Source organism: Leuciscus leuciscus (assembly GCF_965113295.1).
Source record: "Leuciscus leuciscus genome assembly, chromosome: 12".
Classification (NCBI taxonomy): domain Eukaryota; kingdom Metazoa; phylum Chordata; class Actinopteri; order Cypriniformes; family Leuciscidae; genus Leuciscus; species Leuciscus leuciscus.
The window spans coordinates 15485396-15552772 of record NC_138736.1 but is presented as its reverse complement, the minus strand read 5'-3'; the positions used below and the strand labels follow the sequence as shown (position 1 = coordinate 15552772).

General features: G+C 40.0%; 5 protein-coding genes across 5 annotated transcripts; 1 reads left to right on the top strand and 4 right to left on the bottom strand.

Annotated features, from left to right (window-relative positions):
- Positions 1 to 11831: 11831 nt before the first annotated feature.
- LOC309510651 (ras-related and estrogen-regulated growth inhibitor-like protein) lies at positions 11832 to 13752 on the bottom strand. The gene is made up of 4 exons (XM_082185516.1): positions 13568 to 13752; positions 13433 to 13486; positions 13254 to 13330; positions 11832 to 12837 (listed from the first exon to the last, which is right to left on the bottom strand). Exons 1-4 carry the CDS (start codon positions 13680 to 13682, stop codon positions 12421 to 12423), a joined length of 663 nt encoding a protein of 220 aa, XP_082041642.1. The 5' UTR covers positions 13683 to 13752; the 3' UTR covers positions 11832 to 12420.
- A 2110-nt stretch (positions 13753 to 15862) lies between these two features.
- Positions 15863 to 20045, bottom strand: thap7 (THAP domain containing 7). The gene is made up of 5 exons (XM_082185341.1): positions 19963 to 20045; positions 19101 to 19180; positions 18417 to 18572; positions 18154 to 18282; positions 15863 to 17599 (listed from the first exon to the last, which is right to left on the bottom strand). Exons 2-5 carry the CDS (start codon positions 19178 to 19180, stop codon positions 16069 to 16071), a joined length of 1896 nt encoding a protein of 631 aa, XP_082041467.1. The 5' UTR covers positions 19963 to 20045; the 3' UTR covers positions 15863 to 16068.
- Positions 20046 to 21940: 1895 nt separating this feature from the next.
- LOC309510522 (perforin-1-like) lies at positions 21941 to 24230 on the bottom strand. Its single transcript, XM_082185335.1, has 3 exons — positions 24150 to 24230; positions 23435 to 23955; positions 21941 to 23318 (listed from the first exon to the last, which is right to left on the bottom strand). The coding sequence occupies exons 1-3, from the start codon at positions 24150 to 24152 to the stop codon at positions 22112 to 22114; spliced, it is 1731 nt and encodes a 576-aa protein (XP_082041461.1). The 5' UTR covers positions 24153 to 24230; the 3' UTR covers positions 21941 to 22111.
- Positions 24231 to 50730: 26500 nt separating this feature from the next.
- LOC309510532 (perforin-1-like) lies at positions 50731 to 52632 on the bottom strand. The gene is made up of 3 exons (XM_082185348.1): positions 52568 to 52632; positions 51861 to 52362; positions 50731 to 51744 (listed from the first exon to the last, which is right to left on the bottom strand). Exons 2-3 carry the CDS (start codon positions 52223 to 52225, stop codon positions 50967 to 50969), a joined length of 1143 nt encoding a protein of 380 aa, XP_082041474.1. The 5' UTR covers positions 52226 to 52362; positions 52568 to 52632; the 3' UTR covers positions 50731 to 50966.
- Positions 52633 to 59481: 6849 nt separating this feature from the next.
- On the top strand, positions 59482 to 62244 carry LOC309510538 (uncharacterized protein). The gene is made up of 2 exons (XM_082185366.1): positions 59482 to 62086; positions 62232 to 62244. The coding sequence occupies exon 1, from the start codon at positions 60764 to 60766 to the stop codon at positions 61547 to 61549; it is 786 nt and encodes a 261-aa protein (XP_082041492.1). The 5' UTR covers positions 59482 to 60763; the 3' UTR covers positions 61550 to 62086; positions 62232 to 62244.
- Positions 62245 to 67377: the final 5133 nt, after the last annotated feature.

Sequence of the window (67377 nt, the reverse complement as noted above, 5' to 3'; positions counted from 1 at the left end):
GGTGAACAAAACAAGCACATGTAGACGACACTTCTCTCTAGGGAGGCAGGAACGAAACAGAAATGCTTTTCAGACTGAGGACAATGCTCTGATCTTGCACGTGTAAGACATGTGTAAGACATGCTGGTGGCAAACTGGAGTGAGAATGCAATGTTAAATCTGCCAGCCATAGCTTTATTGATTTTGCTATTACGTTTCAGCTGGAGAACCATGGGGAGACACATCTGGCCAAATGCAGGTCAGCTGGAGTCGGTAACATTATTCACGCTGCTTTAACACAAATACACGTGGGTCACTATGTGCTTTTGAGCTGGTGTGTGTCTGCAGGGCGTTCTGACACACTGGCTGCTGTCGCTTCATCCGAGTGGATGCTGCACATTGGTGGTAGTTGAGGAGATTTCCCCCTAAGGGGAAAAGCACTTTGAGTGTCGAGAAAAGGATTATAAAAATTTAATGAATTTTTATAAATTATAATCTAATCAATATAACGAATAAGTCGGCCATATTGACCCTTACAAAAAAGAAGTTTAATTTTATGTGTTCTATTAGTATACTTCTTTTAAACTGCAATTAAGAAAGTATAATTTCAATCCACTTTATAGAGCTACATCTCAGAAATACACTTAAACTTACATTTAAGTATATTTGACTTAATCTGACAGAAAAGTACATTTGGCCTATACTTGTAGTCAATCTTTTGATCGAGTATAATTAAGTATTTTAAGTATACTTGGCTTAGTTGTGTTTTCTCTTTTGATTGAGAAGCCTGTTAAATGCTTTTTCACATAATTTTACAGTTTACTGCACTTTAATATATTCTTCTCATTATTTCCCTATAGTGGATAATAAAATCGGATTTCTCGCACATTCACAGAAAACACCTTACTTCTACGTTGAAAAATAAGGTGGATACAATAGATTTGTTTGAAAATGTATTTGTAAAGACTTTAGATTAATAACTAAAGATTTATAAAGACAACAGATATGTTCCTAAATTTAAGCATGTGAACTTATAAATATACGTGCAGTATAAAACTACTAAGCAGTTTACTGAGATTATACTTCAAAGTGTACTTTTATCAATTTAAACAATATATTTTATTTGTGAACTGATGTTCAGCTATTCTTTTTAATAGTCAAATTACCATCAGTCATCAAGCACAGCAAACACCGGTCAAAGACACCAAAGATGTACCTTTAATTTCACCATGTTGAATGCTCACTAAAAAAAAACACAGTCATCATGCTTGTTTGATTTTGATGTGATCTCGGTAATATCTAAGTGGCTGAGTTGTTTACTTTTTAATTAGTCTTCCCATAAACACCATCATAATGTTCATTCAGACTGATTCACGAACGCGCACTAAAACAAGAGGCGGGATTTATCGCACAACCAATTATATCCAATCATAACCAATCATATCCAATCATAGAGCGATAGAGGCATTGCATCCTCTCACTTGACTTTCCCCCATTCATTCTCAATTACCCCCCACTGAACCCACCACACACTTTAGGGAGTCTGTTAAAAGTCATTGGGCTCAGGGGAGGCAAGAGAGACGAGGACTCCCGCTGTAACTTAACCTGCGGGTGTCACTGTTGGACAGTGTTACTTTACAAAAACGAGAGATTTATACACCACTTAATGTCACATTTTATAATATTTGCGTTGTTTTATTCTTGTTATCTGGATTTATTTTCTCATCCAGTTTTCTGAGGAGGCACTGCCTCCCTTGCCTCCTCGCGGGAAACACCCCTGCTTCAAGGATACTTTTACTGTTCAATATAGTTAGGGTCTGAAAAACGTCTGGAGGAGGGCATTAAAAGTAGTATTAAAAGTCCTTGATTAAAGTACATTGTAGTTCACCAAAATTACTTGTCAGTATGTTCGGCAGTACACTTTAACTAGCCTATATTTCAAGGGTAGGGGTAATTATGAAATTATGCATAAATAAGACCTACTTAAATGAGTCAAAAAAGCAATTGAAGAAAAAACTAATTGAATTTACTATACATTTTATTCAGTTGCAAATAACGTGCTATAAGGTGTCCAAAAACATTATAGTCTATAGACTTCAAAGACAGTTTGCATGTGGCTCTGCCATGTACAAGCAGGCCTACAACATGCTGGGCATTACGCTGCTTCAGTGTTCTAATATGTCGAATCAGTGAAGCATATGAACGTTTAGCTTCACTTGTCAACCTCTCTACGGGGCTGATATTGGCCTACTGCTTATGAGTTACTCCAGACTGAGCTGTTACAGGTCACTCTCTTATCAAATTAAAATCGGACAGCAGGAGCACATCTGGCACGTGAGTTTAATTTAGCAATCAGCGGTGGCGATCAGCAGCACAGGTGCACCGAGGAGTGAGCTGTCATGTTGAACAGGTGCACGGGCTGGTGAGAAGCCAGCTCTGTGCTGTGCTGCCTCGCTCTGTACAGCATTTGGGCTAAAATGAATGGAATTCTGGATCGGAGGGGGAAGAGGTGGAATGCCAGGAATGCCCGTCTCAAATACCATCTCAGCACACACCTGCCTACAGTGCCTCAGTGTGTGCACACATACTGTAGGCCTCAGGTGTGTTTTTATTTGCAATAAAATTACATCTCGGTTTCGGCGGACACTGTGGAGGTCACAGCCTAGAGGAGAATGCTCTTTAATGGCTCAGGAGACCTAATGGACTTAAAACTAAAAACATGTTCAGAAACATGAAACATTCCATCCCAGCTAAATTTCTGCTATTTTGATATGACCCTGCACTCTCTGAGAACCCGAAAAAGGATGACAGTTAATGAAAATGTTTCCATTTGATGTCCATTTAGACTTTGAGAACCATCTGAGATAATGAGATACCATTTATTATTTTTGTCTCGAATGGGAGCCCTTGTGAAAAAGAAGTACACTTAAGTAATTTTTTTAAACTGCACTTATTATGGAAATAAAATACTTGAAAGGAATGTATCATGCAATTAAATAAAAATGTATTACAGTTTAAATTTATATACATTTATCTTAATTTGATTGTCTTTTTAGGATCTAAGTACATCTAATATCTATTCTATTGTCCTTGAAATATGGTTAAAGTGTACTTCAACTGTCAAATGTACTTCAAATGGACTATTTGCCAGTAGTTTTGTTTAAATAAACTTTTAAGAAAGATACTTTTAAGTACACTCTAAGTGCACATTCAGTACAATAAATCACTCTTCTTTTTCACAAGAGAGTCTTTTGAATTTGTCACGGTTAAATTTCTTAATTTCTAAGGCAAGGAAGTGTAGTTGAGGTCTGGTTTGATGTGAACTTTGATTTCATTGTGTAGGCTGAAGTTAATAATGTGGTTGTAACTGTAGTTTTAAGGGTGTTATTCTTTGTTAGAGGGCTGTTGAGTTAAACCTTGACTGAGAATCTGTTTTTGGTTGGTTATTCATTTCTTGGTCAAACTCTAAACATGAAATGTTTGGATCCCCTGCGTAGTTTGACAGGGGGCATAGTGCAACAGTTCTCAACTAATATGAATCTGCTTTAAAGGCAAGAGGAATGCTTTGGAATTTCGTCAGAATTGCAGCAGAGCATGGAATGAATGGAATGCTTCCTATTTTAAGTCAAATCATTATGACCTCACTGACGCCAAAAGAGTCACTCCTTTACAAAACACTTAAACACTTAAACAGTCAGCTGGAGCTTACAACATAGACAATAAATGCCATCTTTAGGTGTTATTGGGAAGAAAATGACACTATTTGGTTAAACTTAAAAGGGGGCACCCATGAATAAGCTGAATATGGGACAGACAGACATAATAAATGCATGAGAAGAATGTACCCCCCTCCAATGAATGAGTTCAACTCAAGTTCAAAGAAAGTCTTCACATGCTGAGAATTGGTTAAGAAGTCTGGAGTTTGACATTATTAGTTAGTTGTACAAAGTTTAACAGACGTATAATATTGCAATCTCTGCACAGTATGCACAGAAAACCTAGAAGACCTTCTTCATTTGTCAATTTGAACAGTAGAGCACATCGCACATTATTCTGTGTCCCATGATGCAATGTTCTCTATGTGATCTTGGATCTTCCATTGAGGAATGCCATGTCCTGGTTTGTAATATCTCATTCTTAACTGATTATTTGATTAGACTGCCAAATTAATAAAATATTTTACTCAAACTTAAATAAAAAATGCTGACAATATGTATTTTTTATTATTCAAATAATAACTGGATGCCACACAGCAAATTGAAAATGTAGAAGATGTAATGATTCAGCTGTGAATATTGCTGGCAGAGGCAGATATCCAAAGGTTGCTGGCAGTAGATCAGTGAGATCCCTATGCTGGTGAAAAGATGTGAGAGTATATTTAGTATTAAAAGATAAAGAAACCAAATCCCTCTATTCAATCAGGCCTGCTTCATTTCTCAGTGGAGTCCTGAAGAAAGGACACCACAATAATAAAAAACGGTGGGTAAAATAGAAACCTTGAGACTTCTGAGGACACAACCGTATATCCTGGGTGACCCTGTGACAGGGACACTGCGGCTTTAGCAATGCTGTAATTTCTTTCTGCATAGCCACATTTATTCAATTGTGAATTTGCAAATAAATTTGGATGTTAAGGTTTAATTGCCTTTCTCCTTTTCACAACTAATGAATTAAGACCTTAAAAGAATGTTCCAGGTCCAATACATGTTAAGCTCTGTCAATAGCATTAATGCAAATGTGATTTCATTTCTTTTTATAAACCAAAGGATGTCAAAATATGTTTAGTGATATTTAACAGCATGTTAGATTGTTCTAAACCCAGAATGTTCTTCTCAAAATGTTTTAGTAATCTGACTTTTTCCTATTGTGTTGTATTTGCGTATTGACTGCTACATTCCCAAGGATTTAGCATGGAGTTTAATCATTAGTTCACGCTGCTTGAGGTCCATTACACTCTCAGGAGGGCAAGATTTATAGCTGAATCAACATTAACACAATGAACTTCTGTGATTTACTCTGGCTTTGAGCAGAAGACTTCAGAAGTATATTTCTATTTCCTGATCACCTCAGTAATGTTTTGAATTGACCTGCACAGCAAACTTGAAAATGGAAATGCAGCCGTGATAACAGTTACAATTACTGTACAACAACAGCCATAAAGCTCTGATATTCAAGAATCTTATTTTTACTTTACTTTACCAATTAAAAAGGTTTTATTTTCCTACAAAATTGTTTTCAAGGGCTTCCTGAGCAATACCAGTCCATTGCACACTACCCTGGTGGATGTTAATGAGTTACACAGAAGTGTTTTCAGTAATTTTCCACTACAAAGCAAAAACCCGAGCCCAAGTACACCCTGCTAATGGCACTCCAATTACGTGACTCATAACAGTAACAACCTTTGATTTGGTCAGCTTTTGTCAAAATTCCTATCACATTCCTGTGAGTCAGTGTATGTAGGGAATACGATGACCATAAGGCTAAGGTGAAAAAGGTTTACACGTATATGCCTCCCACTTGGGGTCAAAGGTCAGGGCTAAATTCTCATAGCATCTTATAGAACTAGGATCAGGTTTCCACTCCACAAACATTTATTTTGATAACATTCATGACTTCTAAATATCACTAATTTAGAAACGGTGCTGATATTTTAAATGTGGTCTGCAGTCAGTCATTTATGGGAGTATGTTGCCTTGAATATATTAATGGATTAATGAAATCACTACTAAAGCTTTTTAAAGCACAAAGTTAAACCCAGCATCATAAAGTTATGTGTATGTCAAAGGTCATAGGTCTACATCAGGGCAGTGACCCTAAAAACACTTAGGAATGGTAGAAAACAAACACTTGACTGTAGCCAGCAATGAGTACAGGTCTAAATCCCATTGCATACCATCGTCACTATGGAGTTATGGATTATGTGTTTTACCCCCCTAATTAAAGCGTACCCTTGTGAAAATAGCATACTTATAACAAAATATATTAAATATATTTTATATTACAAAAATAGTAATTATAACAGAAATAATATACTTTAAAAGAATATACTAAAGTGTGAACTGAATGCTATAAATGCTGAATGTTAATTGCCATTTAATTTCATATTAAATGCATTTAGCTAAACTTTATAGTATTCTCCAACTCACTTAAGGACTTAAGTACATCTGTATATCTTATTACAAAATTACTTCAATTTGAAATATGGTTAAAGTGTACTGCTGTATATACTGATAAGCATTAATAGATTTTTTTTTTATGTCACTTGAATGCCACATATTTAAATATATTTGTAATTACACATTTTTAATGAAGTTGCAATTTAGTACGTTTAAAATACATTAACTTTAAATGCTATATTGAATTGCACACTAGAGTTCAAATTATAATCAACTACTTAACATTTGCTTTAGTTTGCTTGTCAAAACATTAAAATAAGTGTACTTTTTTAAAGCTTGACAAAAGATGAAAACAATAAACAATGATTTAAAATGTATTTTAAAGTAAAACTTTTAACCTGTTTGGCCAAATTGGCAGTTGTGTGAAAAACCCTGTCTGTATATATATATATATATATATACTCTATATATATATATATATATATATATATATATAATGTCACCCACTGAGCATGTTTGGGATGCTCTGGATCGGCATATACGACAGCGTGTTCCAGGTCCTGCCAATATCCAGCAACTTTGCACAGCCATTGAAGAGGAGTGGACCAACATTCCACAGGCCACAAGCAACACCCACCCCCCCCCCCCCAATATAGTAAAACTGCACATTTTAGAGTGGCCTTTTATTGTGGCCAGCCTAAGGCACACCTGTGCGATAATCATAATGTCTAATCAGCATCTTGATATGCCACACCTGTGCGGTGGATGGATTATCTCGGCAAAGGAGAAGTGCTCACTAACACAGATTTAGACAGATTTGTGAACAATATTTGAGAGACTTTTTGTGTACATAGAAAAAGTCTTAGATCTTTGAGTTCAGCTCATGAAAAATGGGGGCAAAAACAAAAGTGTTGCGTTTATAATTTTGTTCAGTGTATATATATATATATGGTTAGAGTGTCAGAATGGTAACTCGAAGGTTGCAGGTTTAATCCTCAATACCGGCAGATATTATTCAATACTTGCCCTTGAGCAAGGCACCAAACCACCAATCGCTCCCAGAGCGCCACAGCAAAATGGGTTACCATACTTGGCCTTCGCATGTCACTTAATACTTGATATGTAATAATACTTAATATATACTGTATAAATAGTTAAAATCTTAGTTCATGCAATCTTGCAAGGGTGTAATTTTTTGAGAGAGCAAATCTGTAAAACCTTTTTCTTAGAAGCACCCAAAAAGCAAAATGAATGCCATCCCCTCATCTCTCCTCCAGGCAAGTTGACATTTAAAACACATCCTAATTTGCTTATTCATTAGCCTATAAAGGAAATTATGCACAAGTCGTTTCTAGAGACTAGTCTTCCTCTTTTCAGCTGAAGGTAGGTTATCCACAGGTTATGCTCCTACAGCACACAAAGTAGGATACACTTCAGGTAAATAATGCAAGGGAGCAGTGCAGTCACACTAGTCCATGGTGAGACTTGTAATGCACAGGAGTTTATATAGTCCATAATGAGCTGAAATGGATTGCAGGAGAGTCTGATTAGAAGACAGGAGAGCAGGAGCGAAGAGTGGAATAAGATGGAGAGCCGACATCAGCATTAGTTAAGACATTTTACAGTGAAGCACAATATCCGGTAATCAGGCCTCATTGTAATGCCATCACGCAAATTACTCTCCCATCTCATCCCTCTTATTAAATCAAACCTTTCAAATCCAATATATGTACTGCACACATCTTTTCTACATCCTTCTGTTGTAGTTAATATGAGCATGACAATTTCTTCAGCCCATCTTCCCTGAAACCACCAAATCATAATCTTAGTATAATCTCTGCTCATTGTGTCAGAGCTATTCTAGGACAAGTTTGATGCGATTTATACAAATAAACTATTGTACATTGTGCATTGTTTATTTATTGTTAATTTAGCATTTTAGATGTTCATGCAATGATGTTTATTCAGATCGTACCATATGATGAAGATCAGAGTGAGGTTTGGTTCGATTAAAACACACTCTGCTGCGACTGCTCTGTTAGTGCGGTTCACTGTCATCTGAACCCTGGCATGCACTAAACAAATGGACAGAGTTCCACATTTTCAGGGGCTCTTAGTAAGTTTCCAAGCGAACTCAGGTGCGGTTTGACTGAAATATGAATGCAACATGAAGGGAAGACATCTAAACAAACTAAAAACAGAGCATGATGTTACAAGATGCGACCCTAAAAAGGACAGAATGCTGAAGAATACCTGGTTTATCTTGTCATAGATGTTGCTCATTACAGTTCGGTACAGGTGTCAGAACCCCCATCTTCTTGCAGCAGATTTTCAGATGTGCAACGGAGGAATTCCTGGTGCTGTTTTGACATTTTATAAGCTCCTTTACACATTTTATAAGCTGGTAAAAATATTATCATATTTACACACAAACAACAAGCTTATTTAGCCCAGCACACAGCAATGTTTTGGATGTTTGGTAAATTCCATCGCAAAATAAATGTCATAAAATAAATTTTTTGTTATCTATCTTTAGGTTTGGTGTTAAAAATACGCTTTTTGGTCCGGACCAAAAGAACCAAGAGAACCGAACTACAAGTGTGTACACACCCTGGATCTTCCTCAGATAAATGGGGACAAGCTCTAACTCTACATACGCAGTAGCAGTTGTGCTTGATTCAAGCACTCTTCCTTCCTGAAGAGCCCTTGACTTCGTGTTCTTCATCCGTACACAGTGTTCAGAGCCTGTCTGTTCCCACAATCCCTCCTGTCCCTGATTCACCTCACACACTTCACCGTGCGCTGAGGTACTAGACCACCAAAAGCCCGAAGGCACTCTTTATCTCTTAAAATGAAATTAGGGAGAGCAGCAAAAGGACAAAGTGAGAGAGAGAGAGACAGACAGATAGAGTTGAAGAGACAATCTTCATTGTTCCCCTGCCTCCATGGTCGGGAACCTTGAGATGTTTTTATCTCGCATAAGGGCAAATGAGGATGCAGACATGGCCTTGATATCGGGGCTTTTCTACGTTAGAGAGAGAGATTTTAGAGATTTTATCAGTTTAAATGCCAAAACATGAACGCAGGCTATGAAAGTGCACTGACATTATCAGTCCAAAACATTGTAAGAAGTTTAGCGAAAAGAGTTTTGAATAAGAAAATTCATGAGTTACAAAACATTTTTTCCAGTTATAATGCGTGATTTAGTAAAAGGCTAATATGATCAGCATTTACTGTTATATATTCTCCTTTTAAGAAGGTGAATTCCAAACACACTGAGATGGGGCTGAAATAATGGTGTTCTTTAAGGTAGGTAAAGGTTTTAAAAATGAACCGGAAGTTTTCTTCTGTTTTCTTTTGTATTGTGATATACACCTGAGTGTAACGGATTACTGAAAACAAAATGTTGATGGTTGCAGTCGTTTGTGGAAGTTTTAAGTGGACTAAACCACTGCATATGTCACCAAAGAGAAGTCTATTGCTTCACCAGAAGGAATGACATTTTTATTAAAAATTACAAGGATTTTTTTTTAAAAGGAAACATACGCATGGATGAATTGTTAATAATTCGATCTATAAGATGCATTTAAAGATTTGATGGATTTTAATTTCTTGCCACATATTTTGGATCAGATGTAATAGTTTAACAATGCTGATGGGGAAAAAAGACCCAGATGTGGACTCCCAATGTTTATGATGCTTACAGCCCTGGCATTTTGTGCTTTAGGTGGGAAAATATGATTTCCTGAAAGCTCAAAAGGTAACCTTTTCAAATGAAATGAGAAAATGTTTAAAAAATGGCACCATTTCCTGAGAAAGACCCTATTATTGTTGCCTCTGCTGTGAAAGCATGATAAAATATGCCAGAAAATGATGCCCCATGGCACACTGTGAATATTCATGCGTATGCTTGTGTGTAAACGTTAGCGTACACATGGTTGTAGGAGGAATTCAGGCTGGTGTGTCACTAGGCGTACTATGGACGGAGACACGTCTGTGTTAGTGATGTCATTATCACTGACGAGGGTTATTGTGGTGCTCATAGCAACAGCTTTCACAGTCTCAGTCAGCTCCCCCGCAAAGCGCCCACTTGCCTAGAGGGGGGCAATGTCAGAAAGACCCAGCTGCCCCTTTCTCTTTCTCAATCTTTTTTTCCCACTTTTCTTTCTTTTCCCTTTTCTTCAATATAGTCATACTCTAATTCACTATTACGAATTGTTTTTTCTAAAGCGTGGACAAGCAAATTGGTTCTTTTTGCCTCCTCGAAGCCTTTGAAATGTGGAAAACGTGCATAAGTACTGTTTATGCTTTAGGTTTCATATATATATATATATGTAAGAGTCAATATATTGGCCACAGTCTGGTTTATATGATACACATTTTCATTGCACTAATTTTTGGTGTCATTACCATGTGTATCATGTGTTGATTAGTCATATTTTTGTGTAGGAACAGTAAAGTCATGTACAGAATCCCATGCACATAAGTGCCAGCAATGGGCCATACATGTGATCTGATCCGCTCCAAGCTTGCTTACATGTGAATGAATGAACATGTGATGCTCAGGTGTCTGAACTTGGGACACAACAGCTTTACTTCCAATATGGGGCCAGGAAGATTACCTCTTTATTTACACAAGGGAAAAATGGGTAGATTTACAGAAGTGCTTCAGTAAGAGGAAGTGACTTCACAGAACTAAGATTAAGATTGACTGAGCATGGTAACTTATTCGTGTTTAGGGTTTAAGACTGAAGGGGTACGAGGAAACACATGTAATGAGTCGTTCGATTTCGGCTTTCAGTGTAATTTAATTTTCGTAGTTTCATTTCTTTAATCCTTAATTTTATACCCTAAGTCATACACATAATGTGTGATGATCTAGATCTTACAAAAAACGTATTTAACAGGTGAGAAAAATACAGTGCACAATAGGTCAGCTTTAGTAAGCGTAAATATTAATATGAATAAAACTGACAGCATGTGGTCTTTGCAAGCAGATTGAGTGTCAGTCCTTATTTAGTCTACTAGGTTGCTCCCTGTTAACAATTCGGTTCTAAACACATTTCAATCACAAGGTCCGGTTTCCAGGATTTTTGCTTGCCAACTTTGTGGATACAGTGAATCCAGTAACATCTGAAATGTGTGTGCTGTAGCCAATTATCCACTGAGCACAGACATTGTCCAGCACCACAATCTTGAAATAATATATTATGAATGTAATTGTCAGTAGTCTGAATAGTGACTAGAATCAGAGTTATTAGCTGGAAGCAACGAGGCAAATCGCCAGTTTAAGACATATACAAACTGCATTACTGCTATTGGTATTACATTTGACAAGATGCATTATCATGCTTATTTAATGGAACAGCACACTGTGTTGTAACTATACCTAAAAAGGCAACATAATTCAAATATTTGTCATGTTTTATTATAAAACAATATCAGCATATGGTTTTACATTTGCAATATATACAATCATCTGTGTGTTTGACAGTTAGCAACACCAATGTATCGAATGAAACTGATAGGACTTTAAAAATACATTATACTCAAAACAGTTGAGGATCAACCATGGTAAAAGTGGGCATAATTTTGAAATAATTAATTCAGTTTCACATCAATTTATATGGCTGTAAAAATTCTTCAGATTTTAGCACTTTATTTGACCATTATCCATGGACTTAGAAACAAAACAACTTAAATAATCTGAATATTTTCACACACAAAATAATAAAAAAATGCTACATTGTCACAATATTCATGTATCGTGTGTTGGAGGCCACATTTTACAACCCGTCTTATTTAATTGCATAGGGCCTAAGAAGCATTGAGCCAACAATTGCACTTATTAGCTACAGTAAAAAACGATTGAAGTACAAGGAGAGAACTGTCAGATATAGATATATAAAAACAAACAGAGTGAGCAATGAGACCTAATACTATTAGTATTCTTAAATCTAACTTGAACATTCTTAGAACATTCAGGAATTTGGGGCCTTTCACACGTTTCTTCATTCAAAAACAGAACGAAGCAATAAAACATGAGGGGTCTAGAGAATTTTTTTTGTTGTTGAACTACTTTTAACTTGACTTAAGTGATGCTCATGGTGTGAGGTGGCAAAAAAACTGCAACATAATGGCCAAAGATGTCTGTCCATACGCAGGCCAACCAAAAACAGCACAGACGGAACACAGTGTGAATGGCCCCTAAGATTGTCAACTTGCAAAAATCCAGTTGAGATCAATAATCAGTCTTTGTTCCAATATGGATTTCATAAAGGGATTTTCCATGATTCTTCCACCGCTTTAAAGGGGAAATGTGAAACTATTCAGTCCTCTTCCTTCCAAATACGGCCGACATGCTCCTCACGATACCCTTGAAGCCTGCGGTGCCCTTCTTGAGTGCCCTTGCCTCTCGGATGAGCTCAAACAGTTCGTGAAACACCATCAGCACTCCGTGGTACGTCTCAGCAGCAGAGACCTCAAAAAACCCACAGTCCGCCGAGAGCGCCAGCAGCCGGCCCTCCTCACTTGACACTGTGCGTCGGTGCTGGAGGTCTCTCTTATTCCCCACAATGATGATCTGAGCTGTGCTGGCCAGTTTTTGCTTGGCTTGTCGTATGCACTGCACTTGTTGCTGCACCACATCGAAGCTGGCACGGTCACAGATGCTGTAAACAAGGATATAGCCATCCGTCCATTGCAGCTGTCTGTCACTAATGTATCCTGACTCCTCTCCATTCTGAAATAAGAGATTTATCCATTAATTCTATTCACTTATGTACTCCAATTGTTGATGGTACAGATTTCAGCTTTATCAGCAACTATTCAATAGGTACTTAGTTACTATCCCCAAAAGCTAGTTTTCTATTTAGTCATTTATTAGGCTAGTATTTTTTTTTAGATGCTAGTACACATATATGTATCCCAAATGATAGTTGCAATTGATTTATTTAACTGTATTCATTTATTAGGCTAGTATTTTTTTTTTAGATGCTAGTACACATATACATCCCAACTTATAGTTGCAATTGATTTATTTAATAAACTGTATTTCTAGATAGATAGTAGTTTTAAGGAATAAATGTTAGCGTGGCTTGCCATACTACTGCCGTGCAAAAAACTTTCAATCATTGGAATTAGCAAAAAGATGCTTACCTGATGGCAAAGCGAGTCCCATATGTTGAAACAAATATCACGCCCGTCGATCTTGTCAGTATGGCTGTATATTGATTCTGTAAAAGAAAAAGAAAAAAAGTTAAGTAAAGCGAAGGGTATTTTACAGCAAATTACAATGGGGATCAAGACAAGAGAGTGATAATCATTAAGCTATTTACCTATATCTCCATATTCTCCAATGAACCGCCTCGTTAGAAAGCGCACGGTGAGGGCTGTGAAGAATAAACAGAGATTGTTAGAGCTGTAATTCAGACTGTAAATTAAGGTACAGGCAAGGTTGCTGCAGAACTTACCAGATTTTCCAACGTTCTCAGCTCCAAGTAACAAAATGTTGGCCTCCACTTTCTGCTGGTTGCCTTCCATTGTTTTGCTGCTGTAGCGAATGCGTGATTTCACTTGAACAACCATTGGTAGGTAGTACAGGCTGTCGGTAGAGTCCTACAGTGTGCAGGTGTTGAGCGTACCGAAGCGCACTAGATGCGTGGTTAAATAGCCTCAATATGCCTGGGCGGGGCTTCCTCTCAAGCCTGACCAATCAGAGCGAAGAGCGTCTGTTGTGTTTGGCTGTAATTTAGTATAATACATTTTCTCTACGCACAACACAGGAAAACATTATTTTTATAAGTTCAGTATTTAAGATAAATAAAAAGCAAAACAGAAATTTGTATCGAATGTATCATTGTGAAGTAAGCAATAGGCTATAAAATACTGTCTATGATAAAATATGCATGAAGCGGACGGCAAGTTTTAATTTTTTATATATTTTTTTTTATTTTAAATATCAACAATAATAGGCTACATTGACTGGTGACTAATATAAATTATTATAATTATAACTCAGGGTTCATCATATTTCAGCAACATTGTAAGTGCAACTGAGGCTCTTGTCAAGGCATGACACCAATCCAGCGAAGGGCTATGAATTGCAAATGCTTCTAAATGAGATGATCTTTAGCAACTAATTACGACTACATTAAATTAGCAATACAACACAGACATATAGCCCTTCTTGATCTGCCATGGCAAACGCTTTTTCATGACAATAAGCAGTTATTCAGCTTGCCTTGAGAAGCTGCCACGGCCTTCATTAACCGTTAAATGACAATTTTCTTTAAATTATATTGTTCAGATCCTGTTCTAAACCTCATTGCTGTAAGCATACTATGAATGCTGTCATCGTTTTTTTTTTTTTTTTTTTTACATCAACATACTGATAATTATTAAAGAGCGACGCCAAGTGGTGTATGCGAAAATGTCTACTTCAGTTAGAAGCACAATACTGGGTATAGCCTCCTGGTGGTCACATTAACAAATGACTGGGAATCAAGCACATTTTAGAAATGGCTGCAAACAGAACAAATAGATCTAAATTGGTCTAAAATACATTAGCCTATACTGCAAGTGAGTGTTTGAGTTTTAATGAGAGGAAATTCACATTATGGTAATAGGGACCATTATGGTAATATTGTCCATTGTTACATTTAAATTGACTTTACGGTCACTATGTCCTACGTGCAATATGCGCCTTCAGTGAAATAGACATGCTTTATTTCCTTTATTCAGCATCTGTGGATGGACAGTATTCACAGAATTCTGAAGAAAACAGAATCAAGCCTACTCCACATCAAACAACTCAACTAAAAAAAGGCCTATCATATATCATCAGATTGTTTGGACTACAGCCTAATACTGTTTAACTGAGATTTTCATTTTTTCACTGGGTGCTGAGATGTTGACCTGGGCAGAGAGAGAAGATCCCCGAGTGGTTGTGGGTTTTATAATTTGAGGTAATTTGTAAATGCTCAGTATCTGAGTGAGAAAGTAACAAACACATTGCAAAATAATGGAACTTCAATTGTTAAAAAACTACCAGCAGAAAAAACATGTAAATTGAATGATAGAAAAAACTAGATTTTTTTAATCGCACAAGTCAAACCAGCCCCTCTCTTGCTTTGTGAATTGAAGAACAAAATTAGGTAGGCTTTTTACTTTATCACTAACCTGAAAATTAAGTCTGCCTTATTATAGGCCAAAGGTGACATTATCAATATTCCCTATAAGATGTTTACGTTACCATTGAAAAGTTTAGGATTGGTAAGATTCAAGTCTCTCATGCTCACCAATGCTGTATTTATTTGATCAAAACAGAGTGAAAAGAACATTAATATTGTGAAATATTATTCCAATTTGATGCGGATTTGGTGCTCAAGAAAAAAATCTTATTATCAATGTTGAAAATAGTTGTGCTGCTGTACATTTTTTTTTAGGATGTTTTGACAAACAGAAAATTAAAAAAAAATCATTTATTTTTCCTATTCTTCATGAAAGAAAAACTTGATCATTATAGTTGAGGGAACAAACAATTGTTTCAAAACCTACTACATAATGGATGTTCAGGGTACTATGAATGTATACAGTATAGACTGGGAAGAATAATGGAGTAGGTTTCAAACCTGAATTCAAATTAGTTCCCAAGTTATTTCAGCTTTTAACTGTAATTTTGGCCTTTTTGAACACAGTCAATGTCAGGAAATTTTTTTTTATCTGTATTATTGAATCCAATTACTAAACATTGCCCAACATACACATTTTAGTAGCCAAAGAGTTTTATTGAATTATGACTTTCCAATTAAAATACCGCTGTATTAAATGTCTATTAATCAATATTCTGCCAACATATGAAAATGATGCTGATGTCTTTCATACATCTTAGCCAAAGTCAACTGAAGAATCTGTGCATGTTCTGTAAGTGGAGAATAAAACCATTGGATAGTAATATAACAAGAGAGACGTATCAGTCAATAAACTCGCTGCTAAGCTGAAGCTGAAATCCCTCTAAATGTTCCTTCAGTCTCTCCCTGACATCTCCCCCCACTGCTGTGTGCCTCAGGTCCGACTGGTGTGTGAGCTGTCCGTTTTCCCACCCCGTAGATGTCAGTATCATGGAATCACACTTCACAGTCACTCCATCCCTTTCTTCGGTGACCTTTGAATGAAATCTATCCAATATGGCCTGAGGCTGCACAGTCTCAACGTCGACTCTGTTCCTTTCCCCTGTTTCAGTAACAACTGGCATCAGTAGGACATGATCATCAGTCTTTTCCTGTACCCAGAAAAACTGCTGTCCCTCTCCCTGCTCGATTTCCATTTCGCTCTTTTCCTTTGTGGCGGGGTCAGTGAGAAGAAGTTGTTGATGCGGCTGAAGCAATTGGATTTGCTGTAGCTGGAATGGTGAAGAAGTTTCCTGTATTGTTGCCGAGTATTGAATAGGTCCAGGCGCAGTGTGCATGTCAGTCTGTGGATGAAGTAGAGCGAGTTCCTGGATTGCTTCTACATTATCGTGGAGCTCAAGAGATGCTTCCTCCTCGGTGTTCAATTGATGCGGTTGCAATTCCATGGTGACCATCTGCATTGTGTCCTCATTCTCTGCGCTCTCACAGTAATATAAGTAGTAGCTTTGTTGCTCCACAGGTGCCACATCAGTCCTAGAGTTCTCCGGCTTTTGTTCTTTGAGCACCTTTGCTTTCCTTTTGACTTCCTGGATTCTCTTAGGTTTATGTCTTGCCTGAGATCCTTGAACCTCATCAGGTCCTACAGTTGAATCTTTGTACCCACTTATTTTGTTTCCTTCATTGTCCCTTCCGCAATAAAAACAGCACCCTTCTTCTTCTTCCGCTGTGACTTTTGCCCTCGTCTGTCCCTGTCCGTTCCATCCCTCAGCGAGAAGATCTATTTCATCAGTTGCGCCTTCATTTGCACTCTCCTCCAATCCCTCAAGATTGCAACCTCTCTCCCCTTTCGTCCCTTGTCCCTTTTGAGCAGCCCAGCTTGAAAACCTACCTCCTCGGGCCTCCTTCCCTTTCACCCCGTCTCGTGAGCGAGATAGGGTACTCCTAAGTCGGTTCTCTCTGAGGCGCAGCAGTGCGTGGCGTAGGCGGTTCTCCCGCCGGCGGGCGGCACTCAGAAGACGCAACGCTTTTTCCAAGCTGTCGATTGCTTTGTCATAGCGCTTTCGCCACACTAGAGGGCACAACTGAGCGTAGTTGTGCTCTTTCGGCAAGTAAAAGCCTGGAGGTGGGGGGAGACGCTTCATATAACAGGATGGAGAAGGTGGACGTGGAGAAGGTTGAGGAGAAGAGGGGTCAGGAGGTTGTTCATCTAATAATGTCTCTTCAGAAGTTTGAGGAGCCTCAGATGAAGGCTGCCCATGCTTATCCTCCCCTTCGCCTTTTTCACACTCATTATCTGCTACTTTTTGCACCACAGTCTCATTGTTGAAGATCTCATGGCTTTCTGATCCTTCATTATCATTGGAGTTCTTGACACTGAAAAAAATTAAGCACAGCTTTAGATGTAATTTTTATAATTCTATTGTCTTTTGAACTTTCTATTCATCAAAGAATCCTGAAAGAAAAAAATATTTAACAATATTACAGTTTTTTTTGTAACTACACATTTGTAATGATGAAGTAGCAATTTATTACATTTAATATCGAATAACACATTACAGTTAAAATCAAGTACCTGTAATGCAGTACATATTAAAAACGTGCGTTTTTGTAAGAAAATTATTCATATTTATAACTTTAAAAACTATAATCACTGGCTTCTGGTAAAGTGATGTTTCGATGAACGCAGAAGCGCATAGGATAGAGCAAAACAAAACACCAGTCACGAATTAGAAGTCTAAAAGGAGAATTTTTAAAGAGAAATGTCAGGGTAGCTTAATTTGTTACCCAGCCCTATTTGTTTGAACCGCGAGAGGTGTCTACTCTCACCTAAGCTTACGCTACTCCAACGTCCTACGTCATACATAGGGTCAGAGTTCACTATAGCACAATAAAAATAGTTTTTTTTTTTGCAGCTTTAGGTAAGATACCTGATACGTTTATCCACATTTCGAGGTCTGCCTCTCCGTTTTGTTGCACATTTCCCAGCAGTGCCTCTTTCATGAGGCTGAATTTCAAATACAGTGGGAATCGCATCATCCTTCAGTCTGCGATAGCCACTAAAAAAAAAAAAGAGGCATCAACATTATTTTCTAATCTTCTAAATATATTGTATTTTTAACAGCAGAATTAAACGTAAAGTTTTTTTGGTCATTGCTTCTATGAAAAGTTACGAGTCTGATAAGCAGCAGACCTGACTCCAGAGAGTTCAAAGCTATCAGGGGAGAAGTGTTTAGAACAGAAATAGATGAAACCACTCTGGGGGTCCCACTGGCCTTTTCCCTCAGGGCCTTTGCGATGAGAGTTGATAATCCAAGTTGTGCGGCGAGGGTTTCCCTTCTTTGGCAACCTGGAAAATGTAACATCATAAACAATATTGACAAGTTAATATCATTTAATTACCCCCTTGAGCAACTGCAGCTGACACATATTTTATTCTTTTACACTCTTTTTCAACAGACAAAACAAGAATATTGACAATAAGTTGAGACCAATGCAAATTATTATTAACAAGCCCATGTAGTTCAGTGAACTGATCACTAGAGGGCAGATATTAATCATTATAGTTTCTCTTGAGCTGACCAAAATGTTGGCAGTTCTCAAACTATTAGACTGTAGATCACATACACTTTCTATTGTAATTGTCATTAATTAAAATCTTTTTTTTTTAATGCTTAATCAAAATCAAACCACCTGTGTCAGTGTAAATATAAACATGTTATACAGTAGTTGTTCAGCTGTTTCTCAACTTGTTGGTCACAGGTCTGTTCTGTTAGGGTCATGAACAGCAGTAAGAAAAAGGTCTGAATGCAAATAATAAAATATTCAGTCAGTTTTTCAACATGGCCACTACTGATTTGGAAACATTTATATGCACCTGTGAAAAGTGATTCCAGATTTCCGGACGTCTTTTGTGTCTCTTGACTTGCAACCTACAGCAGAGCAGTGTCTGGGCATCTAGGGGAAAAACAAAAACAAAAAAACATAAAAAACAAACAAAAAAAACTCCTATTTTTTACTCTTTTTAACTTTTTTTAATCACACACATTTACCTAATGGCTTTTAATTATCTGATAAAATTAGATTAGATTTAATTAAATGAGATCAGATGTAACTTATCAAATGTTACAACCACCTGTCAATAAGATGTGGTAAAATGTAAATTGAAAAAAATAAATAAAAAAATAACACAAAATCATAATCAGAATACAAGTTAAAATACAATAAAACTAAATGAACATAAGTATAATAATAAAGATAACACCAATAATAATAATGAATTAATAAGGAAAAACTACATAAATTAAAAATTCTATTCTGCATGCATCATATATATTCATCAGTCATTTTATTATTTATTTTAGATTTTCAGAATTAACACGTTTTCCTGTTTTGAATTACTTAAAATTGCATGCCAGTTCATATGGTGGTAAAAGGCCCTATATCGTAAACTGTTCTGTTGTAGCAGTTTTTCAAGCAGCCGACTATCGGCGACAGATCGCTCGTATCGATGTGACTTGATGTCAGCTCACGTATGTGATGTGTTTGAGGCTGCAGTGTCGTCTTTTTAGGTAACTACATAGCATGCTGCTAAAACAGCCGATACTTAAGTCAGCAGCTGACATGTTGCTCATTTGAAAACAATATAAACCCAGGCTACTGAATAGAAATGCGGGCTGCTTTTCTAGCAAAGAATATTCTCAGCAATTTCTGTTTTTAAGATCATCCTTTAAACTCACCACAAAGGCCTGCGACCTCACGCAGATGGCCGTCTTCTTCTTCCTAGGCGCTGTAGATTAGACCCGCCTTTCGGCAGCAGCCAATCACAGCTATGTATTACTTTGACGTTGCGATAGGACGTAAATTTGCCTTTTGAAGGGGCAACGCTGCTATTTGCTTATTGGCATGTTAATTTGGAATTGTTTTAAAATGTTATTTTGTAACTACAGAAATAGACTAACTATGCTTGCATTAACCACAACAATTGATTAGTTACCAAATCAAAACATTTGGTAACTAAATAGAATTTTATGAAGTTTAGTGACATGTTACAATGTTTACATTGTACAATGACTGGTAGGATACAGTTTTTATTATTGCTTGACAAAAATTTCAAGATTTCAATTCCATTCTTGTGATTTAATTCCGATTTTGATTCAATATTGACTACTTTGGATACATGTTTATTTTAAATTAAAATAAATAAATAAATAAATAAAAAATCTCACCTAATGCTGTAAACATAGGGAACCAATCTGCTGGTATTATTAAAGGTTAAAAATAACAAATGAAATTAAATATAATGCAGTTTTTGTTATAATAACAATTATTTAATGACATAAGTAAAAATATAATAAATATGTAATATACTGTAGTGCTCAGCAAAATCTCCTCTCTAGCTATTTTTTCTATTCAATTAACATCCTATGGTCATTAAATGGCTTTCCTGAGGTAAATGTAAGGTTATGTGACATAATTGTTCTCCTGCTATTATATATTGACCTCTTTCCGTGGTTGAAAAACACTAATTGGTCGATATTATGTATACTTTTGGTAAATTGTACTGCATCTTTAAATAAAAAAGTAACAGATGATCGGTTCACGTGCACTTGAACTGAGGCGCTCAGCGATCTGTCACGTCACATTTACAAGCGCCAAACGTATTTTTGTCTGAATTTCGTAATAAAATTGACGGAATCTAAGAGCTGATAATCTGCAATTTTTCTGTGCGTCAGAAAATGGATGTGTGGCGTGAGAGCGTGTGAAAAGTGTCAATTGCATGAGTCTCACGCTCAATGCGTGAGAGTTGGCAGCCCTTTTATTTACTTATTACAAAATGTAAAATATTCCAGTGATTTGTAGGTGGTATTGTGGAACTATTGCCAGTACATTCAGTGATGGTGAATCTTTTGTGAGACTTATTTTCAAATGCCAACAGTCTCTAATAAACGTGCACAGGTGTGTGGCTATTGATTCTCACATATATTCGCTTGTTTGCATTTCTTAGTACTTAGAACACCCCCCCCCCCCCCCCCCCCAAAAAAAAACAAAAAAACAAAAAAACAATCAAACAAACAAACAAACAAACAAACAAACAAACAAACTAAAGCATTGTGCTAGTTTAGCCTAAGTCTTAAAGTGGTGTGCATGATACAGAGAGGTTGCTGAATGGATTTCAGCTCAGCTCAGCTGATGTGTGAAATGCTGAAGCTCAGAAACATACTTAAAAACCACAGACACTTAAATGTATCACATCAATAGGCCTTCTTAGAAATACACAGGAAACCCTGCAGTTTTAATATATGTGCATAAGCAAAAATATGAATTGAATAGTATTTCAGTTTTTCTGATGGATGAAGCTAGAATTTCGTGATTTAAGGAGCACAATTTAGGTCCTACATATACTGTAGTGATCATACTGAGGTATATTAGAACTTATTGCAACCGACAGTGAAAAAAAGTCTATGGTTGAATTCAAAATAGCATACTAGCGATGTACAAGAGGTGAATTCAAATTCAACCTATTTCTCTCTGCCTGCAAATGTGAACCGTGATAATGAAAATATGATTGTATAGTACTATATATATATATATATATATATATATATGAAACATTTAGGGAAGGACCAGCACTACCTGTAGTGAGTGCACTGTAAGTTGCTATTACATTTTGCAAGTTTACAATAATAAACCCAAAAGAACACAAACACCCACATCTGTCTTTAAAAATGCTTTTTAATGCAAAAACACAGGGGGAAAAAAAGAAGAAAAGCAATGGAAGAAGAACTAAGCAAATTATACTAATACACTTATTTTCTATCGCAGATGAAAGTGCTGTTAGGCTATATGAAGGCTATTTTTCATGCAAGGATGGATTCAAGATGCAGGTCACAGCAAAAATAGCTTTCCATGAGTACTCTTGAAGTTTAACTTATTTGAGTTATTGTGAGCTAATTCAAGTCTGGGCATGTCTTTAACCAGAACACCATTTCTTGAGCTGAAAATGTCAGCCAGAGGGGAAGCCATTGGAGAAGATTTGTGTTCATTACACTGTGGGCCATTTAGACTGGGAGCACACTTCACTTCATAGGTAAAAAAGAAGGTGCCATATTTAAAAACACAAACTTTATTTTCAACTCCACTTCTAAGTTCAAAAGAGCATTCACCAAGGAGGTCGGTGTTCCAGTAGCTGTCTGCATCATACACTTTAAAAGTTAGTCTACTGGCCATGCTAAACTTAATAGGAACAAACTCAAATTTTTCTTGCCAACGTGGATTGTCATTATTATCAATAGTCGCAGTACGTCTCATTTCTGTGTTATATTCTACGTTTACAAAACCATCTGTTTGAGAAGTCACGTCTCCATACAGACCATTGGCTTTAAGGCTGTAGACTTTTAGGGTGGCAAGTCCTTTTTCAGGTGGACAACAGTTAGACTTTATAATTTGACTACTTTCACAAACACAAGCACATCGGTCTCTTGCACTGCACTTCCTGCCAATCTTGCAAGACTCTGAGCAAACCTTCACGAGGGCATTTTTAATTATGTATTCTTCAACAGCTCTCTTCAGTCCTTTCCTGGCAGGGTTTTTTTCACTCAGTAAGAAATGGAGGGGTTTCAGAGAGTAGTGCACAATGTCAGGGAGGCTCTTCAAAGACTCAAGCCAGGTCTTAAGGGTATTTGGGTGTGATGAACCAGAAAAAAGCAGATGTTCTCCATTTATGTTTCCTCCGATAATCTCTGTCTGACGCTCGTTGAACATAGTGCTGAACTTTTGATTTGTGCCCATCTTCTTTTTCAGTTCTTTACACATATTGTTCTCTGCCTTCACAGTTGTTCCTTTGTATAAACCAGAGGCTTCTACATCCAAACAGTCTTTCACTGCAGTGTCTGTAAGCCCACTCACTGTTGCCTGACATGTTTTGATGGCTGTTATGGCTTTCATTTTCCCCCCTAACTTGACACCTGTGGTAAAGTGAGTGCCATATGTGGTGATCAGGTTGCGGTAGGCGTCTGGATCGTAGGATGCAGGGAGTGATTTAATTGCTTCAAGAAACTCTGCATGAAGAGGAGGCTTTTCAGCTAGATGATATCTGTAAAGAAACAGTAAACAAACTTGAATTCAGTGGGACCAAAGAGGTAGAAGATTACATTTAAAGTTAAATTCTTTTTTGTCATTCTATGAGGAAAAGCAACCCAACTCTCTCACCCGTAAAAGCTGCATGCAACTTCATGTTTGGTGAAACTGTATTTGTCTTCTTTTGATTTTTTCATTGCAAATTTCGCTTCCCTGGAATGAGTGCCTACGACTGTAGCTCCAGCAGCCTTCTTATCTAAACCAATTTTCCAGCTGACTGAGAGCGCTGATGATGAATCATTGACCAGTGATTCACTTGATTCAAAGATCTGACTGGAGACTTTCATTGAACACTTTGGCAAGGTCCTCCAGAACACAACTGCTGCTGGTAGCTTCTGTTTTATTCCATTCATGTAATTGTTTTTGCACAATTTACATTTGCCGTTTCCTAAATCCCATTTCTCCGTGTCGATCACGTAAGATCCTTTTCGCTCCATGGTCACAACATCAAATCCCTCTCCAGCAAGATTGTGCCCTGGAACAAAGGGAGCATCCTCACACTCTTTTGGTGCACCTATGTCATCCTCTCCAGAAGTGGTCATGAGAAGCAATGCCCAGAAAACAACAAGGTAAATCTGGAACTGCCCCATCATCTGTATAGTGAGATAAGAAAATGTCAACATTTATGTCAAATTATTATATTGTACATAATGATAATGTCATCATAAAATTGATCATATTAACAATATTGCTATCATTAAACATTATAAACATATGTATAACAATAATAATGGTTTCTTTTAAATCATAATATGATTTATGCGATACATTTTTCAGTTTTCTTTACCATTAAATTCACGGGTGAGCTGATCAAATGAATCTGAAATATGTTGTCTGCTCATTTTATATGATGCTTATGTAGACTTGTCAAAGGCAGTGGCGTGCACTGCGGGTGGTGTGTGTGGGGTGGGGGTGGGGGTGGGGTGTTTCTGGTTAACCATGCAGGTGTTTCTGATTAACCACGCCCCCTTGTTATCTTGTTTAGCTTGTCACTGTAATGTTGCGGCAGGAACGAAGCGGAGAGAGAATCCACATGCAAGCACTACTTTAATGAAACAATCAGGAAATCCAACATTGGAATATTGGAGGAACATTGGAACATGGAAATAGCTACAACGACCGACAAACAACAACTGAAGCACAGAGGTTTAAATATACAGGCAAACAAGCTAAACAAGATAACAAGGGGGCGTGGTTAATCAGAAACACCTGGGGAGACTAATAAACAAGAAAAACTACAAAGGACTACAAAACATGGCACAGGACAGGAAATAACAAAAATCCACACAAGACAAGGGGAACACAAGACAGGAATCATGACAATAAAAGTTGCGGCAGCATGTGAGTTATGTTTAACAATAATGAAAGTATAACTTGATTTCAGCCGCATTCTGAGTCTGACAATGTCATTCGTTTTTATCAAAGGCCATGCAAGTGTTATTAGCTTGGGGAAATACATCTAGTGAAAGGAAATTGTAAGTCCATGTCCAACTCTAAATTGTAAGGAATTTATATCTTTGATTTCATAATACACTTTACAATAAGGTTGATTTGTTTATTATTCATATTAAAGCTGCAGTCGGCAAGTCTGGCAGATTGGGTCGATTAGCCAAAATTTTGAATGTTTACAACTCTCATGCCCCTCCCCACTACCAGCGAGCACCCTCCCATCGAGGTCGTGCTCGTCAGTGCGTCACTGTGCGTGTGTACCTGATTTTCTGTGAACGCGTCCGTCTCTTCAGCATCTATCAACACCATGGACTCGGAGGTAGGCTGCTCTGGCTAATCTATCCATAGATAGCAATAACCGAGGAATTGGAAGCTTGTTAGTAGATTTTCTCTCCGCCATCACGCTTCATGCAATCTCCAGGCGAACTTCAGGAGTGGCGTGTGCATGTGATATTAACGTGCACGAGTGAGGGGGGATCTGTGACGTGTGCACGACCTGTGATTGACAGTCAGATCTCACACCCCCCTGCGCTGATTGGACCCGATGATCCGGGAGCGGTGGATTTTTGCAAAACAAATAACACGCTCCAGGTGGAGTTAGAAGCTCGGGTTTTTTTCTAAAACCATCTTATTTATGTTGTTCTGTCGGATTGTGTTAATTTCACTGAATATGATCAAAAAAAATGTTGCCGACGGCAGCTTTAACTAACATTAACTAATCATGAGCAAAACATTTGTTAGGCTACTGTAGGCCTATTTGTTAATCTTAGTTAATAATAATAATACAACTTTTAATTGTTTGTTCATGTTATGTCACAGTCAGGCCATTAACTAATGTTAAAGGGTTAGTTCACCCAAAAATGAAAATTATGTCATTAATGACTCACCCTCATGTCGTTACAAGCCCGTAAGACCTCCGTTCATCTTCGGAACACAGTTTAAGATATTTTAGATTTAGTCCGAGAGCTTTCTGTCCCTCCATTGAAAATGTATGTAGGTATGTATGTATGTTTCTTGCTCTCTTGATTGTTTTCAGAATATGGTATCTCAGAGTTTACAAAGTGTCTTGAGTAAATCAAATAAATCAAACAAAGCAATATATGAAGCAAAATCTTCAGGGGTGAGCTAATGCCAAAATAACAAACAAACAGAAACTAACTTTCCCACAAGAAAGCTAACTTCCCTATTGATCACAAATAAAAGAAACAAAATATACAAAAAAGTACCCTATCTCCTTAACTATCCAGTAAACAGGAGAAAAGTGAAGGCCTTGTGGCTTACAAAGAAAACGAGGCACTCACCCCCTACGGCTTCTCAAAGTCATGTAGCTGGGATGTAACAGATGTAATCAAAAGCATTGAGGTTTCTAAAAACATGTCACCAAGAATTAGGTGGCTAACAGCACTCTGTTAACCCTTTCGCACGTACGATCACACCGGTGTGATCAGTCTAGGCTGGTCCCTGGAGCGTACGATCACACCGGTGTGATTAGAACGGTCAGTACATGACGTGATCAACTGCTAAATTCAAATGGGCTTTCCCGCGTTGGCTGGCGCTGAGCCAGAGACAGACGCGCTCAGAGCTGTCATATATCACAACTTTTCAGTGTTTTCAACCACATAATGTTTATTTTAGGTTTCAGACATATAAGTACTAAATAAACAATACATTTAGAGTTTATAAAATACACACTGATGTCAAAGGAAGAGGCAATAATAATCCTTTCCATTAGTTTTATTCATCAGATACACATTGTGTAAGTAACTTTAAAGTTTACACTATTCTTCTCCCAGTTCACCTGCCACTTACTTGTTTTATGTATTTCGGGAGAAGTGGATGAATTCACGTGTTGTAAATCCAACAGATCCGGTTCTCTGAACTGCGTCTGCGGCACAAACTAAGATGGCGGCGCCCATCGCGAATACAGCTGAACTAACGCGATCGTTATAAAGGTGTTTAAACAACAAAATACTTCCACTTGCATATATTTGACAATCGGAATATCAGATATTTCATGTCATATCTAACAAATTTGTGAATATTTTGAATAAAAAAGGAAAAATGACATAAAAGCAGATCGTCATTCATTCAGCTCTGTTGTTGCTGCGGTGTGTCACGTGACAAGCAATGACGCGTCACCATGGAAACCATAAAGTGACACATTCTAAATAACGGTCGCCTTGAAAAACTCACGCTGGGGGGTCAGCCAGAATATTTTAAACTTACGTGTGAAAGGGTTAACTCTACACAGAAAGAGTACAGCAGACTTAAGCTGTGTCCCAATGTTGAAGGCTGCATCCTTCGAAGGACGCAGACTTCAAGGATGCAGCCTATGCGTCCTCTGAAGGACGCTCCATGTAGCCTTCCTAGGATTTCCTAATTGCGCAGCCAGGTGTTCCCGATCACCGCTCCTGGCGCCAAGCAACAGTGCGAGAGGACAGCTACTATCCTGGGGTGCGTTTCCCGAAAGCATCGTTGGCCAACTATGGTCGCAAGTTCCGTCGTTACCAATAGAGTTCAATGGACATTGCGATGAACTTGCGACCATAGTTGGCCAACGATGCTTTCGGGAAACGCACCCCTGATCATTCATTTTGATAACTGAGTAAACAGCTATGGAGCCAGAATTGGCTATTGTCATTTTTATGTTTTATATTTTACTTGAGGACATGGTGAGGATGTTTTAGCCCCGGCGCTGCTAGGTTATGTATTTTCGGTTTAGCCCTGTTTGAATACAAAACCCAATTGAATATAAAAAGTCCAGTATTTCTCGCGCTCGTCATTGGCAGCTGTCACAGTTGCCAGGCGACAAGAACAATCCTTCGTAGGCTAGACTGGTCCGAGCGCGTCAGATGCGCCCTTTGATATGGGACGCTGCTGTAGTGAGCAACAATTTGTTAATATTGTGACTAATTTTGTTACTTTAATTTTCGGAACTGCATATTTCGTTAAGTATTCACTTACAAATGTGAAGTAACCTGAAGTACTTTTTTCCTCACATCACAATATGATTACATTAAACTACACAAAAGTATATAATGTAACAACCAGATATTACTGTATATTGAAAATATACAGAAGTAAAATGCAACATATACGCAGTAATGCAGTAGTAGCCTAATATAAATGCAGTAGTTATTAAAAGTACTTTTTTCAGAAAGCCGTCGATTGAATCAGCCCTGCAAACCTGTTGGTAGACAACTTAGTGGATAGTGGAAATATGCACTCAAACACTCTGGAGACAATCCCAGATGACGTCCCACCAGCAGGAGGCCTTAGGGGCAGCCCATCCCGGTCCAGCAGCTCAGCTCAATAGAGACTACATCATTTTTTTCTTATTTTATGTATTGTAAAATTAAATGTTTATGTTGATTTTGATATGTTTAACGTATTTTGTAAATAGTTGGAAAAAGTGCTTTAATGTAGCCTATAGAACAAAGGATTTTCATTTACCAATTTTATTTGAAAAAATAAAAAGGTATAGAATTTGTTTCATGCAGAAAGTATTACTGTCATTACAAAAATAAACAATGTCCAGAACAATTCATTCTCTTTTATTTACACAATTAAAGTAGCATAAAAATAAATGTACATAATTTTTCTTTTAAAAAATAAAAGTGAAAAAAGTTAAACAAGAATATGTAGAACATTTTTCAATCATTCTCTCAAGAAGAGAAAACAGCCTGTCCATCCTCTCCCTTCTTTTCTGTGCACTCCTCGCCTCTGCCTCCCTCTGTAGTTGCATTTCTTCTCTGATCAAGTTCAAAAACCCGTCCTGTCTCGCCGCCTTCGTGCTGGTGCTCCTGCTGGTTCTACTGGTGGTGCTGCCCCTGGCTCCTCCTCACCGTGGGCACCCACTACTGAACTCGGCCCTCAGGGATTGAGGCGATGAGGACAGGGGGGTTGGTGCAATGCCTCTGTCCCAACACCTCATCCATGAGGACAAACCAGGGCCAAGTTTCAGCAGTGGGTTTCCAACTCACACCCTCTCCTGTCCCAGGACACTTGCAAACCTAAAGGCAGAGCAAATGAACCATGGCTTGTTAACAACAACAGGACAATACATTTCAGCAAAGATGTGTGTATTACTTTTCTTTATATATATATATATATATATATATATATATATATATATATATATATATATATATATATATATATAAACCCATTTTTTCCTGAATTGTTCTAAAAAAGCAGAAAAGGGTACTTAACACAGAGGAGCAATCTTAAGTGCATTGTTAACACTGCAAAATATGACACATCAAAATCATATTTCTGTATACTAAAATTTGGTTAAAACCACATAGCATGACAGCACTACAAAAACACATAAAAGTGAAACCCCATTGCCTTATCTACTGCTTTTCTTATTATTTGGGGCTTTATTGGGTGAGTGATTTCTTATAATACACAAGTGCAAATATTACAAATAGGTCGTTAAACTAATAACGTTATTACCACAAGTTTTGCCTAAAACTACCTGATAAATGTAGCCACGCAATGGTGACGAAGAAGTTTATAAGAAATTGTAACTCTGGTTTCGCTAGCTATTTGAGTAAATTAAAACATAATACTTACATTTAAATGTGAATTTGCTGTCCACCACCGATCTCTAGTCTCGGCCGCCTTTAAAAATAAATAAATAAATGCTGTCGTCAACGGCGCGCAATGACTTATGGGGTAGAATAGGCCGCTAAGTGTCCATTTATGTATCCTTCTTTTCACGGGGAAACGAAGGGTGCATTTGGCGTCGCTTTTGAATCAGGGAAGCCTTCATCGCGGCGCAATGACGCAACCGGCCTTCGAATACGGCCTTCGAAGGATGGAGAATTGAATTGGGACAGCCTTCATCGAGCCGCGGTGACGCAATCGGCCTTCAAATGCGACCTTCCAAGGATGCAGCCTTTGAATTGGGACGTCCTTCGTCACGCCGCGGTGACGCAATCGGCCTTCAAATACAGCCATCCGGCCTTCAAATACGGCCTTCGAAGGATGCAGCCTTCACTTTGGGACACAGCGACCGTGTTACACATTCACAGGTCAAACACACAGTACAACAAAGTGCAGGCAAAGAAAAACAGAGCTCCCTCCAGAGGAATTCCAGGGCTCTTTATAGTCCAGGCCTCTTTCCCTGTTCCAACCACCAACGGCTTCTCATTAAGTCCAGGACCAATCCTAAAGGAGGAGAAGGAGACAACAGGAACAACAACAAAAGCATCACAACCGTAACAGCCCCACCCTTAAAATTACAAATTATTTGTAATCACAAAACAATTCTTAATCCTCAAGGTTACATGGTGCACGTGACAAGGCATCAGCAAACACATTCTCACATCCCTTCTTGTGCCGAATTTCCATATTAAAACCTTGTATCAAAAGAGACCAGCGCATCAGTCTTTGATTTGAATTCGACATTCGGAACAGAAAAACCAGGGGATTATGGTCCGTATACACCAGGATAGGGACATTACAAGCATCAAGATAAATTTCGAAATGCTGAAGTGCAAGCAACAGCGCAAGAGCCTCTTTTTCGATTGTACTATAATGTTGCTGCGATTTTGTAAATTTCCTTGAAAAATAAGATACTGGGTGATCAATTCCTGTATCATCCTCCTGAATAAGGACTGCTCCTGCTCCCACCTCAACTCGCATCAACTTCCAATTTAAATGGTCGTGAAAAATCCGGAGCTGATAGAACTGGGGCACTACACAACAACGTTTTAACAGCATCAAATGCTGACTGACACTCTGAACTCCACTCAAAAACGTTGGATTGACTCAGTAAGTTAGTAAGGGGTGACGCAACTTCAGCAAAGTTCTTGCAAAAAGCACGGTAGTATCCCGTCATTCCCAAGAAACGACGCAACTCTCGTTTCGTTTTGGGAGCTGGAAAGTCAATTATGCACTCAATTTTAACATTGACGGGACGCACCTGTCCTTGACCCACACATTTCCCAAGATATGTCACGACCGCTTTACCGAACTCACATTTGGCAAGATTCAATGTAAGAGATGCATTACTTAGTCGATGAAAAACTGTATACAGACTTGTTAGATGCTGTTCCCAGTCAGATGAATAAACGACAATGTCATCCAGGTATGCCTCACAGTTTTCTACCCCAGCCAGCACTATTCTCATTAGGCGTTGGAAAGTGGCGGGTGCATTTCGCATCCCAAAAGCCATCCTCTTGTACTGCAGGAAGTGATCAGGCGTAACAAAGGCAGAGATTTCTGAAGCCCTGGCGGTCAAAGGTACCTGCCAGTAACCTTTTAACAGGTCGAGCTTAGTCACAAACTTTGCAGCGCCAACCCGGTCAATACAATCATCCATCCTTGGTAAAGGATAGGAATCAGGTTTCGTGATGGAATTTACCTTGCGGTAATCTGTGCAAAATCGAAATTTTTCCATCTGATTTAGGCACCAACAGACAGGGTGAGCTCCATGGACTGGAACTTGGCACAGCAAAACCGTGTTCTAACAAGTATGCAGACTCTTCTTGCATTATTTCTCTCTTGATGGGGTTTACACGATAGGAATTTTGCTTGATAGGAGAGCAATCACCCACATCAATATCATGTTCCAACACTGTGGTTTGACTAGGCACATCAGAAAAAAAGAGCAGGGAACTTTTTAATAAGCGTAACAACATCACTTTGACACGCTTCACTCAAGTAACTCAAATGGGACTTTAAGTCTACTAAAAGCTTCGAATTGTCCAACAGAGCACATGATACCTTTGACCCGAGAACTTTGCCTGCAATGGGGACCCTGGAAGAGGAAGGAAGACAAGCACCAAATCACCTTCCTGAAAACTTCGATAAACACTCTTTTTATCAAAGCGGGTCTTCATTTTAATTTGAGTGCGGCCCAACTCCGAAAGTGCCACTTCACGAGCTTGTTGTAGGCGTTCTCTGAAGGAATTCACAAACTCAAGTACGCTCGTTTGGGGGGTTGTCTCTGCCAGCAACTGTTCACGAAACAGTTTTAACGGGCCCCGCATAGTGTGCCCGAACACTAATTCGGCAGGACTAAAACCTAAGGATTCCTGAACGGTTTCTCGTACAGCAAACATGACCAAGGGAACGCCCTCATCCCAATCTTTCCCAGTTTCAAAACAGTACATACGCAACATGCTTTTCAAGGTCTGATGAAAGCGTTCTAGTGCTCCCTGTGACTCTGGGTGATAGGCACTAGAAAGTTTATGCTTTACAGACAAACAGTCCAGAACCTGAGAAAACAGTTTGGAGGTAAAATTTGTACCTTGATCTGACTGTATAACTCTGGGAATACCAAATGTGGAGAAAAATTTGACCAGTTCTTTAGTCAAATTCTTAGCTCTAATGGTACGCATAGGAATCGCCTCGGGGTACCGAGTAGCAGCACACATTAGAGTCAGCAAATACTGATAACCAAACTTAGTCTTGGGTAATGGACCGACGCAATCAATAATAATTCTCTCAAATGGATCCGACACAATTGGAATAGGATGAAGAGGAGCACTAGGAATTCCCTGATTAGGTTTACCAGCTAGCTGGCACACATGACACGATCGACAGTACTCTGAAACCGCTTTTTTTCAAGCCAGGCCAAAAAAAAATAGCGAAGGATGCGACTGAAATTCTTGATTACTCCGAGATGACCAGAGAGAGCATGATCATGAGCTAAACACAAAATCTGTCCACGATAATTCTGAGGGACCACTACTTGAAACACAGTCTTCCAGCTCAGATCCTTCTCTGATGGGGACCACTTACGCATAAGCACTCCATCCTCCCAAACATAAGCCACATCTTTATCTACTACTTCATCTTTTTGTACAGCCTCAGCGAGACACCTGACTAGAGACGGGTCAGCTTTCTGTGCAGCTGCCAGCTGTTCTTTTCCGGCCCCAAGCATAGACTCCAACTGGACTGCAACATCCTGGTCAGAAACACACACATTAGGAGAAACATCCTGCATACTTTCATTTCTATCAACTTTATCAGTCATGCATGTTTCAGACACATCTAAACATCAAACTTTTTAGTCTGAGCACGGGTTACCGCACAGGCAGTAAAAACAGAAGGAAACTGTTGGCCTACATCAAGCTGTTCACAAAACCCAGACACATCTGGCTTGTCCACAACAATGGGCTGAGGAAACACCTTACCACCAGCAATATCATTGCCTAATATCAGACCTACTCCTTCTATCAGAAGCTGAGCACGTACTCCCAAACTTACAATTCCTGTGAACAAATCAGATTGAAGGTAAACGGAGTGCAGGGGAACTTTAACACAGCCAAGCTCAATGCCACGGATTAACACGCTTGATCCGCAATACGACTTTTCTGAGAAATCTAGTGCACTTTCCACAATAAAAGATTGAACCGAACCAGTATCTCGCAAGATCGTAATCGGCTTCAAATTTCCCTGCTTTCCTGAGAGAGATAATGAACCATCCATAATAAATGGGCAGTATAAGTTTGTATGCGGATTACTAGAATTAAAGGGATAGTTCACTTTGAAATTAATTTTTGGTATGTTTTAGCTTACCTCAAGTGCATCCAAGATGTAGGTGTCTTTTTTTCCGCAGTAGTTTCAATTTTGATATATTTAGGTCAAACCGTTCTTGTCTGTCAGTCATATAATGCAGGTCTATGGTCACTTGTCTCAAAGAGCATGCACAGAGTCCAAATTAAAACAATTCCCCGTCGTCCAAATTAAAACAATTCCCCGTCGTCCAAATTAAACAATTCCCCATCGTAAGTACACATTGATGGCCTAAGACACGAAACGAGCAGTTTGTGTGAGAAAACGAACAGTATTTATATCGTTTTTACCACTTATACGCAGCCATGTCCAAGTGATCTGATCTGACGTGTACGCAGACTGGTGCATAGATATATACACACTAGATGTCGCCTTGTCCACGGCAGTTCATTGGAACGAATGTCTTTAAGGCGACATCTAAGTTACTATTGTGATTCTTAATATTCCAGATTAGTAATATTATATCAAATTAAAAAAAAAGGCAGTTGACTAAAATCTTCCATATCACAAATGTGAAAGCAAAATGGCCAGGATCTGTGCATTACTTAAGCATTCACATTTATTGAAAGTGGTAAGGAAAGTTCCACAATTAAATATCAACCTCACTGTATTACATACACTTATGCTGATCCTAACAGAACTGCAATTTTTCATAGGTGATTATGACATGTTCCTGCCTGCAGACAGGTGTTTTATGGCCCCATTCCCTGACCCAAACCAGTTACAATGCAGCTCTAGCCAGGACAAGGGCACACAATGAAATGAACTTAAAGGGAAGATTTCAGTGTCTGATAAGTCTGAGGGTTGCACACCTGACAGGGCCTGTGACATTGTTGCATGTGCCATATTACACAACATTGCCAAAAAACCCAAACACTTTTCATTAAATGTTTAATAAAAGACAAATATGCTTAGTTCCTTGAGTTTTATTTCAATTGTTCTTTGTAAAGAAAAGCCAGTGGTCAAGTGCCTGCAACATCAGATATTAGACACATGCCTCATGCAACAAATAAAAAGGAAAAGTTGGCTATCCACTGCCCACCTGTAGGCCTATGTCTCCTCTGTCTGTGCAGACTCTTCTGTAGGCCTTTCTGTAGATGTGGAATCCTGCAACTTATATTGCAGCCATAAAGCATACAAGTATAAATTAAGTAAAGTCATTTATGCACTTGCAGGTAGGCTAGTTCCTCCATATGACAGTTATCTGAGAGGGTTTATTCACTGTCCAGTGCAATGGAAACAAATGGACATTACAAAGTATTATACTTTCTTTACTTTGGAAAGTTAGAAAATGTCCACTTACTGCACATATTTCAGCCACCACTTTATTGGGAACAGATACAAGTGTTGGTGTATTATGTAAAGGTGCACAAAAGAGGATAAAAAAAAAATATATATTTTTACATTAACATAAGTTAAAAGCAATTCATCATTACTCAAGATTTTACAGTTGAAATGACTATACGGCCTTAATTTAATGCAGCAAAAATTATTTTACAGTGTAGGCTACTAAGATCTTTTTTGTTTTCTCAGCCTTTTTCTTGGTTGCTTTTATAAACAGACAACCATTTATTTAACAGTGTCTTTTATAAAAGAGACTATAATATAGGCTAACTAAAAAATACCATTATGTAGAATATTTTTGTACTTCACTTTTATTTGTTTCGATGTTCTAGTGTGGTGACTCTGACATTACAATGAACAAAGTAATTATGCAATTATTAAAATACAAATATATAGGCTAATAACGTGATAAAATACATATAACATGGCCACTTCTAACGGATTTAAATTGTCTGCTACTTTTTGCCAGCCCTCTCTCCTGGCTTTTGCAGACTTTGAGGTGTTCCCTGGCGTTTTAATTAAACATTAAAATTCCGAATAAACTTGGACTATACATAGTTCCCACATGACGTCACAACATACGGGCATTTGCCGACCCGGCGCCATTTCTGTGGGCATGCTGTGGGCAGAACATTAGAAGAAGAAGCTGAAAAGAGTTAATTTCGTGATAAAAAGGGAAAATGGTCATCTCCTGCTGGGTCAATGGATGTTCAAATCGTGCCGGAGGTTCAGTTAAATTTGGATTTTACAGTATACCCGTCATTAGACTTCATGAATGTGACGTTAAGCGTCAGAACAACGATGGAGGTTATGGCTGGCGAGGATAAACAGGAAAGAAACTCCCTCAAAACACGCAAGAATTTATTGTGTTTTATTGCGAGTGTACACAAATATAAGTTAACACTTTGCAGTTTGAATGATGTCCTGTATACAAAATGACGAAGTATTAAAAACATACAAAAACCACATTGTTTCCACTGTTCGATCGCGCCCGCGACTCTCTCTTTCACTCTGCCACACGCACACACACATTCCAGCCTTGCAATCTCAGATTATGTCCCTAAAGAACCCGCGTATAAAGTAGTTCCGCATTAACCGTTACATTAATTAATTTGCACGCGAGTTTTGTTTATTTTCATGCCGTGTATTCATATTCATGCACATATTTCCAGGCTCGGAATTGCTCACATGTGTTAAAACTCCTAGCCAATACCAGATAATGGTACACATGGATAATACTGTATCTGAGGCAAAGCTGCAAAATCAGTGCTCAGTTTAGCGCATACGGATCCACACCATTTATGACTAAATGTTCGCATTGTACCTCTCTCTGTCTTGGTAGTGGCGCAGTGGATAAGACACATGCCTTTGGTGTGAGAGACCCAGGTTCGAATCCACTGTGAGACACCAATGTGTCCCTGAGCAAGACACTTAACCCCTAGTTGCTCCAGAGGCGTGCGACCTCTGACATATATATAGCAATTGTAAGTCGCCTTGGATAAAAGCGTCAGCTAAATGAATAAATGTAAATGTAAATGTCTTGTGTTAATAGAGTCTCTTTATAATCTCTGTCACTTTGTCTATTCATGATTTTCGTAACATTATAAATAGAAAGAAATATTCGAAATTTGCTTGTAAAACTCTATACTGTCTATGTTAAAACTTTGTAAACACAGCAGCTTATGCCCTCAAAGATGGCGTCTCCGGGGAGGTCACGTGACATTAATTGGCCTGTGGGAACTATGTATTAGTTCTTGCTCTGCTGAGGAGAAAAACTGAGCGCGCCCTTTGGCCACGCTGAGCAGCCAATAGCAGCGTTGCTGATCAATGTTTCTACTATCGATACATATCCCCTTTTCAACCAGCGCATGAACGCGCAATTATCTCACTAACTCAATCCAGCTATACTAATCATAACCGGCAGGTGTGTTCGAAGAACCTAATTAGCCAGATCATGATTACCACGATGATATCATCTTGGATGTCTCATTTGATCTCGGATGTTCTAAGCAACGTACGAAGAACGGGCCCCTGAGGTTTAAGGAGGTCTGCGCGGGACTGTTTTTTTTTCGTCCCGCTCCCACAAGGTTCTATTCAGCAACCGCTTAAAATACACTCTGTTCACCCGCTTTATTTTATATACCTGACGGGTCCACACAATTTAGATCTCGTTTCCAGAATCTCACATTCAAATGTTTCTAACAGAAAGAGAGAGATTAAGTAGCCTATAACAATTATAAATGCTATACAAAAATTGTGTTGTGTCAATATAAATATTATTTTAACATTGTACTGTGTGATGAGGCGTGATAGAAAAATGGTCCCCCACAAGAAAATAATGGCAAAGCCGCAATAGTACTTCTGGTGCAAGTTGTTTTATTAAAGAAAAAAAAAAATATATAAAATAATAAATGAAAAGATGGGGAAACTGGAGCAAAAATATCCAGACAGCCCTTGGCTGTTACGTCCTTCTACAGAAAGGTAAGTACACACAACTACACTTTGTCAAAGTAAGACTCCAAACTACAAAAACCCCCCTTGAACAATCAAACAAGGCTGGCTTTTAAACCAGAAGCTCCACCCACATGGACTCATCCACATTCTTACAGAGGTAAGTATTATAGCTTTACATACATATCTATATACATAACATTAGTGTCAGAAAATCAAATATACACATTCACATTGTGTAACATTCATCACCTAAATATATATATATATATATATATATATATATAAAATACTATATATATATGTATATAAACATCATTCCTTATCATACATGTATTAACTCAACCCTAAACAAACAACATTTACGACAGTCCAGTTACCAGAGCGATCGCGCATGCGCAACGCGGGAATTTACTGATATCCACCCTTCTGGATCGTCACCGGGGTTTGCCATTTGCTTCCGGTAACATGGACAAAGACGCAACATAAACACACAACTAATGACGAAATAACGTGCAGATAAGTACAATAAATATGTATTGCTGAACTTATCTGGTGTTTGTGTGTGTTTATTAAGGGCTATAGGATAGGATGTAGTAATGGAGTGGACATGAATGCGTTATGTATGAAACTGTAGCGTTAACCTGACCCTAGTGTGCACCCAAGGGTAGGATAAACATGTGAACGGTTGAACAGTGGTTCATATACATGTGTGAATACAGTGTTGTCGCGATCGTGACAGAGCCCTCTGTCACATTACCTCCCTCCTCTCCTAGATTGACGAGAACCCGGCAATCTGGATAGGAAATCAGCCGTTAGGTTGTCTTTCCCAGGACGGTGTCTGATCTTAAAGTGGTAGGGCTGCAGTGATAGGTACCATCGTGTTATCCTGGCGTTTCGATCCTTCATTGAGTTTATCCAGGTCAATGCTCGATGGTCTGTTTCAAGATCAAACTCCCTTCCCAGCAAGTAATATCGAAGGCTTTCCAACGCCCACTTGATGGCCAGTCCCTCTTTTTCAACTGTGGAGTATCGAGTCTCCCGTGGTAGCAGTTTACGGCTTAGATAAAGGATTGGGTGTTTCTGGCCTTCCTCTCCTTGTGCCAGTACAGCTCCCAATCCATAGGCGGAAGCATCAACTTGAACTAGAAATCTCTGTGAGAAATTAGGACTCTGAAGCACAGGACTGTTACATAAGCTCTCCTTCAGCTGTTGAAACGCCCGCTCCACTTCTTCGGTCCAGGGGACTGGATTACAAACCATCTTTGTAGTCAAGTTGGTCAGGGGTACCGCAACACTGGAGAACTCTGGTATAAATCTTCGATACCATCCGACTAATCCAAGGAAGGCACGTACCTCTTTCTTTGTCCGAGGTCTTGCACAGTTACGTATGGCCTCCACCTTGTCCACCTGTGGTCGAACCTCGCCGTTGCCTAGCAGGAATCCTAGGTACTGTGTCTCCTGTTTTGCCCACTCACATTTTGAGACATTTAAGGACAAACCTGCCTCACTAACTTTCTGTAAGACTCTGCTCAGGTGCTGTAGATGCTCTTCCCAGCTGCCACTGTAAATGACCACATCATCGAGATACGCCGCACAACAGTCTTCTTCCCCTCGTAGAACCGTATCCATCAACCGTTGGAAGGTAGCTGGAGCTCCATGTAACCCGAACGGCATGGTAGTAAAATGGAACAGTCCTAAGGGTGTTCTGAAGGCGGTGTACTCTCTGGATTCTTGGGCTAAGGGCACCTGCCAGTAACCTTTGCACAGGTCTAACGTGGTGATGTATTTGGCTTGGCCAATCCGTTCCACCAGCTCATCAATCCGAGGCATTGGGTATGCATCAAACCTGGAGACAGCGTTGAGCTTCCGAAAGTCCAGGCAGATCCTCAGTGATCCATCTTTTTTTGGTACCAGGACAATCGGGTTGCTCCATGGGCTGTTTGACGGCTCGATCACCCCCATTTTCCTCATCAACTGAATCTCCCCCTTCAACGGCTCGATCAGTCGTTCAGGCACTCGATAGGGATGTTGTCGAATTGGAGTTGAGTCAGTGAGCTTGATCGTGTGTTCAATCAGGTTGGTTCTTCCTGGCTCTGTTTTGAAAAGATTTGGGTGCTTATCTACGATCTGTAGCAACTGCCCCCTCTGTTCTTCTTCCAAATGTTCCAGGGTTATCTTTGCCGGAGATCTCTGTAAAGCCACGTCTTCCATCTCGTCCTCACCCTCCTCCTCTCCTTCTGGGGCTCCTTTGCAGGCAAACAATACTTTCCCTTTATCTGCTGCCCTCTCACGCCACTCTTTCAGGAGGTTGATATGGTACACCTGGCTGGACTTTCCCCTCTCCGGATGCAATACCTCATAAGTAACCGGTCCCACTCGTCTCTGGATCTCATAAGGTCCTTGCCACTTTGCTAATAGCTTGTTCGTTGATGACGGTAGTAACAATAGTACTTTCTGCCCCGGTTGGTATTCTCTGTGACGGGCATGCCGGTCATACCACGTTTTCTGTGCCTTCTGGGCCACTTCCAAGTTTTCGATGGCTTGTTCTCGGTACTTCTCTAACCGGTCTCTCATCTGCAGCACGTACTGAAGAATGCCCAGATCACCAGTCGCGATTCTTGTCGGAGCCTCCCAGCTTTTTCTCAGCAGGTCAAGTGGACCCTGAACAGACCATCCGTACACCAATTCAAAAGGCGAAAACCCTGTTGATGCTTGGGGTACCTCTCTATATGCAAAAAGTATAAATGGCAACCACTTGTCCCAGTCTTTCCCTGTGTCACTGACGAACTTCTTCAGCATGTTCTTTAGTGTTTGGTTAAATCTCTCAACTAGTCCATCCGTCTGTGGATGGTAGGGACTTGTCTTGATCGACTGGATACCCAGCTGTCTGTGGAGGTTCTTCATCAAACTCGATGTAAAGTTGGTGCCTTGGTCTGTGATGATCTCATCTGGGATCCCGACTCTGGAAAACATTTGCACAAGAGCACTGATTACCTTGGCAGTTGTGATCGATCTTAGGGGAAACGCTTCAGGGTACCGAGTAGCGTAGTCACACACTACCAAGATGTACTGGTGACCAAGACTGCTCTTCTCCAGAGGTCCAACTATGTCCATTGCAATTCTTCGGAATGGAGTGGAGATCACCGGCAACGGACACAGAGGTACTCTGTTTGATCTGCGAACAGCACTGGTTTTTTGACAAACAGGACATGTGGCACAGTATGTGAGTACATCAGTATACATGGAAGGCCAAAAAAACCGAGTGCTGAGTCTTTGGTATGTTTTCTGGTGTGCAAGATGTCCTGACCATGGTATAGTATGTGCAAGGTGTAACACCAGAGACCTACAACATTTTGGAACGACAAGACGTGTAACACCATCAGACATCACATACAAAATACCATTCTGCAAAACATACATTTCAGCCCCAAGAGTTTGTACTTTCCTCTCATCATTACCTACTTTGGCAAATAACGGCCTTAAAGTAACATCCGCCTCCTGTAACTGGGCAATTTTGTCTGGAATCTTCCAATCTCCGCCCTCTAGACCATCTGTTGACACGTTGGGTGTTGGTATACCCAAATACTTTGCCATTCGGCGTTGCCGACGTGTTTTTCTAGGTTTGTTACAACTCTGGATCAGACTATCATCCAAGTCTGGCAGAGGTTGTAAACCAGCATTGGCTTGAGCTCGTGTGAGCACTGGACATGATACCACAGTTAAAGTTTTCGCGGGTTTATCACACCGGGTTAACAGGTCAGTCAACACTGGTACATCCCATCCAAGGACCATGTCCGCAGGAAGTCTATCAACTACCCCAACACACACCAAATACATTTGTTCATTGACATTCAGTGTAACCTCAGCTGTAGGGTATTTAACTTTGTCACCATGAACACATTGTACAGATATGGTCTTCACATAATTAATCACATTTTCAGGGACACAACCACGTTTAATCAATGACATTGAACTTCCTGTGTCAATCAAAGCTTTCAAGGTCTGTCCATTCACAGAAACTGTGCAACAGTGCATAAAGAGTTCAGAAATGTCTGTATTGTCATCCCCCCTTGGCACATAGCAGTAGCTTGACAGTTTAGGTTTGCGCATTGGGCAATTAGCAGCTTTATGACCCTGTTGTTGACAGTAAAAGCAAATCAAACTTTTCATAGAAACATTTGCAACAGTACCTTCTTTGTCCTGCTCAGTCTTTGAAGTACCTCTTATCATTGTTGATGGTTGGTGTGGTCGTCCCCCTCGGCGTGCGTTAGTGTACTGCATTGCTAGTCGGGCTGCTGTCAGTCCATCTGCAGGCTCATGCTCCTTCACCCACGTACGCAGATCATACGGCAACACACGCAACAACTGCTCAAGAATAATCTGTTCACCGATTTCCTCCTTGGTGCGCTGTTGTGGCTTTATCCAACGAGCATACAGTCCCTTCAAACGATGATAAGTCTCAGTGGGTGTTTCTCCCGTTTTTGTAGAGGTCTGTCGGAACCGCTGTCTGTAAGTCTCTGCTGAAATGTCAAATTTTTCCAGCAACGCTTCACGTAGCTCCTCATACTCCATTGAACGCTCCTCATCCATGGCGATGTACGCTTCAAGTGCCTTCCCAGTAAGCAACGGCACAAGTCGACAAGCCCACTCTTCCTCTGGCCAATTCCAAGTCCGTGCCAAACGCTCAAATCGATGCGACATTGCACTCCATGACCTTGACCGTTTTCCATATCTTCCCCCTCATGATACGCTGGCATTGCAGGCTCTGAGCGCAGTACTGTTGGCTGTCTTGGTGTCAGATCTGACACTGATGGTGCATATGCTCCCAATGGCTGTCGCTCTGGTGACGTCATCTCCTGGCGCCGCCTCATTGGAGTAGGAAGCTCCATTCGGGGACTCGGACTCGGTGTCGACCCAGGTGAAGCTGGTGACGCTCTCTGATGCTGCAGTGAATCCCTCAGGCCACGCAGTTCAAAGAGTAGACCCTCTTCTCTCTTTTGCTGTGCTGTCAGGAATTCTCGCATCATGCTCACCATCTCGTTCGAGGATGACGGTTGTTGTGACGAACTCCCTTTCGCCTCGGCCATCTCCAACTCTTCTTCTTCCTCCTCCTCCTCGACAAACTTGTGCTGTGATCGCAGACCCTTCCTGGTCCGCCTCCCCATACTCACTGTCGTGCGGCTGGCCAATCCCACTTCGGACACCACTTGTGATGAGGCGTGATAGAAAAATGGTCCCCCACAAGAAAATAATGGCAAAGCCGCAATAGTACTTCTGGTGCAAGTTGTTTTATTAAAGAAAAAAATAAATATATAAAATAATAAATGAAAAGATGGGGAAACTGGAGCAAAAATATCCAGACAGCCCTTGGCTGTTACGTCCTTCTACAGAAAGGTAAGTACACACAACTACACTTTGTCAAAGTAAGACTCCAAACTACAAAAACCCCCCTTGAACAATCAAACAAGGCTGGCTTTTAAACCAGAAGCTCCACCCACATGGACTCATCCACATTCTTACGGAGGTAAGTATTATAGCTTTACATACATATCTATATACATAACATTAGTGTCAGAAAATCAAATATACACATTCACATTGTGTAACATTCATCACCTAAATATATATATATATATATATATATATATATATATATATATATATATATATATATATATATATATTAGGGGTTTCATCAACTAGTCGACTAGCCGACTAGTCGACTGTCACAACCACTAGTCGGCGCTGTCGGCCCTAATCGACTAGTCGGAAAACAAAATGGCGTCAGGCGCTGAGGTAGGCTACCTATGCGTCCAAAACGGTCAAGGTCATGGAGTGCAATGTCGCATTTGGTGCAATATAGATGGACACGCAAAACGGGACACATTCAGAATTAATAAACATTTAGTAAACTACAGAACAGCGCGAGTGGGAAATGGCGCACCTCACACGGGCAGGGCTACGAGAACGGACACTGCACTGGTGATATAAAACGCACACACACAGGTCTGTTAACTTAAGCCATACTTTTAAGGTTGTCTAATATTTTTCTGACTAACAAATTACTGACACAGTAGGCTAAAGGGTAGATTTAAAAAAAGAAAAACGAAATTTAAATAAAGAAAAAACAAAATTTAAATAAAGAAAAAACGAAATTTAGGCTAAATAAAACAAATGAAATTTAAATAAAGAAAAAACGAAATTTAAATAAAGAAAAAAACGAAATTTAAATAAAGAAAAAACGAAATTTAAAAAAGAAAAACGAAATTTAAATAAAGAAAAAACGAAATTTAAATAAAGAAAAACGAAATTAAGTTAAATTAAAAACGAGATTAATTTAAATTAAAAACGAGATTAATAATAACGGGTAAAAAGACTAATACATTTTGTTTCTATTATTCTATTTTCCACAATGTCAAAGCAACGCAGCTTAACCGAAAACACAAGCTCAGGCATGCACTTCGGTCCATACAAACTCCGCTGTTCTGCACTCTAGCAGTTCGAGCCGCGCCTGAATCGCGTGTCTCACGCAGGCAGTGTGCAAACTCCAACCTGTTAAGCTGAGACGCTCACGCCGCAGCCAGTGTGTCGCAGGTGATACAAAAATATAGTGGTTCAGTATAACCTACATCAAACTTGTATCGGCCTATATGCTTAAATGATATTTGCTTAAAGATGCAATGAAAAATGCACAGTTGAAATTATATGCAAAAAATATGTCGTGATGTTGACAATGTTATTGTCTGAGGCTATAGCCATGTGGCAATGCTTATCTGCAACGTTCGCTGATGCGCGTGGTGTGGCAGTTCATAACAAGAATGTTTTAATTACAAGAATGTTTTAAATGAATGCTGCTGTTTTTGTATTAACACAAGAATAACTGATGAATTTATTTATTATGTTATTTCTGAATTTCAAACATACATTTCCAATAATTCACCAGAACTCCTTCCTCTGTCTTCCTTAACAATGCTCAATGCGTTAATGCGTCAATTTAATGAATAAATAATTTAACGACTAGTCGACTAGTCGTCGACTGTTATGCAAAACTAGTCGACTAGCAAAAATCAGTAGATGTGAAACCCCTAATATATATATATATATATAAAATACTATATATATATGTATATAAACATCATTCCTTATCATACATGTATTAACTCAACCCTAAACAAACAACATTTACGACAGTCCAGTTACCAGAGCGATCGCGCATGCGCAACGCGGGAATTTACTGATATCCACCCTTCTGGATCGTCACCGGGGTTTGCCATTTGCTTCCGGTAACATGGACAAAGACGCAACATAAACACACAACTAATGACGAAATAACGTGCAGATAAGTACAATAAATATGTATTGCTGAACTTATCTGGTGTTTGTGTGTGTTTATTAAGGGCTATAGGATAGGATGTAGTAATGGAGTGGACATGAATGCGTTATGTATGAAACTGTAGCGTTAACCTGACCCTAGTGTGCACCCAAGGGTAGGATAAACATGTGAACGGTTGAACAGTGGTTCATATACATGTGTGAATACAGTGTTGTCGCGATCGTGACAGAGCCCTCTGTCACATACTGTCAACAGAGAAAAAAATGTCACAGAAAAAATTAATGAAATATAAATAACATAAATTAAATAGGACAAAGCCTATCACTCAAATTTCTAAGCAACATAAACGAAAACCATATTGCCCTACTGATAAATGAAGTAGCCTATTTTCTGCCAAACTATTTCAAACATCCTTGCAAAAAAAGAATGTTGTTGACTGACAATGGTTTCAGTACCAAACAGCTCCTCAGAGCTAGGTATAGGTGTACAGTGGTCAGAATGAAGTGCGGATACGCTGTCAAAAGATGTCGGGAGTGGGCTATTGTCAGTCAGTCCGCTCCGTCCAAAGTATAGGTACACCAGAGTCCCGTCCGCTACCGTCTTTATACTTTAATCCCATGCCGCATGATTCCTTATGGGCGTTTCACACAGTATTCGGCGGTGAGATTGTCGCGCGGCTGTGGCTTTTCTCAAGTTTCATTTTAGTTCAGGAAATAAATAATGGAAAAACAAGTCGTTTTTCATTTTTTTACTTTTGGTTTTAATTTGAAAAAACGATTGAACGAATGATACACGGGGTCGATTTGTAAACCGTTATTGTAAAATAAAAATAGGCAAAAAAAAAAAAAAAAAAAAAAAAACGGACTTCCAAAATAATCCGGCGGGCCAGAAAATATTGCTGGCGGGCCAGTTTTGGCCCGCGGGCCGCCTATTGCCGACCCCTGCCCTACGGCTTCTCAAAGTCATGTAGCTGGTATGTAACAGATGTAATCAAAAGCATTGAGGTTTCTAAAAACATGTCACCAAGAATTAGGTGGCTAACAGCACTCTGTTAACTCTACACAGAAAGAGTACAGCAGACATTGTGTTACACATTCACAGGTCAAACACACAGTACAACAAAGTGCAGGCAAAGAAAAACAGAGAGCTCCCTCCAGAGGAATTCCAGGGCTCTTTATAGTCCAGGCCTCTTTCTCTGGTCCAACCACCAACGGCTTCTCATTAAGTCCAGGACCAATCCTAAAGGAGGAGAAGGAGACAACAGGAACAACAACAAAAGCATCACTGTAAAGTTAAATCTGAAATTGAAGGAAAGAGGGAGAAATATATATTCATCATTGTTTAATTAAAAGATTTGAGATCAAAATGGGAGCAGCCTATTGGTTGTGAGCACAGTGCTGCTGGAACAACCAGGGAAGCTGATTGGCCATTGAAACTCCACATGGCACAAAGGACCAGGTGTGTGTGATTGTCAGCATGCTGAAATCTTTGAGCAGTTGCTGTGCTTCTCCTACCCAAACTGGTGGATTTGGGAGATTATACAACCAAATGAGAAAGATTGGTAATCAGCATCGAGTCAATTGAGTTTGTTCAAAGACTGCTGGGAAAAGCCAAAATGTGTTCATCAACTTGGAGTGCTACTGGTAGGACAAATATTCATTGTGTTTGAAAGTTGTTTGATGCTAGCATTTTAGCATCTAGCATGCTAACTGGACATGTGCACTAAGTGTATTTGATTTTACATTGTTGTTGCCGTTTACAAGCTGCTATATAAACCGCAAATAGTTTAACAATATTGTTTGTACTTTTAATATCATCTCTGAATGTACATTTATTTATACTGTGTGTAGTGACTCATATATTTATATATGTTTTTCTATATAGGTTATTAAGCTAAGCATCTGAGATATTCATTGGAACAAGAAGGTCAAGTCATTGTTGAAAGATTTTCAATAAATTGATTCGATGAAGAAGAATTCAATGCTTCGAGTTATTCCATGCACCCTTCTCTTAAAGTTGATTGAAGCCTTTTCAAGTTTGGGCAGACATTGAGGCAAAGAAACCCTGAGAACTTGACAATCACAACCGTAACACATTGTACCAGAGTTAGCCACAGGCTAATTTACATCTGCAGTGATGCTGGTCGGTGTCAGATGACATGATGAACAGGCACTTCCCTTTTCCCCTCATTCTGAACACTTCCTGTAGAAAATTCAAACAGAAGCAGTAACATGATCAAAATCAACACACTAATGAATACAACAACACATATGCTATACTTAAACATCCTGTCAGCCCACATTCGCTCCCAGGTGCGCTGGTTGTCCCGTTGGCCCCACAGACGACTGAAATGCTCCATCTTCACCTTAATGATTCTTTGCGAGCCGTAGCAAGGGCTTTCCCTCGTTGCCAGAGGAGGGCCCTCACTAGTACGCCCTGATTTCCCATATATTTCCACTTGACGCTGGAGATTGGTGGGGCTTACAATGTGTCACGCTCAGCAACCTTGATTGCATGTATTTGTTGTTAGAATGATCTCGTTCGGATCCAGCCACCTCGGGTTGTTCCACGCCTTACGTCTGAGGTCTTTGATCCAGACCCACTGCCCTGGCCCGTAACAATGTTGTGGCTCTGTACCAGTTGAAACAACTCAATCCATGTGATTTGCTTGTTAATTTGGAATTGTTTTTAAATGTTGTTTAGGAACTACAGAAATAGGCTATGCTTGCATGAATGGGGACACTATACTGCCAAAAGAGCACCGTCCTTCGGATGAGACGTTAAACCGAGGTCCTGACTCTCTGTGGTCATTAAAAATCCCAGGATGTCTTTCGAAAGAGTAGGGGTGTAACCCCGGCATCCTGGCCAAATTTGCCCCTTGGCCTCTGTCCATCATGGCCTCCTAATCATCCCCATATACTGATTGGCTTCATCACTGTCTCCTCTCCACCAGTAAGCTGGTGTGTGGTGGGCGTTCTGGCGCAATATGGCTGCCGTCGCATCATCCAAGTGGATGCTGCACATTGGTGGTGGTTGAGGAGATTCCCCCCTTCCATGTAAAGCGCTTTGAGTGCCGAGAAAAGCGCTATATAAATGTAATGAATTATTAATTATTATTAATTATTATGAACCACAGCAATTAAAAATAATTCCCTGTGGAACTTTATTACATTTGAAATAATAACAAAAATAAAACAAACTTTTGTTTGATCCCACTGGGATTGGTCCCAACGTCTAACAAAAATCTGTTAGCATTCCTTTTGGATTTTTAAGGATTGTAAGGCCACGTTGATTAACAGGCCGGACTCTAAACCTGTAGTCTTACCTACTTATTAACCTAACAAACCAGTCATTTGAAGGCGGCATTGTAATATTTGCCATCAAACTCGGTGATGGTAAATCTTTTGTGAGACTCAGTTATTTTCCTATAGTCTAATAAACATGCGTACAAGTGTGGCTATTGATTCTCACATATATTTTGTTGTTTGCATTTCTTAGTACTTAGAACACAGTTAAAAAAACAAACAAAAAAACATTGTGCTAGCTTAGCCTGAGTCTTAAAGTGGTGTGCGTGATACGGAGAGGTTGCACTTCAGCTAAGCTCAGCTGATGTGTGAAATTCCACAGCTCAGAATCACACTTACACAGACACTTAAATACTGGATATCACATCAATAGGCCTATTGGAAATGCTCAGGAAATCCTGTAGTTTTAATACATGAGCATTAGAAATTATATTAATTGCATAGTGGTTTGGTTTGTCTTGCATTGTTGATGAAAAAGAGATGTGACGGATGACGCTAAATTATATTTACTGATTTAAGGAGCACAACTAAGGTCAGAGTACATAAACTTTAGTAGAGTAGGCATATAAACACTATAGTAATGATAATTAAACTTAATTATCCAGCACTAGCATCATTTATTAATTACATTTTTATTAATTTCATAATTGCTGTGAATATTGTTAACCAAAGGAAGATCATAAAGCACATGCATCCAGAAGATTATGCGCTTGAATGTAAGGCAAATCCCTTCCACATAACTGACCAGTCCACATAACTGTCCTTGATTGATTTAATATAATATTCTTCAAATGGTTGAAGATTATAAATAAATGTATGAACTTGTATTCTATTTCAGCTGCCTATGTAAAATATCTGGAGAAAGATATCTGTTAGCATTCCAATTCCATCACAATAATAGTTAGCAATTTACATGCACAAGCTGCAGTTGTCATCTTTGCATGTATAGTTCCAACATTTGTTTTGAGCCATCACCTGAGAAGTGTCATGGGAGTGATCATACTGAAGTATATTAGAACTCATTGCAACCGTCAGTGAAAAAAAGTCTATGGTTGAATTCAAAATAGCATACTAGCGATGTACAAGAGATGTATTCAAATTCAGCCTATTTCTCTCTGCCTGAAAATGTGAACCGTGATAGTGAAATATGATTGTTTAGTACAATATATATATAAAAAAATTTAGGGAAGGACCAGCACTGCCTGTAGTGAATGCACTGTAAGTTGCTATTACATTTTGCAAGTCTATAATAATAAACCCAAAAGAACACAAACACACAAATTTGTCTTTAAAAATGCTTTTTAATGCAAAAACACAGGAAAAAAAAGAAGAAAAGCAATTGAAGAAGAACGAAGCAAATTATACTAATACACTTATTTTCTATCGCAGATTAAAGTGATGTTAGGCAATATGAAGGCTATTTTTCATGCAAGGATGGATTCAAGATGCAGGTCACAGCAAAAATAGCTTTCCATGAGTACTCTTGAAGTTTAACTTATTTGAGTTATTGTGAGCTAATTCAAGTCTGGGCATATCTTTAACCAAAACACCATTTCTTGAGCTGAAAATGTCAGCCAGAGGGGAAGCCATTGGAGAAGGTTTGTATTCATTACACTGTGGGCCATTTAGACTGGGTGCACACTTCACTTCATAGGTAAAAAAGAAGGTGCCATATTTAAAAACACAAGCGTCACGCACAACTCCACTTCTAAGTTTAAAAGAGCATGTACCAAGGTGGTCGCTGTTCCAGTAGCTGTCTGCATCATATACATTAAAGGTTATTATACTGGCCATGCTAATCTTAATAGGAACAAACTGAAATGTTTCTCGCCAACGTGGATTGTCATTATTATGAATAGTCGCAGTGCGCTTGGTTTGTGTGCCATATGCTACTGTTACAATACCATCTGTTTGACTACTTACATCTCCATACACAGTGGTGGACAGTAACGAAGTAAATGTAATTCGTTACTGTACTTAAGTAGCTTTTTTGCGTATCTGTACTTTACTGAAGTATTTAAATTTGGGAAGACTTTTACTTTAACTCCACTACATTTCAAAGTCAAATATCTTACTTTTTACTCTACTACATTTTCAAAATCAGTCGTTCCTTTTTATTTATGAGTGGATAAAAACTTAACTGGTCAAACGAGCCACCTATCACAGTAGCCTACAACGTGCGCGCTTTGTTTTGAACTTGCCTTGGTGGTATCTACTAAGCGCGAACCAGAGCCGTTAAATATGAGAGTTGCGACCATAGACAGTATATAAGAGGTTGCGACACACACGGCTTGTTCGACTTGAACCGGCGCTGCACAGACCGATCAGTTTATGACATCAAAGTATAGAGCGAAATCGCGAGAGCAATTGAAAAGCATACAGAGCCGTCTACTCTCTAATCGCTCTTGCGGTATTTTAATGTCATTCACCGATTGGTCTGTGCAGTGTGCCGTTTCAAGTCGAACAAGCCTACTGTGATCTCGCCGCCGCGCGGTCACGTGATTTGTGTAGCTCTCAATAGTTCCAATAATTTTAAGCGGGGCAGAGAGCAGCAGCTATTATTGCAGCAATTATCGGTAAATACTGACACATAATGAACATTGCTTATTACCTTGACACTAAAATTACTTGCATATAATAGCATTTTTTTTTCTGAGGAGTAGCAGAAACACTGCATTAATACGTTTTGGTGTTTAATTTTGTAGGGAAATTGGCTGCTCCCATAATGTAGTGTGTGTATATATATATTCAATGGCATTGTGCAGGTTTATGTGAATGTATCATAACATTAGGATGTTTATAATTATGACCATAGACGCTTGTGAAAAATATGTACAGTAAATACTGTAAATGTATTATACCTTATGGGATCAGTCCCCTTCCGTCCAAAATTAAACACACAAAAAATGTATTCAATTCATATATATATATATATATATATATATGACTAATTAATGTCATTTTATTAATAGATTGATGTGCCAAGAGTGACAGAGTCTTCACGTAGACTGAGTTAAGCAAGAGTCTTGTGACAAAAATTATAATAGGACATTATAGCAATAAAAAAATCATAGTACTTGGATACTTAAGTACATTTGAAGGCAAATACTTTTGTACTTTTACTCAAGTGAATGTTTAAAGGCAGCACTTCTACTTTTACTTGAGTAATATTTTACCTTGAGTATCTTTACTTTAACTCAAGTACATGGTATGTGTACTTCGTCCACCACTGTCCATACAGACCTTTGGCTCTAAGGCTGTAGACTTTTAGGGTGGCAAGTCCTTTTTCAGCTGGACAACAGTTAGACTTTATAATTCGACTACTTTCACAAACACAAGCACATCGGTCTCTTGCACTGCACTTCCTGCCAATCTTGCAAGACTCTGAGCAAACCTTCATGAGGGCATTTTTAATGATGTATTCTTCAACTGCTCTCTTCAGTCCTTTCCTGGCAGGGTGTTTTTTACTCAGTAAGAAATGGAGGGGTTTCAGAGAGTAGTGCACAATGTCAGGGAGGCTCTTCAAAGACTCAAGCCAGGTCTTAAGGGAATTTGGGTGTGATGAACCAGAAAAAAGCAGATGTTCTCCATTTATGTTTCCTCCGATAATCTCTGTCTGACGCTCCTTGAACATAGAGCTGAACTTTTGATTTGTGCCCATCTTCTTTTTCAGTTTTTTACACATATTTTTCTCTACCTTCATAATTCCTCCTTTGTATAAACCAGAGGCTTCTACATCCATACAGTCTTTCACTGCAGTGTCTGTAAGCCCACTCAGTGTTGCCTGACATGTTTTGATGGCTGTTATGGCTTTCATTTCCCCCCCTAACTTGACACCTGTGGTAAAGTGAGTGCCATATGTGGTGATCAGGTTGCGGTAGGCGTCTGGATCGTAGGATGCAGGGAGTGATTTAATTGCTTCAAGAAACTCTGCATGAAGAGGAGGCTTTTCAGCTAGACCATATCTGTAAAGAAACAGTAAACAAACTTGAATTCAGTGGGACCAAAGAGGTAGAAGATTACAGTTAAAGTTAACTTTTTTTTTGTCATTCTATGAGGAAAAGCAACCCAGCTTTCTCACCTGTAAAAGCTGCATGCAACTTCATGTTTGGTGAAACTGTATTTGTCTTCTTTTGATTTTTTCATTGCAAATTTCGCTTCCCTGGAATGAGTGCCTACGACTGTAGCTCCAGCAGCCTTCTTATCTAAACCAACTTTCCAGCCGACTGAGAGTGCAGATGATGAATCATTGACCAGTGATTCACTTGATTCAAAGATCTGACTGGAGACTTTCATTGAACACTTTGGCAAGGTCCTCCAGAACACAACTGCTGCTGGTAGCTTCTGTTTTATTCCATTCATGTAATTGTTTTTGCGCAATTTACATTTGCCGTTTCCTAAATCCCATTTCTCTGTGTCGATCACGTAAGATCCTTTTCGCTCCATGGTCACAACATCAAATCCCTCTCCAGCAAGATTGTGCCCTGGAACAAAGGGAGCATCCTCACACTCTTATGACCAGAAATGGTCATGAGAAGCAATGCCCAGAAAACAACAAGGTAAATCTGAAACTGCCCCATCATCTGTAGTGAGATAAGAAAATGTCAACATTTATGTCAAATTATTATATTGTACATAATGATAATGTCATCATAAAATTGATCATATTAACAATATTGCTATCATTAAACATTATAAACATATTACAAAAACATATGTATAACAATAATAATGGTTTCTTTTAAATCATAATATGACTTATGTGATACTTTTTTCAGTTTTCTTTACCATTAAATTCACGGGTGAGCTGATCAAATGAATCTGAAATATGTTGTCTGCTCATTTTATATGATGCGTGTGTAGACTTGTGTCAAAGGCAGTGGCGTGCACCGTGGGTGGGGTGGGTGGGTGTGGGTGTGTGTGTGTGTGTGTGTGTGTGTGTGTGTGTGTGGGGGGGGGGGGGGGGATTTAACAATAATAAAAAATAAAAAAATTTGATGAATTTTTTTTGGCCGGAAGCATTTGGAGGAGGTTAAGTGGTAGGCGGAGTTTCCTTTGCAGCGCCTCATACGCAACAGTTCGCCGCGAGTCTTCAAACTACACGAGCAGCAGGTAACATTAAGCTAATACGGAAAAGTTATATTTTTCCTACCATGCTACTGTAAAAGTTGCTGCAGCATGTGAGTTATGTTTAACAATAATATTACTCAATTTCAGCCGCATTCTGAGTATGACAAGGTCATTCGTTTTTATCAAAAGCCATAGCAAGTGTTATTAGCTTGGGGAAATACATCTAGTGAAAGGAAATTTTAAGTCCATGTCCAACTCTAAATTGTTAGGAATTTATATCTTTGATTTCATAGTACACTTTACAATAAGGTTAATTTGTTTATTATTCATATTAACTAACATTAACTAATCATGAGCAAAACATTTGTTAGGCTACTGTAGGCCTATAATACAACTTTTAATTGTTTGTTCATGTTATATCACAGTCAGTGCATTAATGTTAACAAACACAACTTTTGATTTTAATAATGTTTTAGTAAATGCTGAAATTAATATTAACTAAGATTAATAAATGCTGTAGAAGTGCAGTTCATTATTAGTTCATGTTAACAAATTTAACTAATGAAACCTTATTGTTAGGGCTGGGTATTGACACAAATTTCACAATTCGGTTCGATTTCGATTCGATTCAATATTGATTATTTTGGATATTAGGTACAATACATGGCACATTTCAAATCTCTTAAAAAATCTCTTAACCACTGCTGTAAACTATGGGAGTCAGTTGTAGCCTACTAGGCTTCATTAGCCTACTATAATGTTGAAGGTAAAAATGAACTGATTTGTATACAAACTTAAATTACACTTTTATTTATTTTTATAATAATAAAGTTATATGAAATGTAAACATTTAAATGGTGGCTGTCATAAAACTTGCTAGATGTATTCAAACATGCATTAAATATTGAAGAACATTAAAAATTATAATGAATATGTAATATGGTGAATATATTTAGCAAATGCTCCTCTCTAGAGTAAATTTTTCTAGCTGACTAACGAGTTTATGGTCACTGGATATGGTTTTGCTGAGGTAAATGTGACGTTACATGACATTGTTTACAAGCCGTTTTAATGACATCTTTCCACGATTGAAACACCGATTGAGCGATTCCATGTGACATGATATGGATTTCTATAAGTTATCTTTTAACACACTTTCAGATGCTCATTCATGTTTATTTCGTGCGGTAACTGGTATTATTAAGGCGGAAGAGAAGATCATGTGCGCTCCGCGCTGCTGCTTCTCTAGAGCTAAGCCAGATCGATCTCACGCCACAGCGCCAAAACTGTATTTATGTTTTGGAATTTCATAAGAAAATGGACGTAACTTGAAATCTGAGACTTTGTTTCATCAACAGTAACAAAGCACAAAGATTGTTGCGATTTATTGGATGGGATGCGCGCTACAATGTTCCATTCATTCATCAACTGAAAACAGGATGACTAATCGATTCTTGGGATTTAAGAATCGATATCGGTTCGTAAAAATGAGAATCGATTAAAATAGAGAAATCTATTTTTTACCCAGCCCTACTTATTGTTACTGATTTCATGATAGCTAACACTTTCATGAATACATACATAAAATGTATAACATCAACATAACTAAACATGAATTCCTCATAATTATCTACTTGATTCTCTGTTTTGTTTGGTAAAGTAAATATTTAGTAATATTATCATAATTTCCCTATTTTTGTTTGATGTGTTATACATTCTAATTGTATCACCGTCTTTTCGTTTGTTTCACAACAAACACACACACAAAAAAAAAACAGCTATACATCATAGTTTAAAACATAATTATTATTCATTTCTGAACATTTTCCTTATGGTTTCTCAATAGAATTCATAGTTTTAGGGGCACATTGTAACGCAGTGTTATTGTCACGATCTGCTCCGAGACACAAACGTTTAGATCCAAACGCAGCTTTATTAAGGGGCAATCCAGACACGTAATCCAATAAACAGGCAATGGGTCAAAACACAGGTAGACAGTCCAAACAAACAAACAAAACAAGACAGGCAGGCAGGGGTCAGAGGCAAGAGAGTAATCCAAGGAACAGGCAAGAAATCCGAAAACCAAGAAACAAGAAAACCAGGAAAACGCTCAAGAGTTGCAGTGTGACACTAAACAAAACTTCGCCATGATTGAATGAATGAACAAAGAATAAATAGGCTGAAACTAACAAGGTGATGAGATACAGGTGAATACAATCAGTGATGATGAGTCCGGGCAGTGAGTTATGGGAAATGTAGTCTGAGTGAACAAGATAGTCTGGTGTGGAGTGCCCTCTGGCGGCTCTCATGGGCACTCCAGCTTGTGACCGTTACATAGCCCCCCCTTTAAGGAGCGGATTCCAGACGCTCAGAAAAACAGTTCAGGAGGGTGGTGGAGCAGAGGAGGACCTGGGGGCGGGATGGAGGGCCAGGCCCGTGAAGTGGAAGAGGACCTGGAGACTGCGGCAAGATGGGAGGCCAGGGCAGATCAGGCTGTGCAGGCGACCAGGGCGGATCAGGCTGTGCAGGCGACCAGGGCGGATCAGGCAGTGCAGGCGACCAGGGCGGAGCAGGCAGTGCAGGCGACCAGGGCGGAGCAGGCAGTGCAGGCGACCAGGGCGGAGACGACCCTTCAGGCGGCCAGGGAGGAGACGAACCTTCAGGAGGCCAGGGCGGAGACAAACCTTCAGGCGGCCAGGGCGGAGACGACCCTTCAGGCGGCCAGGGCGGAGACGAACCTTCAGGCGGCCATGGCACAGGAACATACAACGGCTCAGGAACAGGGACAGACACCGGTTCAGGGACAGACACCGGCTCAGGGAAAGGAACAGACACCGGCTCAGGGAAAGGAACAGACACCGTGGCAGCGGCTATCTCTGCTGAGGGCTCAGGTTCAGGCGTGTCGGCGACCATCTCTGCTGAGGGCTCAGGCGACGTGGCAGCAGCCATCTCGTCCGGAGACACTGGCTCGGCGGCGGCCATCTTGTCCGAAGACACTGGACAAGGACAAGCACTAAGCTGGTTCAAATCATACCTATCTGACCGCTACCATTTTGTCTGTTTAAATGGAGAAAAATCGATCATAACTCCAGTAAACTATGGAGTGCCGCAGGGATCTGTATTAGGCCCTATGTTATTTTCAATATATATGATGCCACTTGGAAATATTATAAGGAAACATGGAATTAGTTTCCATTGTTATGCTGATGACACTCAAATATATATTTCATCACGGCCGGATGAAAACGCTAAATTTTCCAAATTGACAGAGTGTGTTAAAGATATAAAAGATTGGATGACGCGTAATTTTCTTTTATTAAATCCAGACAAGACAGAGGTAATACTTATCGGTTCAAAAAACCGCCCACAAAACCTCGCACAATACAACTTTAACATCATAGGATGTCCTGTTACTTTATCCTCTACAGTAAAAGACCTGGGTGTTATACTCGATTGCAACCTGTCTTTTGAAAATCATATTTCATGTTACAAAAACAGCCTTTTTCCACCTTAGAAACATTGCTAAGCTACGTAATATGCTATCAGTTTCTGATGCAGAAAAGTTAGTTCATGCATTTATGACCTCGAGACTGGATTACTGTAATGCTTTATTAGCTGGTTGTCCTGCATCCTCAATAAACAAGCTACAGTTAGTCCAAAATGCCGCCGCTAGAGTTCTTACGAGATCAAGAAAATATGATCATATAACACCGATTTTATCATCACTGCATTGGTTACCTATAAAGTTCCGTATTAATTACAAGGTATTGCTACTGACTTATAAAGCCCTAAACGGCTTAGCTCCAGTCTATTTAACGGATCTTCTATCACCCTATAATCCATCGCGCTCTTTAAGATCACTAAATTCAAGGCTTTTGGTCATACCTAGGATATCCAGAACCACCAAAGGAGGGAGAGCATTTTCACATTTGGCTCCAAAACTCTGGAATAGTCTTCCTGATACTGTTCGTTGCTCAGACTCGCTCTCCCAGTTTAAAACTAGATTAAAGTCGCATCTCTTCGGCCAGGCATTCATATAATCCCACAGTTCAAACTACAATCCGGCCTCTAGCTCATAAATGCCAGAGGAGAACTGGCCCCCGACTGAGCCTGGGTTCTCCCAAGGTTTTTTTTCTCCATTAGGTCACCTGATGGAGTTTTAGGACACCATTAGGTCACTTGATGGAGGTTTTCGGTTCCTTGCCACTGTTGCCTTTGGCTTGCTCAGTTGGGGATATTTTGGGGATATTTAATTTAATTTTATCAATCAATAAATTCCTCTTGAAACAAACTTTGTTGTATTATTTTAATTTAATACTGTGAAGCTGCTTTGATACAATCTGTATTGTGAAAAGCGCTATACAAATAAACTTGACTTGACTTGACACTGGCTCGGCGGAGACCATCTTGTCCTGAGACACTGGCTCGGCGGAGACCATCTTGTCCTGAGACACTGGCTCGGTGGCGGCCATCTTGTCCGGAGACACTGGCTCGGCGGAAACCATCTTGTCCTGAGACACTGGCTCGGCGGCGACCATCTTGTCCTGAGACACTGGCTGGGCGGCACCCATCTTGTCCGGAGACACTGGCTCGGCGGCGGCCATCTTGTCCGGAGACACTGGCTCAGCGGAGACCATCTTGTCCTGGGACACTGGTTCGGCGGCGGCGGCAGCCATCTTGTCCGGAGACACTGGCTCGGCGGACCTGACTTGAACAGTCTCTGGATCGGCAGAAGTGACGTGAACAGCCTCTGGATCGGCAGACGTGACGTGAACAGCCTCTGGATCGGCAGACGTGACGTGAACAGCCTTTGGATCGGCAGACGTGACGTGAACAGTCTCTGGATCGGCAGACGTGACGTGAACCGTCTCTGGATCGGCAGACGTGACGTGAACTGTCTCTGGATCGGCAGACGTGACGTGAAGCTCTGGCTCGGCGGGACTGACGTGAAGCTCTGGCTCGGCGGGGCTGACGTGGAGCGCAGGCTCGGCAGGGCTGACGTGGAGAAGCTCAGGCTGAGGGGATACTGCAGGTTCACGGAGCTCCTCCTCTACCCCGCCCACAGAAAACGATGAGCCGCTCAACAAAAGGGCCAGATCTATATAGTGCTCCAAAGTCTCGTGGGGATCATGCAAGGGCATGAATGAACTGAGCGGTTCAGATAGCCCTCCCCGAAAAAAGATCTTAAGGCATTCTGTGTTCATTGAGGTGAGATGTGCCAGTTCAATAAACTCCTCGACATACCTCTCGATCGGCCAATTCCCCTGACGGAGACGCAGGATTTGTACTGCTGTATCTGTTGGCATAGCTGCTGGATCTAGGTGTGGCAAAGTCTTCTGTCACGATCTGCTCCGAGACACAAAGGTTTAGATCCAAACGCAGCTTTATTAAGGGGCAATCCAGACACGTAATCCAATAAACAGGCAATGGGTCAAAACACAGGTAGACAGTCCAAACAAAACAAGACAGGCAGGCAGGGGTCAGAGGCAAGAGAGTAATCCAAGGAACAGGCAAGAAATCCGAAAACCAAGAAACAAGAAAACCAGGAAAACGCTCAGAGTTGCAGTGTGACACTAAACAAAACTTCGCCATGATTGAATGAATGAACAAAGAATAAATAGGCTGAAACTAACAAGGTGATGAGATACAGGTGAATACAATCAGTGATGATGAGTCCGGGCAGTGAGTTATGGGAAATGTAGTCTGAGTGATCAAGATAGTCTGGTGTGGAGTGCCCTCTGGCGGCTTTCATGGGCACTCCAGCTTGTGACCGTTACAGTTATAACATGCCCCACCTGCACAACTAGAATTTAAACCCGGTTAGTGTCTTCTGCTGGTTAGATCAGCATTAAAGAACTATCTCAACTGTTAAATAACAGATATAGGACATATATTATATTAAAATAAACACAAAACAACAGAGATGAAAAATTTACTTCAGTAAGAAATGTACTTTTGCTATGGTTAAATAAATGTTCAGTGATATCTTCCAAAGATTTTTTAAATTTTGGTGCAATTTTCCTCTATATAGTGTTGATATGGCAACTAGTAAATACACTATGTTTCGCCATGCTGGCATGTGTGAAAAGTTTTTAACCATGTGTGTTACAACTAGCCCTGTGTTAGGTTCTGCCCCACTCACCCCTACTCAGAATCTCGCTAGTTAGAACTTGACAATTATTCATTGTCAAAAGGAATTGTGAAAACTCACACTTGTCAAGTATAGAGTTGGTTTATTTTTTTGTTTAATAATTGTTGATACGTCCCTAATAATATAATTTAATGTGAAATGTGCACCTCTAATTGTGGAAATGGCTTTTTCTGTCTTCAACACATTTTAGCATCTGTCATTTTAGCTTTTTGTGCCTTTAACTCTTTCTTTTCAATCACCCCATAGAATTGTCACAGGACAATTTCAAATGAATGTAAAGATAATTTGCGGCTCAAAACCTTTTCATTTATATAATTTATTGCCTCCTAACCATGCTTGCAGTTTAACTCACAAATGTTTGTTTTATTATTCATACCACAATAATAAATGACTTTATAGAAGTTTTATATTATAGTAAAAAAAGACATAAAATTGTTTTTTACCCAGCACTTTTAAATAAAAAATTGACATTTTTTATTTAATAGCATATTATTATTATAAATAATATGAAAGATATATGCCCCTGGTAGGGCCTCCCAAGGCAAACAGGTTCTAGGTGACGGGTCAGACTAAGAGCGGTTCAGAAGCCCATTATGAAGCAAGTAAAATCGAGCAAGTAGACGAGATGTCGCCCGACATGGCGCAGCCGAGGCCCCACCCTGGAGCCAAGCCCGGGGTTGGGGCTTGCATGCATCTAGTGGCCGGGCCTCCCCCCATGGGGCCCGGCTGGGCTCAACCCGAACGAGTGACGTAGGGCCGCCCTCCCGTGGGCTCACCACTTGCAAGAGGGACCGTAAGGGACCGGTACATAGTGGATCGGCGGCAGTCGAAGGCAAGGGCCCAGACGACCCGATCTCTGGACACGGAAATTGGCTTTAGGGACGTGGGACGTCACCTCTCTGGCGGGGAAGGAGCTTGAGCTTGTGCAGGAGGTTGTGCAGTACCGACTAGAGATAATCGGGATCACCTCCACGCGCAGCTTGGGCTCTGGAACCACACTCCTTGAGAGAGGCTGGACTCTCTACCACTCTGGAGTTGCCCATGGTGAGAGATGGCGGGCTGGTGTGGGTTTCCATATAGCCCCCCAGCTCAGCTGCCATGTGTTGGAGTTCACCCCGGTGAACGAGAGGGTCGCTTCCCTGAGCCTTCGGGTCGGGGACAGGTCTCTCACTGTTGTGTGTGCCTACGGGCCGAACGGCAGTGCAGAGTATCTGGCCCTCTTGGAGTCTCTGGGAGGGATGCTGGAAAGTTCTCCGACTGGGGACTCTGTCGTTCTACTGGGGGACTTCAATGCCCACGTGGGCAGCGACAGTGACACCTGGAGGGGCGTGATTGGGAGGAACAGCCCCCCTGATCTGAACCCGAGCTGTGTTCTGTTATTGGACTTCTGTGCTAGTCACAGCTTGTCCATAACGAACACCATGTTCAAGCATAAGGGTGTCCATCAGTGCATGTGGCACCAGGACACCCTAGGCCGGAGGTCGATGATCGACTTTGTGGTCGTTTCATCCGACCTCCGGCTGTATGTCGTGGACACTCGGGTTAAGAGAGGGGCGGAGCTTTCAACGGATCACCACCTGGTGGTGAGTTGGATCCGATGAGGGGGGAGGAAGCTGGACAGACTCGGCAGACCCAAACGTACTGTGAGGGTCTGTTGGGAACGTTTGGCCGAGTCCACTGTCAGAGAGATCTTCAACTCCCACCTCCGGCGGAGCTTCGACCGGATCCCGAGGGAGTCTGGAGATATTGAGTCCGAGTGGACCATGTTCTCCACCTCCATTGTCGACATGGCCGCTCGGAGCTGTGGCCGTAAGGTCTCCGGTGCCTGTCGAGGCAGCAATCCCCGAATCCGGTGGTGGACACCGGAAGTAAGGGATGCCGTCAAACTGAAGAAGGAGTCCTATCAGGCCTGGCTGGCTTGTGGGACTCCTGAGGCAGCTGACAGGTACCGGCAGGCCAAGCGGACTGAAGCCCCGGTGGTTGTGGAGGCAAAATACCGGGCCGGTGAGGAATTCGGTGAGGCCATGGAGAAGGACTGTTGGTTGGCCTCGAAGAGATTCTGGCAAACCGTTCGACGCCTCAGGAGGGGGAAGCAGTGCCCTACCAACACTGTTTACAGTGGAGGTGGGCAGCTGTTGACCTCAACTGGGGATATCGTCGGACGGTGTAAGGAATACTTCGAGGATCTCCTCAATCCCACCGACATGTCTTCCATTGAGGAAGCAGAGGCCGAGGGCTCGGAGGTGGACTCATCCATGACCCAAGCCAAAGTCACAGAGGTAGTCAAAAAGCTCCTCGGTGGCAAGGCACCGGGGGTGGATGAGATCCGCCCTGAGTACCTCAAGTCTCTGGATGTTGTGGGTCTATCTTGGCTGACACGCCTCTGCAACATTGCATGGCGGTCAGGGACAGTACCTCTGGACTGGCAGACCGGGGTGGTGGTCCCTCTTTTCAAGGAGGGTGTGTTCCAACTACAGGGGGATCACACTTCTCAGCCTCTCCGGGAAAGTCTATGCCAGGGTACTGGAGAGGAGAATTCGGGCCAATAGTAGAACCTCAGATTCAGGAGGAACAGTGCGGTTTTTGTCCCGTTCGTGGAACACTGGACCAGCTCTATACCCTCTCCAGGGTGCTGGAGGGTTGATGGGAGTTTGCCCAACCAATCTACATGTGCTTTGTGGATTTGGATATGGCATTGGACGGCGTCCTGTGGAGGGTGCTCTGGGAGTATTGGGTCCGGGGCCCTCTGCGAAGGGCTGTCCGGTCTCTGTACGACCGGAGCAAGAGCTTAGTTTGCTCCGGTTTGAGGACCACACGATTCTGTCTCTGCTTTTTGCGGATGATGTTGTCATGTTGGCCTCATCAGATCAGGACCTTCAGCGTGCACTGGGACGGTTTTCAGCCGGGTGTGAAGCGGCTGGGATGAGAATCAGCACCTCCAAGTCCGAGGCCATGGTTCTCAGTCGGAAAAGGGTGGCTTGCCCGCTTCAGGTTGGTGGAGAGTTCCTGCCTCAAGTGGAGGAGTTCAAGTATCTTGGGGTCTTGTTCACGAGTGAGGGAAGGATGAAATGGGAGATTGACAGACGGTGCAGCTTCTGCAGTAACGTGGTCGATGCACCGGTCTATCGTGGTGAAGAAGGAGCTGAGCTGCAAGGCGAAGCTCTCGATTTACCAGTCGATCTACGTTCCTACTCTCAACTATGGTCATGAGCTGTGGGTCATGACCGAAAGGACAAGATCCCGGATACAGACAGCTGAAATGAGCTTTCTCCGGAGGGTGGCTGGGCGCTCCCTTAGAGATAGGGTGAGGAGCTCGGTCACTCGGGAGGAGCTCAGAGTAGAGCCGCTGCTCCTCCACATCGAGAGGAGCCAGCTGAGGTGGCTCGGGCATCTGTTCCGGATGCTTCCTGGATGCCTCCCCGGGTAGGAAGACCACGTTGGAGGGATTATGTCTCCCGGCTGGCCTGGGAACGCCTCGGTATTCCCCCGGAAGAGCTGGAGAAAGTGTCTAGGGAGAGGGATGTCTGGGCGTCTCTGCTTAGACTGCTGTCCCCGCGACCCGGCACGGATAAGCGGAAGAAGATGGATGGATGGATGGAAAGACAGACAAGTTGAGATTGACAACAAACACACCACAAAAAGCACAACTATACAGCATAGTTCAAAATATAATTATTAATCATTTCGGAACATTGACTTTTTTTCTCATGGTTTCTCAATATAATTCATAGTTCTAATAGGGGCACATTGTAATGCAGTGTTACAACATGCCCCACCTGCGCAACTAGGATTTAAACCCGGTTAGTGTCTTCTGCTGGTTAGGTCAGCATTAAAGAACTATCTCAACTGTTAAATAACAGATAAAAGATACAGTATATATTATATTAAAATAAACACAAAACAACAGAGATGACAAATTTACTTCAGTAAGAAATTTACTTTTGCTATGGTTAAGTAAATGTTCAGTGATATCTTCCAAAGATTTTTTAATTTTGTGCAATTTTCCTCTATATAGTGTTGATATGGCAACTAGTACATACACTACGTTTCGCCATGCTGGCATGTGTGAAAAGTTTTTAACCATGTGTGTTACAACTAGCCCTGTGTTAGGTTCTGCCCCACTCACCCCTACTCAGAATCTCGCTAGTTAGAACTTGACAATTATTCATTGTCAAAAGGAATTGTGAAAACTCACACTTGTCAAGTATTGAGTAGGTTTATTTTTTTGTTTAATAAATGTCCCTAATAATATAATTTAATGTGAAATGTGCACCTCTAATTGTGGAAATGGCTTTTTCTGTCTTCATCACAGTCATTTTAGCTTTTTGTGCCTTTAACTTTTTATCTTCAATCACCCCATAGAATTGTCACAGGAAAATTTCAAATGAATGTAAAGATAATTTGCGGCTCAAAAACGTATTTATCTTTATCTTTTCATTTTTATAATTGATTGCCTCCTAACCTTATGCTTGCAGTTTAACTCACAAATATTTTTTTTAATTATTCATACCACAACAATAAATGCCTTTATAGAAGTTTTATAATATAGTAAAAAAAAAGACATACAATTGTCTCTTCATTTTAAATGGACAGCATTATATTTTATTGTGTCTGGCAACTTGATGTGAAAAAAAGGTGTTTTATTGGGGTCTAAGTTAAACATAAGCATTTAAAAAAATTACTGTCAGTACACCATAATTATAGAAATGAAAATGCATGGAAACAGACAGGAAAGCAACATTAATATCACAGCTTGGACCACTAATTATAAGATCATCCTTAATGGATCCAGTAATAATTTTTGTTACAGCGGTAAAACATTTATAGTACAACTACAGTACAGAATAAACTGAATGAAATAATATAAGGTCAGATATAATAGTTCAATATACAGTATGGCATTTTATTCTATAGCATATTATTATTATAAATAATACCCTAAAATAAAATTGAGCATGAGTATAATATAGCAGTAATATAATAACTATGAATAAAAATAGCAAATAAAATAGTTAGTAGTGAATAGTACAATCATGACGACAACGCTGCGACGTCGAAGTCATTAGTAAACATTGCAAGATGGCCATGGATGAACACCAGATGTTTGAAATGGCTTTGGCCGCTACAATGAACGGTGGCGCTCAAATCGTTCCTTTGCAAGAAGAAAGTTTTTGCTGTTTTGCCGACCGGTTAGCTGTTAAATAATTGGAAGGGGCTGCATGACACACATGACACAAATGATGGAGAGCATGAAACACACCATCATAACAAAACATGACCACGAGTAGGTTAATACAAAACGGCTGCTATGAAGAAGCTGATAGAGACCAGGATGTTCTATACAGTTAGCCTACAGGACGTTAAAATACATGGTAGTACAACAAACTTACCTCCGTAATATTCCTTCGAACATTAGCTCTAGCAGGACTTGCAGGGTTGTGACACAACTTTTTCAGAGCCCTTGGTGTTTTGGGTGGAGTGGGCTCTCGGTCTCTTTTATCAGAACGACTTGTTGAGGCTTCATTGTGTTTCTCATCCTCTATTCTCTATCCATCTCCTATACAAAGGCAAATCTCATTCCAGTCTTGTTAAAACGGTGACACATCGTGTTTACTATTATCACGCCAACATGAAAAAGTCTTTCGGATATACTTGGTTTCCCAAATTTATCGAAAATGTTGACAGTATTTGTACAAACCAACTATTTTCATATTCTCCTCACAAAAATGTTCTCCATTTCCATTAGGCTCCATTTACGTCTCTCAGTCAAACTATTCTCCAAAACAAACTTGTTTCCGTCGCTCTGGATTCGTCACCCCGTGTATTGTTGTGATTGTTCGTAATGTGATCCATTTGCGTGCAGTGAGATTTTCAAATGCATGCTTGGTGCCGCCCCTCGAGTTGGGGCGATTTTCATTACTCAATGATAGACCCTTAATCTTTCGGATTTGGGTCTGGATTTGCAGGCTAACTCAGGTTGTCTCTTTTCAAACTTATCACGATCACTGATCTTTAGACTGAGTGCACATTTCACTTCATAAATAAAAAATAAGGTGCCATATTTAAAAATACAATGCACAACTCTGCTTCTAAGATCAAAAGAGATTGCTGTTCCAGTCGCTGTCTGCAACATATACTTTAAAAGTTAGTTTATTGACAATGCTAATCTTAATCTTAATCTTAAAGGATTTAAGGTCCTTAATCTTAAGGACCAATCTCATATGTTTCTGGCCACTGTGGATTGTCCATTATCAATGGTCTCAGTGCGCTACATTTTTGACACTATGTAACTGATACAAATCCGTCTGTTTGTGTAAATCTAGCTCCATACAGACCATTGGCTCTGAGGCTGTAGACTTTCAGGGTGGCACAGGGCCGTCGCCAGAACAAACCAAATGGGGGGGCATTTCATTTTCATAGGGGGGCACACTTTTTTTAATGATCTGAGACAGACCAAAACAACAACCCATATTAGGCTATAACTAAAATAGACCACAATAGTCTTGTTTTGTTCAATTATTCAAATAAAATAATTCACCGTATGATCTCAACGTCTCTGTTTATTTTCTCTTAACATTTCCATATTTAGCTAGTAGCCTATTTTTTTTTTTGTTGCATTTTTCGTCACATACACAACACGTTACAATGTTACAATGTTTACATTGTACTGGTAGTATACAGTTTTTATTATTGCTAAACAAAAATTTCAATTCCATTCTTGTGATTTGATTCCGATTTTGATTCAATATCGACTAATTTGGATACATGTTTATTTAAAATTTAATAAAAAAAAAATTATCTCGACCTAATGCTCTAAACATAGAGGGCCTAATCTGCTGGTATTATTAAAGGTTAAAAATAACAAATTAAATTAAATATAATGCAGTTTTTGTTATAATAACAATTATTTAATGGCATAAGTAAAAATATAATAAATATGTAATATAGTGCTCAGCAAAATCTCCTCTCTAGCTATTTTTTCTATTCAATTAACATGCTATGGTCATTAAATGGCTTTTCCTGAGGTAAATGTAACGTTATGTGACATAATTGTTCTCCTGCTATTATATATTGACCTCTTTCCGTGGTTGAAAAACACTAATTGGTCGATATTATGTATACTTTCGGTAAGTTGTACTGCATCTTTAAATAAAAAAGTAACAGATGATCGGTTCACGTGCACTTGAACTGAGGCGCTCAGTGATCTGTCACGTCACATTTACAAGCGCCAAAACGTATTTTTGTCTGAATTTCGTAATAAAATTGACGGAATCTAAGAGCTGAGAATTAGTTTTTATATATATACTTACACACAACTGCATATTGTAATTTGAATAAATAAAAGTACTAACACAAAAATAACATATTAGCCCCTTTCACACAGAGATTCCGGAAAATACACGGATAAAGTGACCCGGGATTTGACCCGGGTTCGTTTGATTTTGGTCATTCACACTGCCAGTGATTTTCCGGAATCAGAGAGTGCGTTCACACACAACCCGTAAAAATGCCGTAAAGACACGTGACATCGATGTGACTTGTAATCTCAGCAGCGTCTTAAGTTTGCTTATGAGCTGCGATCTCTCTCTCGAGAAACCACGCCTGTGCATTTGTTTCTCTGATTCGATCATTAACTTGCGCATTACGCACCGTTTCACAGCTGGAGAACAAGCCCGGCTTCAGCGTCATCACTACGACACGGCATTATTACGGCTTTTGTTCACACAGCGCGCGTTCCGGGACTGAACACGGCAATGTTACTAGGTCCCGACCCGGCATCGATCCCGGCATAAATCCCGGGTCGAGTTTGCGTTCACACAGAAGGCGCTCTGGCAATTTGCCGGCAATTTGCCGGGTTCAAAGCGCTGTGTGAAAGGGGCTATTGAAAGGTGTGCTGCTGGAGACTTGCCATTGGCTGTTGTATTTGAATAATTGATGAGGTAGGTCTTTGCAAGGTTTGGGCGCTGTTTTGGGATGTTTTAACAGTCCCTTATGAATATAATTATATTTCAAGTTACCTTCTGTGCAATAATGCGTTGAATAATTCATTTTCTGAATCATTTCTGAAGATAATGTGTTATGCATTTCTAGTGTTACCGTTGTAGAGATTACTGTTCCTGTGAGCTAAGTTCTGCTGAAATAATTTTGTAAGAAACTGAAAATGATCATAAGTAATAACCTAAATTGTCTCTGGTAATAACAAATGATTAAATCAAGATTGTCATGTGATCGTTAGGGGGGCACAATAAGTCATTTGGGGGGGGCACTGCCCCCCAATGCCCCCCCTTGGCGACGGGCCTTGGGTGGCAAGTCCTCTTTTATGGAGAAGGAGGAGCTACAGAAGCATAAAAGGAGGTGTCGAAGCCTGGGAGGAAGG

What these genes read in the sequence shown, in the direction of transcription:
- LOC309510522 (XM_082185335.1), bottom strand. An exon ending in GTTGCATGCAGCTTTTACGG is followed by an intron (nt 23,319 to 23,434) that starts GTGAGAGAGTTG and finishes GTTTCTTTACAG; the next exon opens with ATATCATCTAGCTGAAAAGC.
- LOC309510538 (XM_082185366.1), top strand. Translation starts at nt 60,764, where the DNA reads ATGTTCTCCACCTCCATTGTCGACATGGCCGCTCGGAGCTGTGGCCGT.
- LOC309510651 (XM_082185516.1), bottom strand. Translation starts at nt 13,682, where the DNA reads ATGGTTGTTCAAGTGAAATCACGCATTCGCTACAGCAGCAAAACAATG. An exon ending in TGAGAACGTTGGAAAATCTG is followed by an intron (nt 13,487 to 13,567) that starts GTAAGTTCTGCA and finishes TATTCTTCACAG; the next exon opens with CCCTCACCGTGCGCTTTCTA. An exon ending in TGGAGAATATGGAGATATAG is followed by an intron (nt 13,331 to 13,432) that starts GTAAATAGCTTA and finishes TTTCTTTTACAG; the next exon opens with AATCAATATACAGCCATACT.
- LOC309510532 (XM_082185348.1), bottom strand. Translation starts at nt 52,225, where the DNA reads ATGGAGCGAAAAGGATCTTACGTGATCGACACAGAGAAATGGGATTTA. An exon ending in GTTGCATGCAGCTTTTACAG is followed by an intron (nt 51,745 to 51,860) that starts GTGAGAAAGCTG and finishes GTTTCTTTACAG; the next exon opens with ATATGGTCTAGCTGAAAAGC.
- thap7 (XM_082185341.1), bottom strand. Translation starts at nt 19,180, where the DNA reads ATGCCCAGACACTGCTCTGCTGTAGGTTGCAAGTCAAGAGACACAAAA. An exon ending in TCTGGAATCACTTTTCACAG is followed by an intron (nt 18,573 to 19,100) that starts GTGCATATAAAT and finishes TACATTTTCCAG; the next exon opens with GTTGCCAAAGAAGGGAAACC. An exon ending in TTTGAACTCTCTGGAGTCAG is followed by an intron (nt 18,283 to 18,416) that starts GTCTGCTGCTTA and finishes TTTTTTTTTTAG; the next exon opens with TGGCTATCGCAGACTGAAGG.